The following is a 70,729-nucleotide window of genomic DNA, read 5'->3' as shown; positions in this document are numbered from 1 at the left end:
AAGCATTATAGCCCTGCGGAGCCACGATCCAGTCACTCCAGCCCACGTCGCTGAAGTTGATATTCAAACTGTGACGACGACACTGTTCTCTGTAGATGAAAAAGTCGAAAATTAGGGGACTGCATAGTTAACTTCATTCATAGATAGCATCGTTCGAAATCCTATAATTCCTCTCGACTCCAGCGTTCTCCCGCAGCCGCAACCTACTTCTGGCGGTTGTGATTTTTCCTTCGATGATGTCGCAAAGCACCCCTCTTACTCCGAAGTAGAGGCATGCTCTCCCTCGTACTCGGCTTGCTCGCGTGGTAAGTCAGAAGTATCGGCTGCTGATTGTCCCACGACGTTTCGTTTATTTGACCTCTCGTATTCTTGAGCAGAACGTACGGAAAAGAAACCGATTCGGTGCTGTTCTCTCTCTCCTGGAACACCTGCACGTACAGTCCGTAGTTGGGTTCGGTTTTCCATCGCTGCACAGCCTCGAATACGTCCAGCCCGACCCAGGAGTGACGTTGAGTGCTCCCGGACATTCGCTTCGTGTCTAGCAATCTCAGTATGGCGTCAGGATTTTTCCGAGTAGCCGGTCTGATAATGTCGTAGACTTGGACAGTCTGCGATTCGCCATTGTAATCGACATCACGCAGCTTCGGTTTGTACAGACGAAGATCTGCACCTGCTAATCGCTCCTCCTTCGCGATATTCTCGAAGGATATGTTGAACATGAACCGGATACGATTGGAACCGTAGAGTTCTTCATCGCCGCGCTCTGAAAACCGAGGCTTTCCACGTCAAAACTACTGAATGAGAGACGTGACTTCTCGTCGATCTCCGCATAATTTCATTGAGCTCAGCTCTTCCTCAGTCAGTCTCGAATCCTAACTCACCGCTGTGGAGGTAACTCCGTACGGTGTCGACGGCTTCTCTGGTCAACACCTGATGATGATCGATCGGAATATCGTCATCGTCCTCATTTGAATGCATGAACCGGTGCTGCGCCGAGTACAAGTCCAGCATATACTGCGGGATGCTACGTTTCATGCGGCGGGCCAGCTTGAGGTCAAGGACCTCAGGGTCCGACGTCCCAATTATGTCTTGCAGTTTGCTCCGCAGAATTGACTGTAAAAAAATCTCGATCAAGGAAAAAGCTCTTCATAGAGCATTGGAGACGATGTGGGAAATATCGAGGAGAAAAGCTCGCGCGATTCTCCGCGTTTTTCTTAGCGTCTCACATTTAATGCTGTCCTGTCAATGATCTGTTCATCGAATCCCGTCAGAGCCTTCGCTCGGGACGCTATCGCAACGATGGCGCTTAAATATCTGAAAAGCAAGAGGTCTTATGAGTACTCGTACTACAGCTTCGCAAGGTTTTCGATGAGATTATCGTCGACGAATCAAGCGGAGGCAATAGGTGCCCTTAAAAGAATTTCTTTGAGTAATCTCCCGCACGGAGAGTAGCTCGTCCCTATCAAAGAACATTCCGACGCGGAGGGCCGGATGAGATCCGCGTCATTTGCGCGAAAGGTCAGAGTTGCATAGCCGCCCTTTTCCGCCTCTCAAACTCCGCTGTGTGAATTATATTGCGCTGTTGTTGCTGCTGTTGTTGTCTACCTCGACGTAGCGGTGGTGCGTAATTCGATGCTGATGACCATAAGTGAAAGACATCAACCTCTGCAACTCGACACGTCTAGATAATTCTCTCTCTTCCAGCGATGAAAAGCAGTCCGCAGGAAACACTAGTCGATGGGTGTTCACGGAGAGCGCCGGACAATCCTTTCTAAAGTCGAGGCGAGTTTCAGACCGGCGACAAGATGAAAGCAGAATTCTCAGAGCTGCGTTTTATAATCGGGAAACCCTCGTCACGGGCGGTACCCGGCTCGAGCCTTCGATGAAGCCATAAAGAAGGCTAAGCCCGTCGAGCTAATGATTTCCGATGCCTTATCTGAAGTCGGTATTCCCACCTCAACTTCTCTTATCAGCAGCAATAAAATGAGGCGTCTTCGGTCACCTTCGGGGGCGGCGGCAGTAGCAGCTTGGGGCGCCTTCGAATTTCGCAGAGACGCACTAGAACGTTGTGCACCCAGACGGAATTATCGAGGAGATTGTCGACATTGAAGGTCCAAAGGATGAAACGAGCCACACGGGATAAGGAGAGAATTACGAGAACCTAACATTTAATTCAATCGGAGCTATGCACAAACAAAAGTCGGATGATAATTGTCTTCTAATAGAAGAGGCCGCGATCGAGCGGATCTGCTCGCTCTGAGGGGTGGTCTTCGCCTCTTACTGACGTCGTTATCAACATGGAGGCGATGATTATTATGTGAGGGCCAACTTAAGAAGACCCACCTTGTTTGTTTTGTGGTACCGCCTACTTTGGACCCCACAAGAGTAGATGGCCAACAGCCTCCTCGACTGCCCTGTGTACCCGACTGCCCATTCGTGAGTGGCGAATGACTGGCTGACTGACTGACTCGGTGAGTATTTGACTGCCGGCCGGCGTGAGGAGTTCCGACGCGAAAGGCGAGTTCCTCCTCCAAGACGGATCTTGTCCGAGAAATCAACGGATTGAGAGGCAGACAGACGAACTCAGCAAAATCTCAATATCTAGATCGACAGAACGACTCTGAGAAGTAAAGTTTTCCTCTCGTGTGTTAGAGCTCTCTAATTGTGCCCTACGACTCTGATGATCAGCCTCGTCGGCGGGAGTCCGGTCGGCAGTTCAGCCAGCCAGCCCGTCCGAGGTAGATCGAGAGATTTCAAGAGTGTATCACTGACAAATGTTCCAGGCATTCTTCTATGTCACGGGCGAAGAGAGTGTCAGTTCCGACGGTTGAGCTTCTCGGAGGACCAGAGATCAAGGAGTAGCTTCTGGTTGTACGCGAAAAAAAGCGACTGACTGAGACGATATCTCTCGATTCGATCTAGCATTGGATCGAGTCGGACGAGAGCCGGTCCGTAGGAGATCGTTTGCTCGTTCAAGAAGACGCTTACGACGACGACAACGACTTCGGAGAGAAAAACGAATTCCATCAAAGAATTCCCTTCTTGACGAGGAAGGTGGGTGTGCTAAAGATAAAGACTAGATAATCTAACTTCGGACGGCCTCTCAGCTTCCGTTCTAGGAATCGTCTTCAACAGCGGCACATGGGGAATCAGCGGTAGCATCAGGACGCTTTTCAACAGGAAGCCATTGTCATCATCGTCGCCGTCATCTGCCGCCGCCGCCGCCACCAACACGATCGTTGCCGCTGCTACAGACCGAGTTTGTAGGTCTGGCCGCTCCTGCCTGTGCCAAGATGCGACCATGAGGAAGACCTCAATTATCGGGCTCCCCCATCCAATTCAAACAGTCCTACGACCCGATTTTCGTTGTCCCGGCAGGATCTGAACAGCTCATTGACAGCATCTCGTCGACTTTCAGTGCTCTTCCATTTTGCAAGTCTGCCAGAACAAAAACCGGAGGGGAGACAGCAGACTCACAAAACCTGTACCGAATGATGGAGAAAAATTGCCGGACAATTATGTTTTTTTTTCTGTATCGCACGTGTTAAAAAAAATAGCGCCCCGATGGAATGCTCATCCATAAGAACCTCTCGAATTCCCCGGGAAAGATTGGCGATGCCCTGCATCTCTTGTACAGCTCGAACTCTTCGAGTCGCTCGTTCCGAGTTCATGTTTATACAATATTCTTTCTGTCCGTCCACCCGTTCAGTTTACACAAGCGTTGTCGACAACAGTCTGAGATTCGCTCGATCCTCGATGAATTCGTGATCGGGATCCGTCAGATTTTTTTTCCGTTGATCAACTCCCTCAAGCTTCAACAACAGATTCGATTTGGCATCTCACGGAAGGCCGACAGAGAAAGGTCGAAAGAAATGATGGATTTCGAAGGGTCGTGTCAACCTACAGCAGACCGCCACCGCCTTGTCGGCGATCTGGATTCCCGTGTCATCGGAAGCGCGCTTACCGATTCATTCGCTCACTCGCACGCAGCAATATCTGTCTGTCCATACATGTGAACCTACAAGCACATGTCAATCCCGAGTCGGCGTTCGTCTCTTCCCGAAATCTCGTTCCCCGCTTTGCTCGACTACTTGCTATTCTTCTTGTCATCGCACTCGTCTTCGACATCTGTTTGCTATGCGTCTCTTCGACGATCGGTACCTATTCCCAACCCCTTCCACTAATGAGTCGGCTGGAGTCGTCTTCTAGAAAGTAATCTTCGTGCCAAAAAGCCGGAAAAGTTAAAAGAAAACCGGGCATGCCAAGCTAGAACCAGTTCCGTCCCGAACATCCTAGCTGAAGTCCCGACTGTCACCCGCACGGAATTTCATTCGTCTAACCAGTACTCCTCTCGTGCGGAGGCTCGTCCCAATGAGTGACAGAGGGAAATCACTGGAGACAGCGAAGTCCAGTCCGCCGGTTATCCCATCGGTCGGTCAGTTGGTTGGGAAGCAAAGTCGGGGCAGCTGAACGAGAAAGTCAAGCAATACCCACAGACTGCAGGGCGCGTCTCACCAAGGACGGTATTTGAACCTAGCCAGCCAGCGAGGGTCTTTTCATTCGCCGAGTTAACGCTTCCGAAAGGAGAACTACAAACACGCGCTTACAGTCAAGCAGCTCGAGTCCCGTGTTGTCGGGCGACTCGGCATCGGGGAAGCTTTTGGTTAGCCTAAAACGTCCGTCCGTCACTCTGTTCGACAGGTTTTCCGGGAGTCGCACTCGAGCCGAACGGCGCACGTTGTGTGGTTTGTCGCCATTATCGGAGCCAGTCCATCGCTCTCGCTGCCTGATGAGCTTCTTTGTCGTCGTACCGGCGATACTTTTGGCGACTCCACGTGAGTTCATCTCCATACCGCATTATAGGAACTATTTCGAGTTTCCCGAACGGACTCCTAAGCGGACCTTCGTGGAGCTCGGATCTGGTCGGGTACGAGCGCTAGGCGTGACTGTTTTTCAATTATATCATAGTTAGTAAATGGCACTGAACGAGAGCTTTGGTGCGCACTCGGCTCTCGCCCTGGAGGGCTGACTGGACGACTGGCTAGTGAAGTAAATGTCAGATTGAAAGAAGTCAGGCCTCCCGCAACGACTGATCTACTGCTCGCAGCGGCCAGTCTGCGGCAATAATGAGGAGGTTGTGATTCGCAGCGGAACGGATGGCGCTCATCGTCTTGTTAGGTGGAAAACTCGCCGATTTCCCCTCTCGTGTCGCCGGATAAATCGCGTGACACGGCAACCTTTACATCATCCAAGCTGTAATCTCGATGATTCGGGAAAAATAAACCGTGGTCTACCCTTGTGTTCTGATCGAGTTCTGTTTCCGAGGAGCAATGGCGCAACGTGGAGCCGAGGTCCGATCGCAAGGTTCTGACGCGCAAGATTATCATGCGATGTACCTGTCAGAGGAGCGAGCACCGGACTAGCGTCATATGTGTCGCAAAGACCCTTCAAGAATCTCCCGCGTCAAGCGCGATGACGGCGAGTCTCGGATCACCGGGAGGAAGGACTCCCACTCGCTTCCGTATCATAGCTGTCCGGAGTCCGCTCGGTACTTGAACACGGAGTTTTCAGACAGCCCGAACAATGGTGAAAATCCGTCCTTTCCCAGTGGTGGACGTTCCCGCTCCGCGGCGAGGAAGGTTGCCGTGAAGTTAAGCGCGCATGAGGGTCCCCAAAGTTTTCTGTTCTTCCGAACCCTCTCCCGAATCGAGCGATTCCAAGTTTCTCTCAAGCACTGAACAATTCTGCTGTCATAGGAGCTGCGAAAATTCTGGTGGTTACACTGTGAAGCCTCCATGAGCATAGTGTTTCTTTTCCAACTATGACATATCGCCCTCAGATCCCCAAGCGGCATCCAGAGGTGAATTCAGAACATTTCGCTCCCTCCATTTTCTGGCTCGAGAGCTTCTCCGAGTGATTTCCTCCGATTGGCCCGGATGTGCTCGCGCGGATTATCCGGGATCAAGTTTAGAATACTCACACAATTGTTGAGATCATGCCTGCGGGGATGATAGTAGCCAAAACTGAAGACTTGGGAAGTTCTACACCACTCTCCGAACTTCGAACTTCCTGGGAAATTGATCCGCGTGACACCATACAAAAAAAACAAACAAAAAAACTTTCGTAGGCTCCTTCACATGACAGTGCAAGCACGCAGAGGTTCGTGTTATACTGCCCAGTGCGCACCGATGTGGCCTGCCCACTAGAGGGAGCTATCAGAAAGAACTGAGTGAGATGGAAAGAGGATTCTCCTCCTCACCAAGAAGAGAAAAGACCAACGAGCAGAACCGAGAAACCGCCTTAGAGCACCAGTCAACCTTACAGACATACGAAAACGACTGCAACGGCGGCAGTAGCATCAACGACGACAGCGGCGACAACAACAATAAGAATAACCTGACTGACTGAGTGAATCAATGAATGGCTGACGGATGGGTTCGAACTCCGGCCGGCTGCCGAGGGGGTACAGCATACTATACCAAGACGGACATACGCTGCTCGGAATCGTTCTCGTGTTCAGCGATTCCGGTCGCTTCAATGAGCTGGAAGAACTTTCCAAGGGAGGAGGGAGAGCAAGCATAGCAAAACGACACGGAGCTGTTCTCTACAAGGGACTCGCACTGTTTCACCGAATCCTCTGACCAAAAGGACCGGTCTTTAGCGCTAAACGGTGTTCTCTGGTCTAGAGGAAGTCGAAGGATTATGCGCTAAACACACTCTTTGTTCGCGGGCGGCTACGACGCTCTCATTCAGAAAAAGACACCATACAGAACCTCCACATCGAGTCTCGTTAGGCGAAAGAAACCTCGGGGGAAGCTTCTCTCTACCCTTACGGCCCGAAAGGTCGAAAGAGAGAAAAACGAAAATTAGAGCGCCTTTCGATAATCATTTATCGAGTGCGATGTGGGGCTTTGTGGAGCCAGTCAGTCTACCACTGAGGCTCGAATACGGAGATGCGCGGCGCCTCTGTGCAACAGTGCGGTTCTATCGCTGTCTGGCGATCTTCTCGAAGCGATTCATTCATCTGAATAGATTTCGACGCCTAATTGGACCCAATTCGCCTTGATCCCACCCAAAATAAACTTGTTGAGGGAGGCAGCAGGAGTGGCATATCTCCCGGTACCTAACAAGACTCCTCGGAGCTTAAGTCGAACAAAAAGTGGCGTCTGTCTGTCGACTCGGAACTTCAGGTCCGCACTGTCTAGCCGGGTGTCTCTCACTCAATGAAATGCTTGCGACCCAATAGTCTGTTTGGAGAGTAGTGATGCTGGTACGTTTCCACTGTATCAGATTAGTATCGGGCCGGCGATCGAATTTTTACGGCGAAAATCTTTCCGAGGCATCTCAGCGACTGGCTTCCCAGGCCCCGAAGCTCGGAGGACTTCAGATTTCGACGCACGGGCTAGGATTTGGTTTTCCGCGATCGCGCTGTAGGAAGAGGTCCGTGATGCAGCGGAAAATTCGAGATGCGGTGAAATGTTGTTCCAACAAAAACCGACACCGAGAGGAATTTGCAGTAGGACGAACTTTTTCTCCCCTCTTTTTGGCTGGCTCGCCACAGACATGATGATGGACAACATTGGTTGCAGGGAATTCTCGTCACAACGAACATATTTTTTCGGCCCGCGAGATTGCTTGTAACGAGCTTCCACCGTATCCTAGATCCGACACGGATTCCACCAGAATTCTTGCGATTCCGAGGTCGGTACAATTTTATCCTGGATCTCTCTGCCCCCATCAAGCTTGTCGCTCTGATTTCTAGGGGAAGTCCCCTTGACTTTCCGAGCGGCGAGTCCGAACGCAGAATGTCCTGCGATCAGCTGCTACCGAGGCTCACTCGGTCAGAAGCATCGAACGCGGTACGCTCTCAGAAAATCCTCAGCGAGAGCCTCTTGAGGAACAGAGGCAGAACAGCGAGAGCATTCACAATGCAACACTTCTATGACAATCACATTCCTCGTGGTCGTTCAATAGCAGCAGCGGAACGAAGTTCTGGAGGGCTTCCCATTTGAATGAGGACAGAACGTGAGAAGCTCTGGCGCTCGATCACAGCAAGACTAGGAATCCTTGCGGCCATTGACACTTCGGTTATGTGTCAAAGCGACTCCGCGACCCCACGTCTGACTCTCGATCTATTTACAAGCACGGAGGGAAGCGTGCCGAAAGGAGAGTGAACCTGAATCCCATATACAATCCGAACTCGATTTATCCTTCCTTCTTGTCGTAATTTCTCCGATTCCATCTCGATGTCCTCAAATGCTTTTTCAGCATATAAATTCCACGCTTCCGAGAAGTCAAGCCACGGATCCCGACCTTGAAGTAGGTTTAGCCCGACTGACTGAAGAAGGGGATACGCCGACGAGAACTCAAGCAGGCAGTAAATTGTCTCCCGGATGAGGTCTTGAACGGAGCTTGGATGATCAGTTGAAGAAAGCTTGTTGAGCAAACAAGTAGCTGCCGCCAGATCCGCAGACGAAAACTTCCTATCCGTCGAACTAAGTACCCCTCGATAGTCAGCCAGCCGCGACGGAATTCGAGACGTCGAGACCACCCAGAAATGAAGGGAGCTTTCAACGGCTGGTCAAAACCGTCGTCGTTCAATTCGCCGACCGAGCAAGCAAGCGAGCGACCGACCGCCGGACCGGCCAGCCGTCTTCATGTCGTCGAAGCTGGGGACCTCCTCTGAACGAATCAGCGAGCGAACGACAGACCGACAAACCGCACGGTCAGCCCGCGCACAAACGGACGCCACCGTGGCGCCCACGACGCCCAAGCTTACGCGCGGAGCTTTCTCATCCCCTGTTTTACGGAAGAGCTATCGGTGGGGAATGACGATTAACGTTGGATTCGGCACTACACAGGTCGAGACGATGAACGACAGAGCGACCTTGTATTTCATCTTCTCAACGGGATCGGTCGCTCGGTCAACTTGAGTCATTATCGCTCCTGGGCATCTCTCAATCGGTTTGAAATTCCGCATCCGGAACCGATAGTAAGAGCTGACTGACGATCGGTATCATTAGATCATGAGCCATGATGTCGTAATTTCACCGGTTCTCTCACAATCAGAGAGGTCTCGGCTTCTCCTGGAGCTCCTCATTCCGAGACTCGAAACGGTCCGGGGTAGCAACCGATGTGGGCGAATGGGATGGACGACGGGACCGTAGGTCGTAAGCGTCAATCCAGGCTTCTGAAAACTCGTCGCGTAAAATCATTCAAAGACCCTTGATTCACACGACATGATTTGCGCTCGAAAACATTCCGCCTCCTACGGGGAGTTCCGAGACTTGGACGGAGCTCTATTATCGACAGTCATCTCGAGAATCATCATCGCTGAGGAGAGGGCGGGTGGTAGAGGTGTCTTGTCTCGAGGTTCCGGTACGGAAACGCCGAATATGGTATGCTACTTGAGTATACCTATCAGCTCTGATGGATGAGTCCATGCACATACCCTGCCTGCCAGGTTGAGGATCGGTCGATCGGTCAATCTAAACTTTTTCGGGCTGATCCACACAGCCAAGGTTTAACGTCCCGGGTACTGTTATTCACATTGCTTCCGAGGACGGATCCATAGAGCAAATGTACCCAGGAGGATCAAGGCCGAGTACCTGCATATTTTTCCGGCAGCAGGGATCGAACCCACACCGCCTCCCGATCGGTCAATCTGACGAGGGAGAACGATTTTCAAGAGCCTTTCATCATTATTAGAGTTGCGATAAGAGCGGAAATTGCTCTCTCGACCAAAACACAATGTTCGCGCGAACAATGGGACTTGGAGCGGACATTGAAAGTTGAATTTCCATCCCATGTTCTCTGCCTGTTCCTCAGTGTAATTCTACCCCTCAAGTATTTCCCCGATAAGCAACTTCCGGCTGAACATCAATGTGCGCATACGATCGCACAGAGACGACTCGCAGAGGAGGACACTTCCGATTCAACGCTCAGCTCATGCTGGAGCGGTGGAGACCTCGGTGCCAGGAATGAAAATATAGCCCGGGAATTAAATTTTCAATCGAAATTATTGCTATTCACCCAATGATTTCGAAAACCGGAGTAATTCTGGAATTACCCAAGCGGCGAACATGGAAGGACGTGTCTTCTTGTATCGCAACTCAAATCATCATTCAATCCCTCCCTACGAAACTTCGGAAGCACTACCCCGTCGAACTTGCCGAGAATTTTTATGCGCACTTGCCTCTCGCAAGCTTGATGATCGAGAGAGGATCGTGGCTCCAGTTTCTCAACTGCCCGGTGAGGGATTCGATTCGCGCCTTTGCGCGACTGTGGAAGATAGCTTCTGGCCGGAGAATCCAGAGGGCGCGACCGGCTGTTTTGATTTCTGTGCGGCGGCAGCAGCACCGGCAGACTCTACGGTAGACTCTGATGGGTCATAGCAGCCATCCGTGATTCCAACTGCAGGGAAACCACATTTCTCCGACAAAAAAGTCCCTGCACCTTCAACAGATAAAGCACAGGCCTATCGTCCAAAAGGTTCCCAGCGGTGGCTCCCAGGGTTGCGCTCCAGCCTCGATATCGCGCAGGCAGCTCACATTTCCAGAGAGGGACTGCCAGGGAACATCGAGTGCGAGAGTAGACTAATCGTGGGATCCACATACATCCTCACCCAATCGAAGAAACACACGGAGCGAGCCCTCCCGAGTTTCCACACAGCCCGGAATCCACCGCGGTGTCAAGGGCTTTGCAAGTCCGGGACGGATCGTTGTGTATCGTGAAGTCGCTGAGGAATTGTAAGTGGAAGTCGACACCCTATCCGCTATATGCTTAGGGACGGGACTGATATTTCTCCGCCAGATTTCGAAGTCGTCTCGGCAGTGTCGGTAGCGCACCGCGTTCCCTTGTCAACGCTCATGTCAGAAAATTTTGAATTTTTCTCATCGTGGTCATCAGTCTATAGGTTTTTTCGTCTCTCCAATAATTCACGGAGATGATGCATGCCGTCTCCCTCCTGAATTCTCGAATCCGTACGTTCCCGAAACGCGGCGTCGAGAGAGAAAAATCGAGGACTTGTCAATCGAGCGCAGAGTACCTTCAAGAGACGGATACCCACATCGAAACTTTCATTCAGCCGAGGATTCCTGCACCATCTCTTCATGCCTGGAGTTGATGCCGACGAGATCTCATCTCGATTCACATTCGTCATACGGAACAAATTCGGCTAGTCCCGTGCGTGCCATTGTTACAAGAAGTGTCACTTTAATCAACCCGGAAGAAACCCGTCTTCGAGAATAGACCACAGGAAACTATTCTCCCGCGCACACGTGTAGCAAGCCGCTTATCTCTAAACGGGGTGGGATCATGGAAATCGGGTCAGCCGATTGCCGTGAACGACCTGTAAACCAGGTTCTGCAAACGTCGCAGTTACCCTGGATCCTGACTACTGTCGACTTCCAGAACTAGGTAGGCTACTCTGAACGAAGAATATCTCCTCAGGAGGAAGTTCGACAAGAGGAATTAGTGCTTTCAATTAGTCCCCTCCGATGGGAGACACATGAGCCTCCCAGCCCTTTGGAGTTGAATGACCCCTCTCAGTCAGCTGGAGCTATTTCTTCGTCGATTCGATCACATAAAGTAAGCAACTTCACGCACGATCGATTCTGGTCACAGATACCGTTCATGCATGAGCGGGATCGACCGGGGGCTACAGCCGATACTACTTTAGCCGGATAAGGTCTCAGTTTTCTCCTCAAATTGCTATGTGTTCAAATGATTATCGGCGATCCCGGACGGGAGGAGAGAAAGAAATGACGCGATCTGGGCACAGTTCAATTTCCGTCTGTCGGGCTGACCATCCTTTGAAAGCGAGCGACGATTTCTGACGTCGCGTCGTATATTCCGGTCAAACTCGTTGTCATGAGGAATCACATCCTCAATTGAACAGCGCTTTCTCTGAATGATAATGGAGAGTTTTCAGGACTAGATCTCTCGCCATCGTCAGCAGAACTTAAAAGGTTCTGATTTTCCCAGTGTTGATGCGGATCTCCTTGCCATCTCCAGCGTCTCTAAGAAAATGTGCGTGCTCATCTTCTACCTGAATCCGTCGGAAACTTCTCCCAAAGGTTACAAACTCATCCTAATTAGCATCAGGGATGAACTTTTCGTCAGGCCTACTGCGCCTGCCCACCTGTGGAGCAAGGACCCGAACCTAATCGGAGGTTAGTTCCACCCTGAACTCGATTTGGGGAGCATTGTGAGACTCACGGTGAACAGAGATGAAAAGCTGGTGCTTTGCTTCCACCGACGATCGGCATGGGATTTCCGAGCGAGAGATATTCGGATCCTTACTCGCGCATTTCAGGAATGGATCTAGAGCCCGGTCGAGAGGGTGGAGCCTGGTTGATTTTCAACAAAAACGGTCGTTTTGCTTCACTCCTGAATATTCTGCAAAGAGACGAAGAACTTCTCGCTGGGAAGCGAGGTCGAGGCTTCCTTGTTGTGGACTTCGCGAAAAGTAGCAGTACGATCACGCCAGACGAGTACGCACAGGTACGGCTCTAGGGAAAGATTCTCATTTACCATTTATCAACATCATCGAGAATCGACACCCGTCTTACTCGGAAGCAACTCGCTCCTTCTACAGAGTTTATACAAAGATCGCGAAAACTTCAATGGATTCACGTTGGTCTGCGTAGATTTGAAACAGGCATACGGTTCTTACTTCTGCAGCATGGGCGACATGGAAGTCCAGAACCTCGGAGCAGGTGAGGAGCTCGGCTTGTTCTATCGACGTTGAGAGGACGAAGCACGCGGAAATTGTGATGGAAGTTGACGACAATGCGTGGACTGTGGTGTGACGTCGAAGTTCTGGCGTTTGCAGGCTATCATGCTTTCGGAAACAGCATTCTGCCTCGACAGTGGCCCAAGGTAGTTGCCGGAAAGGAGAAATTCGAAGAAGTCGTGGAGAAGAATAAGCACGACGAGAAGCTATTGGAGGAAGCGCTCTTCGATTTGATGAACGATGAGACTAATCATGGGGTCGATGAGTTTATGCGCAAGCAGACAGGTATGGAGAACAATGATAGGATTGCGGATCGCATAGTCGCTTTCCACTCTTTATCATACCCGAAAAATCATTCAAGTCCTTCCGTACCTGATACACCATTGGTTCTGAATCAAGCGGCAATGCCCTCTTCATCCCACAGACGAACCCCAAGATCTACTGACCCTGCGAGGTGCTCTCAAATTTTATATCAAAGAATTCAACTATGGATCCCGGACCCATACCGTGGTCCTGATACGAGGAGATGGTAGTGCCTCATACTCGGAGAAAACCGTCGAAGACGGAAAATGGGTCGAGAGGAGAACCGACTTTCAATTGAATTTGTAGGATACGGCGATGAGCTCTAGCTAATTGCCGAATGGATGGGTCTCATCCGACGAATGATTTTGCTCATGTGATGCCTGATAGAACTCGCGAGAGTTATCAGCGCTGACTTTGTGATTGTCTGTGGATGGCAAGAATATTTTCATCCATAATATTATAGGCTCTAGATTCTTGGACTGCTAACTTGAAAATGATCATAAACATCAACTTTCAGCAATCGAGGTCCCTTTCTGTAATCAGTGATTACTAATCACCGTAGGATTCGAAGTCAGCATTCCTCTCCTTTTCGTAGACAGATCAGGATTAAGCGCTGTGGCACCTATCCATTGCGCTCGGCAGCCTTATCCCGGCTAGGAATTCGCCAAAACGGGATGGGAAGTCCTAAGATATACTTATCGAGGCGACAAGGATTCAAGCAAAGTCGATCAAGATACTATTCGAGCTACTTCTTTCAAAGATACTTTCTATCACCGAATCACTCTATGCTCTCTAATGCCTACACAACAGGAACGCTCGGGTATTTCCGCTCCGCCTGGCTTTTCCATCGGTCCCAGGATACCTTCGCGGAATTCGGCAATCAGATAGATGTTCAAATCGGGGCTCTTTGTTGGACTGTGTTCGATGTTCCATATCATTTCCGGCGATGTGTGACGGGAAAAGCACTGTGGTTATGTCTCAAATGTGGCTTCCGACTCATTCCTGTGGAGTCTTCTCGTTCAGAACTGCTGGATTCTTTCGAGAGCTCACCCGTCTGCTGGATGCGTCACTGGAATCAAGTAGATTTATATCTGGGGAGAGTTCCTAGATTTCTTCGCTGGATCTCTCCCCTGCCTTGAGAGGTTCGGCAGACGCGGGCCATGATTCCGAATGATCCTCTGGCGATGTATTATTACTAGAGTTGCGGTTTCAGAGACACCCTTCTTTGTCCGCTTTTTTGTCCCGGTGTCTCCCAGAGAATGTCCGCTTCTCGGAATTCCCGAGGAAGAAGCTCTGATTCCGGTAAGAAATAGAATTACCGCGCGTCCTGACTGCACGAGGATGAGCCAAGGGCTGGATCGGGGGTTCTCTCCACAGCGAATCGCCTCCGAACGATCATATAGGGACGTTGGAGTCCAACCCGGTCTTGCTTTTCGAAAAAATACTGACACAAATGAATCATGTTTATAGAACGGGTCGAAAACATGGTTCCAAGCGCCTACCTTCGATGCCCGCTCTTCGTCCCAATGTCTGCGCGGACAACGCTTTTTTTCAGGAGGAAAATGTTCTATCATATCGTGACTCTACTAATCGGCCTTCTCCACGCCGGCGTCGTACCAATCAAGCACCGCTGCGAGCACCTCTGCACTGGCAAAACGACCCCAGTGATGGTTCTCAAGTAAAAATCTGAATCAGTCCTTCCTCATCGAGATCGATTGAAGGTCCGCAGAATAGTACCGTTAGGAAATCGGACAGAGCCGCGCAGTGAGGCAGTCGACAGAGAATCATATCCTACTCTCCCTCGGAAGTCAGAATTACAAATTCGCTCTCCCGGGGGATCTCCGCCTTTGTTGCACTTTCCCCGGTAAGATTCTGACATCAAGCAGAAAGGATAAGAGATGAAGAAGGACATAGAGGCGGGAAAGGAATGTAGTCATTCACTTAACCATGTGGCACCCGCTGACCGCTTCCGCGACACGTCGGGGTAGTCGGGAAGTTCCGAGCATGAGGAAGCAACGCGGGCAAAGCTCTCCTCGAGAATGCCGAATCGGGAGACCGAAACTTGCCCGGCGCGGATATCTGAGAGGGGCGCAAGACAACCTAGGAAAAATTAGAACAGGCAGCTACGCGAGCTGGCTTGATGCAACCGGACCCAATGATCGCGATATCTCCCTCTACGGCCCATCACTATGTCATCCTCCATTTCCCTACCCACAGGTTATTTCCTTGAAGATCGCTGGCGCTCGGCTGGGGAGCTGCGCAACCCCAAAGATCGACAACAAGCGACGCTTAGCTCCGAGCCGCCAATCGTGGTCTTCTGGATAGGCTCCGGGTTCCCTCGTCTTCTGCCGAAGAGTTATATCTTCACGGGGTATGCATGTACGCGGACAATCTCGAAGGCGACGCTAGATTTTTCGTCGCTCTCCTCCACGAGGTACTCGGAAATTTTTGAGCGACGGCTCGTTGTACACTTAACTCCTCATTCCAAGAGGAACCGTTGCGTCGCCGTTCGACCAATTCGCGCTCAGACACTGGAATCACCGACGACGTTAGATCGCGAGTTCGGCCCGCGAGAACCTTTCCTCTCCAGGTTTCTGGGCCTGAAGCTATCTCCAAGAGAGGCAAACATTCAGGAAGACACCGACCTGAGCACTGATCTGGGTGATCGCTTCCTGATCCCAGAAATGAGGATTCTCTGCTCTGACGACGAGAGTCGAGCCCGATCGGAAGGGCTTGTCGGGAGGCAGTCCGATCCCAGACAATCAGGGAACGGAGTCGCCGCTTGATTAAGGGAAGCGAAGTTCTGGCTGGGATTGTATTTTTCCTTTCTCCCAAAATATATCGCGGAGAGACCACGTCATTCGGCTCACGGTCCTATGCGGCTGAACTTCTAACATCGCGCATAGTTCCATCCGCGATACGGGGAGGAACGGAAGCCGGTATCGGTATCAGAGAGCTGCACACAGGCTGAAGCAGCAGCTGTCTACGACAGAGAGATTCGAGAGTCAACGACACTATCAGCCGGAGACGAGGATATGCTTCGGCGAAAGGCAGCAGAAGAAGTCTCGCCCTCCAGACTGTAGGGCTATCCCACGAGGTCCCTTTGACCGAGCTCGATCGGGCTTCTGTGGCTCTTCCACCAGGTAGATATCCGGATTGTGATGATTCTCAGGTACACAACATCAAAGGAATGGAAGGCTCGGACGAAATATCGCCGCGAAATGAGAGCTCCGAGCCGATTTCGCACCTCGAGGCCGGGAGTTTGCTCTCGTCACCTGATTCGAGCCCAGAACTCCTTCTTCAGTCAGTGTGCTGTCTCGAATATCGTAAGATTAGTCCAATCATTTGCAGGAAATCCTCTGCGATTCGAAGCCGGCTGCGAAACATGGCACATTACTAAACGGAGAGCCTCATTCCTAAGAAGAATATGTCCTGCAGCTTTAATGATCAATCCCTCCCTCCTGTGACCGGTCTGGACATTTCATAAGGTGAGCGGATATCTACGATCCCTGCTAGTCTGTGCTCAATGAGTCGGTGATCCGTCAGCTTTGTGCTGAAGATTATACGCATGTGTCCAGACGTTCTTTGGTTCCATTTTAACTGTATTACAATGAGAATATGGCCTCTTTCCACCACTCGTCCTCGTTGACCCAAGCGTCGCGAGAGCGTCGGGGGACAGACGAACAAAATTGCATCTTCACGCCTTCGCTATGGATCGGTTTCAATTGATACCGATGAGGTAACAATGATCTATTATTCGGAATTCACCGAAGTTGAGCCAGCCACACCCAGAGCGCGGGTGGCTGTGTTGGGGTTCGTGACTTCTTACGAGCTCACGAAGATCGAGTAGGAAGCCGACTTGGCGCGTTCCTCCGGTCGTAGTCTTTCCGTCCATTTTGCTTACCTGGCACGCTGGTTGATTTGCCCTCGATGGAGGGGATCCATCGGAAGGAGATTCATTTTGCTGATGCTTGAAGTGCAAGGTCGCTGAGGAGCGCTTTGTAAGAGTGCCCCTCAGAAACGCTCAACCGGATACGGAACAAGGTGCGATTCGGAACAGCGAGCGACCCCGGCGGTAGGGGAAAGTCTCGATTGAAAGATTGCTAGAGGTCGGCCTGGCGGAGCGGCACAGTCACAGATGGATGTTCGGAATGCCGTCGTAAATGTCCAATGTTGGTCACTTAGGCAATGAGACTTCGGTCGGGTGGAGTGGTGAGTCATGTCGGTTTCTTCGCCTCAGTGTTTCTGTGAAGATATCTGTCCACCCAGGAAAAGGAAAAAAGACGGCGCATTCGCGGGGGGATCGTCGAATGAATCTGTCGCAAAGGGAGATGCGATTCGGCACGAACGATTTTTTTGAGACTCGTCAACGATCGCCGGATGGGCTCTGTTCCCTCGGGCGGACGATTTCGAGGAAGAAGTCCATTCCACTATTTACTCCCAAAAAGCCGGAAGCTCGTACATGTATACAATACATGTCGATTGAGAAATCGACATGTCGTTGCTTTCAACTGCCAATGATGGATTCCACAATGCAGGACTCCCACGTTCGCGTGATCAAGCTCGCTGTCGGCTTCGCTCGAGTCGATGGCCGCGGCTGATCAGTCATTTTCGATTCTGGAGGCATCTAACCAGTTTTGAGGGAGATCAGGAGGTCCACCTCTATGATCCCGCTATAGACTGACACTTGTTTTTCCGAAGCGTTCCCGCAAGCCCTCTCTGCAACCGGTGCGCGTTGGAAATTCTGAAAGACATAAGAAGTCGCCTTGTATACCGTATTCGCAATCGAGAGTCTCCCTCATCCGTCTTTTTCAAAGTAGAGTCATCCATCTCTCGAAGAAGCGAGCGATTGATCGAGCGCTGAGTCAGTCAGTCAGCCATTCGGTTATTGACGTAACTGTGGGCGTTCAGAGAAGCATTTTCGACTCCTTTCCAGATTTTGATTGGGACTTCTCGATGAACGAAAAACTCTTTTAGGAGCGCTCCCGGAGCGTCGGCTCGCTTACTGTGCTCGCTGGCGTCTACGTCCACAAAACTCATCGAGAGTGTCAAACCGATGAGTGAAAAGTGATTCGCGTGGGATGCGTGGAGCACCGACAGTGAAGCACCGTCGGGTCCGTTCCAATAGCTTGTTCCTTACCGCCTGGCATGGCGTTTAGTGAAACCCTAATTTCCACTGTCAGCCACACGCTTTGAGCAACTCCTCAGATGAAACTGAAGAACAACACACAGCCTACTCACGACGCTCCATGGACGTCAGCTGGTCGCTTGGAACGACCCCTACTCCGAGTTCAGCGTCACCGCAGCGAATTTCTAACGGTGATTCAAGTTTCCGGCTCCAACCTCGATCCGATGCGAGGCTGCTGAGCATCGGGTCCCGGTTTCGCTGCGGAGCTTGCGATTTCAGCGAGCACCGGTATTGAGCTGGGCTGTGTGTGCGAAGCCTCCGAAATTTCAACCTGCGTTCTGCGACAGTATCATGTCTCATGTACCGCCTCAAGCGCATGCCTCTCTACTCGGCCAGTAATGGATGGTGTCCAACTGTGACATCTGAAGCCGAGCCGCGGACCGTGAGGGTTCTCTTTGTCACGTTGATTTGAACATCGAGAATTTCCTCTCCTCTCCTCTTTGATGAATGTTTTTTTAAAATATGAAGGCCTCCACAGCGGGAAATATCCACGTGAGTGCATTGCGTTCTGTTGTTCTTGTCTTCCCCGGCACTATCGGTCGCAGCTCCGAGGATTCAATAGAGGTCTGTTGACCTTCTGTCCAGTAGCCGGTGAACTTGAGATAGGAGATTTTAATCCAAATCTGGCATCGACTCTGGGTCAACAGAAGCTCGGAGCGACAAAGGAGAGATCTTCAGATTGACCATGATCGTTGTCACCAATCTTCCCCGATTTCTCTCGTTTATCGACGGTGCCGTCGTCTGACCGACGCCGCATCCTATCGAATTATCAGTCTGGATCCCGAGACTTCTTCCTGTCGGAGGTGATTGGTAAATACCTCGTGCCATCGATAGCCCTCGGTATTCCACGCACATTTGTTTTCCCCAGATCGATCACTGATATGGTTCGGGTTGTACCGGATCCGAGCCCATATCGCCTATGGACCGTCAGGGAACACCTACAGCGAGGGCTCACGAGGACCAAGAGTCCCGTCGATCGCCTCTGCTAACATGATGAACAGAATATTGACGACCGCAGACAGCAGCTTTTTAGTCAGGTGGGAGCTAAACCTGTATCCGATGATTGATCTGCCTACGTCCTCGAACAAGGGAAACCCAGGAACCCTTCCTTGGTCCGCTGGAGATCCATCATAGCGCTTGAAGCGATAGCTCTACGTTCTCGTTTGTTTCGACAACAATACGCGGGGTCGACCGACAAGCACCGCACCGAAAATGGCGAATCGTGCGGAAGGCGAGTTCCAAACCTGGAATGCCGCTGTGGGCCTCGGTTGGGCGACCTGCGTCGAAAGGGCTGGAATTTGGAATATGTCGCAGCAGCATGTCCAGATCACCAGAATTGTTTTCACGGTAAAGACCCGCTGTCGGATCCCTACCATGAATAATAATCGGAATCATTCGAAGATGAACCTTCAATTCGCAATCTACATATAGTCGACTGAACTCCCATCGGAAGTTTTATTTTCACCTCAGCCGCTGCCTGATCGACTTGAGAGAGACATGGGGTCAGCGAACCCACACCGACAGAACTCCGATTGTTGCGCAACTTCGATTGTGCGTTTCGAACGCTGCCTTGTGGTCGAATTCCCGGAAGGGACTACGACGTCATATATTCTCCACTTTTAATTGATCTCACAGAGACCCGCGGGAGGAGTCTGGCAGAAAACGGGCGGGGGACGACCTACAGCTAGAAAAATCAGCCCAGCAGATCATAGGATCCGCTGCTTGACGTGCATAGCCTGCTTCTTCGCACAGGGAGTGGGAAGCACTCCTCCTTAGTGCCGATCTTTGATCTCGTCACATCACTGACCCGCGGCATTGCGATCAGACGTTTTCCTCATCTCTGCGATAGCAGGTCTGCCCGTCAGAAGTCCTTGTCATTTTCAGACCACGCAGGATCGAGCACGAGATTAGATTGGAGATATGGGATAAGGTTCGCATCTATAAGTGACGCGTGAGAGCACTGTTGCCGTCGAGGCTGTCACTGTCGCGTGGACGGACTTCCTACAGAGTGTTCCGGACACAGCCGAGCTTTTTCTCTCAAGCCCCACTCGACGTCCGCTCTTCTGCTCGCTCTCTGACTCGTGCAGTGCAACGGGTGTTCCAAGCGAGTGCGACAGACGGACCAGCTTGTGGTGTAGTAACAATGTGACGCTGTCCTTGCTCCGGAAGGCACTCCTCCCGAGTCTGGATGAGGACTCGTTGGTTCAACTGACCCCAAGCGCGACCAACTCGATCTCATCCTGTCAGCTTCTCAACCACTGACATGCTTTTTTGGCAGTGACCGTCGAGCTAGCTTACTCGCTCCATTGGGTGGGGAAGGCTAGCTAATGCACGTTTTTATAAGAATCAGGCGCCATCGGTGTTGACCTGATTGATGAGTACGCCCACATCATTGGACATTCCCCTGTCGACAGTTTCCTCCACATATTCGTCCTCTCTATCATCTACCTCGGACATTCCCTCGGCCACGAACCCACGAGACTTTTGACCACAGAAATTCATTCGATCAGCACAACAAGGGGATTCGGGTCCCGAGAACGGACTCACGCGAGTTTTCTGCTTGATGGGGAAAAATCGAAGGTTGTAATGATTCTCAGATATCCATTCCAGCACTGTTCGGATATTATCCGCGTTCCCCGGCGGCTTAGCGAAGAGGTGTAACGGAGCGTTATCTTGAACCCAGTAGAATATCTTTAGTTTCTCGAATTTCTCTGGACTCTGGGAACGGAAACTGAACGCATGACGGAACGAAATTCCGTCAAAGTGTCCCGAAAGTGTCGCTTAAACAGTCATTTGGCTCATGTGAGAATTTCGCAGGAAGCGGATTTCACTTGTAAAGTGCTATAATCGGCTGGTGGGAAGAACTGACTGAGCAGCTTATGTCAGAAGTGACCACAGTGTCCCGGGCTTTAGTGGCAGCGGAACTTCATAAATTTCTGGTTTGGGGCCCTCCGACGACAAGAATCGACGGAATCGTAATTTATCGAATTTATGCTGTCGACGAGCCGCCTTTCGCTGCTCGCACTCGGTATCATGCTCGCTAGAGATAAGTGTGAGCTATCTGTGAGCAGTATTATAAAAACTCTCCTCAAGGTTCACCCGACACCGACCGAACGTCGGACCGAACGGCCGTTTATCGAATCGGCATTGTGGCACGACGCGCGTTGTTCTCGGCAACCTGCATCGGTTCCCGATCGACTCACACTGTCTCTCGATTTCCCTCCTTAAGATTCTGAGCGAATCAGAAAACTCCCGATTGACAAGCCGACGAATTCTAGAATAGTTCTCGGCAATCGCGTCGAAGGATGACCGAGAGCGACCTTTTCGCTCGGTGGTCTTTTGTTCCTTCCCGTGTCGTGAGGAAAATTCTTCGGGCTTCATGAAGAGCTACGACTCAAGAGGCTTTTGAGGAGAAGGAAAGAATCTTGTTTAGAGTCGTTGTATCAAGCGAAGCTCCGAGAGGCGGATTTGAGATGCTGGTGTTGGTAGTCGCGGGCTGCGTGGTGGTTCTGGTTGTGTTGTTGTTAAGTACCAAAGTGCCAAACGCTGACTGACTGCTGGTAGGCTACACGTAAGATCAGCCGAGGTGCGCCGGTCTTCTACAGAGAGTTTCGGCAAAGTTCAAGAATCGATGCTCGCGTGCGATGGTAGACCACACATCGGCAGGGCGGACTTTGACGCTGCATGACGTCGCCCAGCTGACGGAGGAGCAAATTACCAAATCAATACGAAAGGCGACTTCTCTCGTTCGCTCTCTCTGTTTGTCACCCACCTAAGATGTACCTCTACCTTTTTCTAAACCGTCCACGACGGCTCCATCTGCATAAATCGAAATTCGCGATCCATCCGGCGATATTCGGGATTGTTGGTCTTTTCCCTGGGCATACCTCCCAGAGACTCAGAAGACGTGTCGGAGACGATTGATGCCTTTCTGGTCCCGGGGCTCCTTACTGCGCTGAAATTCGCTGAAATTAAGGGAAACTCTCGAGACTCCAATCCCATCGAAGGATTTCAACGTGTCAGAGACTCCGTTCCTCGATTCCGGTCAAGCGCGGTACCAAGGTGGTTTCTCATTCGAGTCGAGCTTTATTGCTTGTGAGGGTTCCTTGATCTAGCTTAGGGGCATCGCGACGCCACCACAGCTCAGGCCGGCGGCGTAGTGGTGACTGGTGACGGAGTGACGATTCAGTACCACAAGGAAATCAGTGAGTCGTTTGGTGGCGCTCGCAAGCATTCGTACTCGGAAACGACCGAATTGGAATAAGCTCGAAGCACCGTCGTACAATTGCCTTCGGGACGGGCTTGTTCGTAACGAATCGTGTTGTTGACACCGCTGCCTGTTGCGGAGATGGCCATCGCCACGGGAGCCCACTCCAAAAACGACGACACCGTCTCGACGCGGTCATCCACAGTACAAAACGTCGAAAAAAACCCAATAGAATGAAGTTTCGAGAAGAAAGAGGGGCCGTTATAAAAACTCAACACGGACACGCGCGCGCGCCAACGCTCGAACCTCACCGTTTGGAGCAGCGAGCACGAGATGTTCCACCAAGAGCGTTCGGTCGGAATAGAAAATCTTCGCAGAATTATTTTCGAATTAAATTTTGTCGACTTTCCCCCGCATCCGACGCGGACACTGAATCCTGTGAGACTTGAGAACGTGCTGATGGGAGCTACGCACGGAACATTCAGAAGGAATGCTGACCCGAGAGAATAGTGATATCACACAGACTACGCGGGGACAAACATCGGAATGAGGAAGGCACATTGAGCTCCCGAGGATTGTATTTTCTAGGGAACGTCGGTTCAAGTTTCCCACATTATTATTTTACATGGAATAAAGGAAACCTTTTTCGAACAAGAGCCAGCAGGCCGCACGATCGTAGATCTTCTTCGTGACGTCGCATTCTGATAAAGCTAACGACCTCAGAATAGTGATAGAACTGCGGAGAATCCCTTTCTTGAGAAGTCGTCTCACTGAAGATCTACCGAAACATTGTCTTCGTCGACAAACTCTTCAGCTGGGAAGGACGCCCGTTCCGCGGAGTGTGCTTCAAAGAACACCCGAGTATTATGGCATGTCAGAGGATTTGCAAATTTAGTCGACGACTCCCTGCTTAATGAAATCAGCAAACGCCAGGACGCTTCGACAAGGAAAGGGCAGCGTGAATGCGGAACGGAAAAAAGAGTGGCCGGCCATAAATAAAACTGAAGAAGACAACGGGAGAGAAGAGCTTCCCATTCTCAGATAAGATAAGACGCGTCAGGAGGAGGCGATTACGCGGAGATTATTACGACTCACCGAGCAGAGCTGTGCTTAAGCTCTGCGAGTGGCTGTCGAGAACCCGAATCATAACTCGCTCGCTCTGCCACCTGGCGAACTAATTCGTGTTTGAGGTGTGAACGTCGCTGCCGAGCAGAAAATTCGGGGACAAGATTCTCCTTCCAGCCGGAACTACCCTCCTTAGCTAGCGGTCTGAGGTACACCGCGTCACTCCCGAGCTTATTGGCCTCGTGACGACTAAGAGCGTCGAGTGATATTCCGGGATGGGGGATTGAGTCGAGTGAATGCGCTTCCAGAGCATAAGTGCCGGATAGTTCGACCGTCCGGTCGACTGAACTCTGAATATCGGCGCGAGAATATCCAACTCGACAAAAGCGGAGAAGGAAATCGCAGACCCTATTCGGAAAATTGCAGTGCTCGCATAGGAATGGAAGGCGTTCGCTGGTCAGTGATTTTGGACACGGAGTGAATTATTTGATTGAATGGAGAGAAAGATCCGCGAGGGCGGGATGGCGTGGCGCCACTCAGACCGTCGGAGCTGTTGACACTTGTTCGTGGAGGTGTGACGTTGAGAATGTTTACTATCGACGGAAAAAATCGATACGTGCCACAGAGACCGATTCTCCACCGTGTTACGCCCTACATTGTGTGCACAGCTTGTTTGCGAATGATCTTTAGCTGATGCTTGAGGCGATGCGGATTCTACCGGCTATTCAGGCTCGCTCCTGTGTCTCTGGGACTATTCCCTCCCGAGATCAGATCAACGTCTTGATTCGTGCCCGCTTCTGTCATCCGCCTGGAATTATTTCCATCGTCCCCGAACAGCCGCCGAATATTCGTTATTAGTCCCCGGCGTTGAAATTGTTCAAGCCTTAGCGCCGCAATCTTCTGTGGCCGGCACTTTGCATCTTTAGGGATTCCTTTTCGGACAGTCATCCCTCCATCAGATCCGACCTGGCTCTGAAGGAGGAGGCATTTTGCTCCGTGGCATCATCGATACCAGCGAGCTCATGAAGTTTCAGATTCCAGAGGCGAAAATATTACGTTTGGTGGAGCGAGGACGCTCGATTTCACTCGGAGAGCTTTCGACGCAGCACGCGACCGCTGACATCGGCTATCCGAGAGGAAATCTAACGGAGAGTTGATCGATGCTAGGCGGTGATGATCACGACGGAAAGCAGCAGAAACGAAGGCCAAATACGGACCCCTGAGCGGGGGCGAGATTCTCATCAGCGCCCTTGAAAACACCGAGTCACCGCAATCAACACCACGGCGGCGACTAAAGAAGCCGGAGGCGTACACCTTACCGACGACGCATCCACGACGTAACATATCGTAGTTATGGTTCTCTGCGTCGTCGACTGGCTTTCAGTGAGACTTGATAGTACTCAGAAAACGAGATTGTTCCGCTGAAGAGAGCAAGGACCGCAAGGGATGATGCATTTCAGCGCTGAGTCAGTAATGGATTTGTAAGAGTGCGTTCGTTTCCTCCTGTCGGTGGAGTCCACGCTGGCCTTGGTGGATGACCGCCATGCAATCCACGTGCCCGGGTCAATACCCTTGACGACCGAATTTCGACTCTGATCGTACTTCCGTGAGAATCCCTCGTTCAAACATCAAGTTATATCTGATCATTAAATGATGCTCCAAATGGAAACTCTCATATCATGTACCATAAGCCTCGTCTGAAAAGCACGAAATCTTCACGGTTTTGACGACTACGTTTACCGCAGTGCGACATATCACTCTCCGACGTATGCGTCGGCGTCTGTCACAGAGAAGAGGCTTATATAAAACTGCCCTTCAAAGCTTCTCGTGTGGAGTCGTGGATTCGACAATCGTCAGCCCTGAGAGACTTGAGGGTACGGGCCAATGGGAGTACGATTTACAAAATTTATCACCGGCGCCAATGTTTTCCAAGCATATCCCTGAAGGAGTTAAGTGGATTCTCGAGAAATTCGTGGGTTCCCCGATTCTATCCCGAACGACGGAGGGAGTGCACAATGAAGGTGGAGTGAATGGTCGGAAACAGTCGCGCTCCTCTGAGTATTCGGGCAGGCGCAGACTGCACTTGAAAAACCGAGTCTCTGTCTGAAACTCTGTAAACACTGGAACGTGTAAGAATTCAATGTTCGTCGTGCTTTCATATGCCATTCCGGGACGGCGGATATTTTCCTATGAGCGCTGTGACGCTCCGCGAGAACAACATGAGAGCTGGGAAGTTTTCGGAAGAGCTTTATCGAATCTTCCCGATCTCGAGCCCACTGAGAGGCCCCGAAAGTTTCAGCCCTCGGATCATCGGCCCCGTCAGGAACGCCTCATGAGAGAGTACCACGCGTCGCCAAGGTCCATTTTCTAACAAGCTCCGCTACCGCTCTAGATCGCTATACCACTCGGTGCAGTGAAGCGCTCGCGATATTGCGAGCGTGTCCACCGTCGAGTCGTGTGACCCGCATTAGGATCAGCGTCGAATTCTGAAACCCGGACACGTGCGACGAAACTCGTTGAAGACTCCCGATTCATTTTCCGAAGGCGTGTTCGAGTGTAATTCCAAAAGCACCGTCACCGGCTCTCAGAGTTGAATCGCAGCCGCAATCCCCCTGCAATCCCATTTGAGAATCGTGAACTGTCGTTGTTCACAGAGTTCAACCTAGAGTTCATACGCATTCATGGAGACCCCTGCGATCGATGGGGACGAATCGTCGAATGCGACGATCGATAAACGGTCGAATGTCTGAATGAGCTTGAGCACACCTCGCCGGGCGTCGCGACACGCCCAAATGTTTTGGTCGATCCATCCGCATCAAGTTGATGTCACACGTTCGCACCCAGCTCATTGACAAAATTACCAGTTGTACACACACGACCCGTGATTGCGGCATGCTTCGACGTCACGCCACGAGGTCCGTGTCCAGCGTCCTTTGTCGTGGGAGATCGCATGGCGGTGTAGTGAGTGAGGCATATGGACACCGTCAAGGACGCAGAGATCACAAAAAAACGCCACCTCGGAGAATAATTATTTGCGATTCTTCCTCACTCTCCGTCCAAGATGCCAAATCTGAGAGTCGTATCTTTCCATCGAACGACGACTTGGGACCTAGCTTCCTGCGAAGTTTTGATTCTCAGAACGTCTGAGCCTTCCGTGGACTCAGTGAGCGAAGAATGAATTGACGATTCGTTTCCATGCAGGATTCGCTGCTGCGTTCGCTGGGGCGAAACCTAGCTTTCAAATTGGCTTTTGGTCAATCACGACGCCGACGTTTCGCTATCAGAATCACGCGGGTGAAAGGAAGACATCAACATCGACCCTCGCCGGACGAACTTCTCTGTGAAGCTATACGCTATATATCGATGATACTGGTGATTCTGAGCCAGGGCAATATTTTATCGAGATGGGTCTGACATGAATACCTCCTATGTCCGCGAGGAGTTCTCGAGAAGCCTTTGATTCAAAACGCTCGTCGGTATAGCTGTGCCAGGGATCGGGGCGGAACGAGTCGAGAGCAAAGGCTCTCTGACTGGGAACGTCTGAATGACTCGCGTTGGAGACGAACCTCCAATGAGTGAATGTTCGAGGTTGGAATGGGGAAGTTCGCGCAAGCTCGAGTGGAGCGCAATCAGCTCTTTAGAGATACTTGACCAGTGCTCCGAACTTTTATCCCGTAGAGTGCGAAAATTTCCATTGAATCACTGGATTTCCCTACTCTCGTGCTTTGAGCGCGCGGATCTCGACCCCAATCCGAGCATATCGACGTTCTGACTGATGCATTCGATTATGCCAACATATCGGTAACCTGCCCTGCCCTTCTCGTACTCACTTTGTCCATAATTCCGACTCGTTTCCGCGCGAATCCTGAATCCGTGGGAGGGGGCGGAGGCACATCTCAGTGGTCGGCTGTCGCTGTCCGCTCGGTCTCGAGCTCGCACTTCCGTCCAGGCCGCGGAACTCCCCTGAGATTTCCGGACTCGAGAGCGCATATGATCATAATCGAACGCCCTGAACATCAGCGAAGATTTATAACATCTGACGACGAAGTTCACGAGACTTTCTTTGCCTGGAGCGCAGCCGACCCTATTGCGAATAGGTTTGAGCACCTCGCTGGAAACCTCGCCGAAGCTCTCCGAGAGGTGCCCAGATTCACTCGCCTGAAAACCCCATCTGAAAGAGCGTTCCGCGCCTCGGAACCCCTGCTCTGAGCCCTCATGTCAGCCGATCTCACCGTGTGCGGCGCGGTCACCTAAAAATAAAAGATGCCTCCGCTAAAAAAACGACAAGGGATCACAAAGGACTCGACCGAAAGAAGTGTCTCTGAGCAAGCAAAACACGCATAGAAGCGGAGACCTTTTCGCAGGCAGTTCCTCTTGTCGATGTCAAAGTTCGACAAGAGACAGTCACTCAGACAAAAGCCGCACCGACCGACACCTAAAACAAGAGAATTTTCCCTACAGGCTAATATTAACTCTCTTGATGTTTGCTCGCGTTTGCCTCGAATTCAGCTCTCTAGCGAGCTGCCCTTCGGTGTCGACTCAGATCCGAAAAAACGTCTGACCTCATACGTCGTTTTGCTCGAATGCAATCTGCTTCAGCGTATCCATCGATTGACCAGCCAGTAAGGAGTGGTCGGCCGGGAGCTAATGCAGAGGCTTTCACCATACCATGGTAAACGGTGCAATGCGCACGATAGATCATCATAGAAATCAGAAGCCAGTATTCTCAAGAGCCTCGGCTAGGGTGTTTGAGCGTCTCCCACTTTTTCCGTAGCTCTACCGTTTGTCGATCTGCCATACGCCAGTGAGTTGCCGCATGACGCTCAATTGTCGAGATAATCGCACATCAAGTGTGCCGGCCTCGGGTCTCGAAACAAAACCTTCGGTGATAATGATCATAAGTCTTCGAATCGGAGACATGACCGCCGAGCTGCAAAAGCTGAAGCGAGCTTGGATCGATTGTAGGAAACTCTGCTTAGGGGCAACTCGAAGGGAGCTGATGAGCGTTTGCCCTCCACCTCACTCAGTGCCCATCACTACGTTTGCAATTTCTTCGCAGAGCTCCGGAGTCCGTCGTGTCTTGCCCGATGAATGCTCACCGGGGAGTTTTGAGGTGGATGGGCAAGCTTCGGAACGCATCTATCTCGGGCTTCCACATGCGAATATCATATGATCCCTTCCATTCCAGGGGTGAATTGTTTTGCGTTCACGAGATTTTCCTTCTCCTAAAGTGGTAAGGTGTCTCACGTTTTTCCGCGGCATCTTGACTGGTCCTGTGGCCGAAGGTACACAGACTCTCGACAGGGCGCCTTCTGTATCTCTGCCCGTTCTGAGCAGACGAACTGGTCGAGAACTCGCTCGATCGGATCGGTGCTGAGTTCACGTCGATTTGCAATGAAGTCGTCGTTACGCGCGTGGGGTAGGCGGGAATATCCTGTTGTAGGACTTCTCTGTCATTATCTCTCATCCGTAGCATCCTCGGTGCCCTCCTCTAATTATTATTCTTGTTGAATTCCCAGAAAGCGAGCTCAAACATTCATCAGGTTGTTCAACCGCCTCCACGGGCTCTATTCTGCTTCCTCAGCTCATCCGGGCTCATGGGAATAGGCTCAATGAGCTCGTTGTGGGTGCTTCGCGGCGGATATATAAAGTTCGCAATGGGGACATAGTATGTACAAAGTTTGTGATGGAAGACGACGGGAAGTATTCCATTTCCTTCAGTTCAAAAACTTCGCAAGCATCAGTACCCGATTACGATCGCAGTGGTGGGCACATCTCAGCTAGATTTGCGCTCAACACATTGACGTTGTATCTTGCGGGAGATTGGTGCTCCGATTCCTGGGGGAAGACCACTGTGGTCTGAACGGGGAGCAGCATCGCTCCTCAGAACCTCGATGTTTTTGTTGCTGATATCAATATTCGCGAGGTTCACGGTGCGTGGTCATGTCGATTCGCTCGCACCATTCCAGCAGTCGCATTGGAGGCATCTCCCGGATCGGCTCGGCAGGGAGCCGCGACGGCGCCCCCCGAATCCATGAATAATTCGTCTGCCGTTTAGGGATACTTTCCCGATCCTGCTCTTTCCCTTCTCCATGCTGGAATCTACTACCATTCGCGGTTATTCAGAAGGCATCTTTCCCCATTCAGACGTGTTCGATGCTCTCATAAACAAGCGGCTATTCAAACAGCCCGATAAAACACAGCAGACACTCGAGCCAAGGATTCCATTCAACCTCTGAGAGGTCTCGATAAAAAATGCTGGCATGTGGGCCATTCGAGAAGTGAGACCAGCTGATAGTTCGCAATGACACATATTGAATCATACTCTTCCGAGCGGCTCCGCATAGAGCTGGAAGACAGATCGATTGCCCAGCGGAGACTGCGACAATTTTAACTATTCAACAATCGGCTGCGTAGACAAGCCCATTTTGACATTCGAGCTGCTCTGACCATCATTGGATGACAACTGAAGCGAATTGTCTCCATTGAGGAGGGGTGTCTCAAGGATGCTCCCTGGTTCTCTCCTCCGTAAGACGACACGTAGGAATGATTCTGGGATCGGATCGTGGGAGACCCCATACAGGTCATTGTGAACTTAATTTCCCCGGAGACGCTGACCATGCGGAAAAACTCCAACCAATACTCCATCGAGAGAACGAAGAACTGAGGAAGGAAGACTCCGAAAGGATATCCCGTGTTGCTCCGAAAAGCGAGCTGTAGCATCGCCTCCTGTCAACGCCGCCACTATTCTATGTGATCGAGTATTCCTCGTCCCATTAAATTGACGGAGTGTCTGCTTAGAAGCTGCTACGTGAGTGCATAGAGGAAGACCGAAAGAATGCGAACGAGATCTAGCTGTAAAGAAAAATGTAGTTTCCGCCCTTCCTGAGAGCAACGCCGCTCGATCCGAAAGCGCTCGCAAAGTTCCGGTGAGATTTGATTCCGCTTATCATGAAAATGAGCTAACCGGAATCACCCAAAAGAATGGTGTCTGAGGCGAGACAAGGCTCAAGCCGAGGTTTCTCCTCCATGCGAAGCCTTCTCGTTTCAGCGGTTCACCTAGAGAGTGAGCACGGGGATCGACAACTCCTGAAAATCAAACTAAATGAAGACCTTCTGATGACGACGTAGCGCGTTAATGCATTTTTGATGTCGCCGCCTTGCACGGGAATCAGAGTTGTTTTTTTCTCCCATCTTTCTGGGCATTTGTACGGTTCTCTTTGATCATGATTCGCATCGGGACCATCTTAGCAGAATGAAGCGCACCGAGAAGAGTGTAACTGAGTGAGTGGGTCGATCGTTTCATTTTTGACTGAGAGACCGTCTCTTCCGGCAAGTCGGCCAGGCGAACTCTTGAATGACAGTTGTCTTCTTGGTCGTCATCTTCAACGAATACCACCAACTATTGGAGTCAACCTGACGATCGCTCAGACTCGACGAATTCTCGGCTGCGGAAGGCTTGATAGAAAGAATCGGGCGCCGCGCCGCATATCTATTGAGAACGAATGAAAATTCCGCTCAAGTTTCGGTTGATTTGTTATCAATCAAATTTCGTTTATTTCGATGTGGCACATTCAACAAGGTCGGAATATTTTCGTAAAGAGCATGAACTAATCACTCTATATGCGTACGCTACTCCATCGGTTGATCTACACTGTGGATTCGCTCATCTCTTCGCTCTGTTCTTACACGCTTCCGTCGGGAAATATTATTATCGTATCATATGTACTCTCCTGTCTCGTCAGCTTCAATCTCCGGGAAAGAAAAAAACATAACAGAACACTCCCGCGAGAGGACCCGTCAGTGTTCTTCATACTCTTTTTTAAAATCAGAGTCCACTCAATTCTCACGAGGATCCCGAGTTTTCTCGCTTCTAATCAGGTTGGATTCGTAGTGAATCGTTAAGAACATCAAACAGAGTGGGGGGATTGATATCGTCGACTCCAACTTTAAACAAAAGCGATCCTTCTGTCGTCGGAACAACTGATTGATGGGTCAGCAATTTTTCGCGCGCGGAAGTCGTAGTTCTTACCCGATCGGTCTGACAGTGATTTCGCAATAAGAGCGCTGCGTTATCAGCAAGGGATGAAATCAATTTTCCGCCGATTGACTCGCCGTCCGTTCTCGATTCCACGGGATAAAAGTCAAGATTGGAGGTTTTTCCTCACTGCGTGTCCGCTCGAGAACCGTTCTCCTGAAAGACTCCAAATGCAGTCACGCATGACGCACGTCGGAATTGCCGTCTGAAAGCTCTGCTTCATCATCGAGAGTCACGAATGGGCTGAGTGGCAGATTGATTGGCCGACGACTTTCGCGCGCTCCGATTCTGTACAGGATAATTAGGGCGAGTAGTACTACGTGCGGAAATTGTAGAAAGTCGATCTGACCCAGCGAGAAGCCGACAAATGGTCAACGCTCCGCGCCTTTCGTCGAGTAGCTAGCAACAATAGATTGTAACATTTTACATTAAATAGCTTTTCATATACCGGCGAATTCCAAAGGAAGTATCTACAGAGCGTTCAGAAACGAACGCTGTCGTACGCTTCTCCGCGGTCACGTTAGTTGTTGTCAGCGATACAAAAAGGTTTGACTGCGGGCCCAGATTTCTGGGTTCACAGCTTCCAGGGAAGACCAGACTAGTTCCCAAGGGGTCTTTCATGATGTGTTGGAGTTCCTTACAGCAATTATAGCTGGACCAAGGTTCGGTAGCCGAATACGCGAACCCGAACCTCACCAAGAGCTCTTAACGTGATCGACTAGTGTTCGACTTCGACTTGGCTTCGGATCCAGGGTTCCTAATTTGTTTTCTTCTTCTCCTTCGTTTGCTCCTGCCCCTTCTAGTGTCTCCCGACAACGCAGACTCCAAGTAACGCGATTACTACCGGAATTATTCCGCTGCGGATGCTCTCGGAACTAGAAACGCCCATCGAGTTGGGCTTGAGGTCGCGTTGTTCTCTGCACTGCTTCGGGGTCCACTGATGGCAGAATCGATCGAAATTCGGATCGGGCTGAACGACGACGGAAGAGCGATCCATGCTGCACGCCGAAGAGACTTCGTCGCGGTAGCAGTTCGAATAATTGTGATGTTCGCTGTAAAGTGAAATAGGCAAGTCTCAGCTAGTTTGCTTCCCTCCACTGGGCGTATCGATTTTTTTTCCGAGATTGAAGTTTTTTTTCCGTCGGCAAGCTTCGTCCGGTCGTAGTAGAAATTAGCCATTCGTGTCCAACCACGCAAGGGTGTCTAATTCGAGACTGGAAGGAAAACTCACTGACGATTCTATAGGCCTACCCTCTCGAGCTTCGCCCGGCTGGAACCATGAGAAAAATGATTCAAGGAGGCCTCGCTTGGAGGCGCGGGAAAGCTTCCTTGCCCAACGCTCCAGACCAAGCGCCAGTCGAATGTCGTCACTTTGTCTCCGAGATCGCGAGGTGACCGCGGTATCGCTTCCACAACGTGTTGGAGTGAGGCTTCAACACCTGTTGTTATTGTTCGAAGTATCTCGGACGACCCGTCGATCGGAGAGAACCGTGTGATTCGGACTGCTCTCGTTGCTCTGTCTCGGGGTGTCTTTTCCGAAAATCTCCCTTCCGCTTCCGTCTACTGCTCAGCGGCACAGACATTAAGGGGAGGCGTGACTCCGAAGGCGTGATTAGAATCACTCACCAGCAAGCGACGCGGACTGCCTCTTTCCCTTCGGTTTCGTAGGCTAGGCTCTTCATTTTCGCCAGATGATTCGAACACTTGCTGACAGCTTTCAAATGAGCGCTTTTGTAGCAGTTCTCGGTGGAAATGCCGTTGTCCGTCACTGTGAAGAAAGGGACGAATGTATCAACATGTCTCTCTGTCTCCGGGACCCGAGACCAGTACCGGATCTCGACCCAAACCTGTTTCCGATATACAGCATCAGATTAGCGTCATACTCACGGATTTTTTTGCAGACGACGTTGTAGAAACGGTCGACGAGAACGACGAATTTCGCCATCCGCTTACAGGAGTACAGTGTCGAGCAGTCATGTGAACTTTTCAGTGATCTACAAAGAAGGAAATCGGATGTTCATCTCTTCTTCCTCTTATTGACGCTTTTTCTCTTCTCATGTCGAGCTTCTGGAAGCAACGGTGACTCACCTGCAAACTCGAATTTTCTCTTCTCGTTGGAACTCATTGAATTTCACATCACTACCCGGAACTGCCTCCGTGAGGTTGCAAAGCATCATGGCATCACAATCTGAGGAGCGGAGAACTGACTTAAGCCGCTGAAAGTTTACCATCCCAATCATCTTCATGCACGGGGGAATCATGGTTTTGTGAGATTCGATCGTGCGCTGGAGGAACTTCATGCGAGAGTTGTGCCAGGCTCCAGGAGGCTCGAGGTCGAACCTGTGGAGCCCGCTCGAGTTCCGATTTCTCAGAAACTCTCCGGGAACCCCGGTGTCCTCGATTTCCCAATTCTGCGTACTCTGTCCAATGAGATATACCGCTTCTCCTCTCTCCCATCATGACAGACTAGATCCTTGGCCGGATTCTGACCCGGTATACCGCACTTTCGGAATCTCCGATCTTCTCGGCCTCGGGTCCGAGTCTTTGTCGAAATGGAAGACACTCGGGTTACTCAAGTCACGGGTGGCGAAGGGGGATCTCATTACGCGAGAATAGGTTCTAAGGTGATCACACAATGGAAACACTCGACTCGCACACGAAACGTTCTATTGACTTTACCTCGCTTTTCGAAATCAACGATGGTATCTGGTGGGGAAAAAAATATTAATCGAAAGATCGGAAAGCTCATGTGGTCAGACTGAGCCTCTATGGTCTGAGGACACAGAGACCAGTATGGCAGGATTCGCGCAAAGAATCATTCCATCTCAAGACACATTCCAGACCAATGTCTCGCCGCGTATGGGTGTTTTTAAGACAGAGAGCCTTCTCGGGACGGATCGGATACTCTGACGATTCGTCAAAAGATTGGCGGATCGAACTCGGAGGGAGAGCGGAGCTCTGAAGTGAACTTGGGAGACAACAATCATCGTGGAAGCCATACCCAGGCGGTGCTTGCGAAGCGTCGTGTTGTGCGTCGCTCTCGGGACATCTACGTAGAAACTCAATTAACTCGATGCGTAAACGCTCCTCTCTATACAAACAATCTAAAGCGTATCACACAAGTGATCATGGCAGGCTATCGGAGGAATAGATGTAGGATCGTTGATGTGTCGAAGATTAGCGGATAGACCGGAGTGAGTTTCAACCGCGGAGGTAAAATCGTGCGCGCCTGCCGGAGAACAATCAGAAAAACAAACCACGGAACCATCATCCTGCCAACATGTGACGAACCTTCAGGTCGTTGAGTTGTGGATGGCACCCGCATCAAATGCGCCTCAGGCTGGGGGATCCGTTCATATGGCGGTCCTATCCAAGCTGGAGAACTTGTTTTCCTTAGAACTTCTGAACCTATAGGAAGGATTGCGCTCCGTTCCTCTACCTATTGCTAACTGAGGTTTCGCATTTCTAATCTGTGTTCTTCGTACGACAGACTTCAATTCTGGACGACTGGGAGCCCTCTCCGAGGGAATGCAGAAAAAGAAGTCGCATTGCATTTATCTGTCCGAATTGGAATCGAGTACATCGCTCGGACATATGCGTTCCACCAGGGAGCCGTGCTCATCAGTCCTCAATCGGCTGCCTTCGCCCTCAATTATTCAGTCAGCTCGATCAATGAGCGGGAGTGCATCCGAGTTTCTGTACTGGGGGGGGGCGAGTGAGCTATGGGGAGTAGACGTAGGGGCAAGAGCGGAGGACCATGACGGGCCGTACACCGTACGATAATAATTGGGACTGAGGAAAATGAGAGGGCAATGTCTTCTCCGGATACTCTGCTAACATGGAAAGGCTCTGTGAGCCTTGTGAGGTGAGTTCTAGAACTCCCGAGTCGACTCCGCCGTTCGAAACGGGATCCTCTTGTCAAATCTGATGTTTCAGATTTTCCCCCTAGCGGAGTTCCATGATCGACGCTTGCTGGCGAGTTTCTGATTCGCGAGAGAAGGGCGGAGTGATCGAGGTCTCAGAGATCCCTTTTAGCCTCAGCAACGGGATTCAGTCTCAACTTGAAACTCACCTGGAAAAAGTAAAATAAACCTATCAGTGATTACATCCTGTCGGGAAATGACTTCGCAGAGCGATCGATTCGTGTCCCGTTGTTTCGCCGCTGGGGCCCTGGTTTTTATTGCTCAACCGGCGGTCGGGAGACGGATACTAGGAACGAGTCTGAACTGTTTTTGTTATCACAATTGGGGAGCGTCGTGTTTTTCAATTGGCTGCGTACTTAGTACTCCTCTGCGTCTCTCGAAAGTCAGGGAGCGCAATAAGCGAAATCGCCATTGTACATAGAGGTTTCTTGCAGAGGGTCCTCGGTGTTTTTGTTCGAAACGACAGCTACCCCGTCCCGTACCACTTCAACCACTCCGACTCTAAACCGAAAATGAAGTTCAGATAAAAACGTCCTCCCGAGGTGCCTCGGAAATGCGACGTTCACACTATGCACGCTCGTTTGTTCCGAGCGTCTTCGCTCGCCCGCGCAACAGTGAGGGTTTTTCGCGTAGGTTTTATATCAGACGTTGCTTATGTAAGCGAGCGAGCACCTTGAAACGGCTGAGTATCGGACCGAGAGTCGGTCGATGAACTGTCGCTATTCAAGAGAGACATCCCTGCCCTGCTCGGTTCTTGTGCGCGCTCGAGTGGATGCCGGTCTAATAAAGCCGTAGGAAGACCGCGAAGGAACGAAATGTCAACTGCTCGGCTTGATTAGGAATGACAATAAGCTCGGGTGGTCCAACAATCTGCTTGTCGACAAATTTTGCTTTAGGTACCAAAAATACTGTTTTTTTTCTCGAGCGCCAATTGAACTCGACAAAAAAGAAGATCCTTTTTACACTGCGGTAGGGCTGGGCTCGACTCGGTAGAATCAAGCAGCCACGCCGGCGAGAGCGGCCTGCACTCAATGAACGTTAATGAATTCCCTAACTGATCATTCATAGCGCCTCTTCGAGGATACACACGAAATATCGACGAAGGCGCGAATGAAACCTTGCGGTGAGCGGGGCGAGGAATCAGCGTTTCCATGGAGGGCGGATTCAAAACGCGTCGCATCGAATGGGGAAGACGAGAAATATTCTGGCCTCAGATCGGGAGGTACATATCGACAGCCGGAGCGGAGCAGAGTCGAATCAGAGCGACTCGGGAAAGGCCGGAGCTCGATTGAATCGATCGAGAGCTCCCGTCAAGTACCATGAGGTCAGGAGTTCTGCTTCCCGAAGATATAGAGATAGCGGTCGCCTGGAGATTCTTGTCTACTGAATAAAGAGTCTTGTGCCGCCTACTTCCTCCGTATCGGACAGCGACCGACGAAACGAAAAACGTGACCATCGCGGTAGGGAATCGGCGATTGCATTAGGAGCGATCGACGATGGGAAAGAACGCGCCGTAGAGATTGAAATCGGCAGAAAGGAAAAATAAGTGGGATGTGACGGTTACGAGATTTGAAATGACATAAAGATGAAAGCGTCTCGAGATGCCGTCTAGATCCAATGCTGGGAATCCCATTCGACCATGATGATGACGTTGAAAGATTGACTTAATTCGGCGGGCGGGTTGGTGACCCAACATTTCGGTGAGGAAGTGGGGGAATAAGACCGATAGAACGGCGAGTCGGTCTGCCGACCGCAGGAGAAGCGGAGAAAAAATGGCTACCTTAAATCAAAGAGCATCAAAACTCTCAGACCCCTGTCGCTGAGATTGAGCTGTTCAGTGAGGTTCGAGGCTCACCGGAGCTCCTGGCGGCTTAAGTGACGCGTGCGTCGTCGTCGCTAAGTCAAACTGACACGACTCGTTCTCAAGACACAGCAGACAACTGAGAGTTGAGCATCTGACAGATGTCTCTCCCGCTTCCTCCGCTTCCTTTGCCGCAACGCAGAACCAAACAAGAAACACAAAAAACCTCATCATGCACCAGACGTGAGTGGCGGCGAGCGTCCGTCTGCCCGCAGACCCCAGGCCGCTATGATCCCGAATCCCGACACGGAGCTCTGCCCGTGACTTTGGACTTCCCCGGCTCAATGAGAGAGATCATACATAGTTTGGTGGAATTTCCGCCAAAAAATTCGTTCAATTTTCCGAATCTTCGGCTGTCTTCCCCCACGGAAGAACTTTAAAGGAAACTCCTCAAACGGGTATTTTTTTTGTTATGAGTTATGGGAATCCCGGGAGCTCTCAACTCCCGAATAAACCGCGAGTGGAGTCCCAATAGGAACTGATAGACTCGGACGGCGCGGGCCGCTAGAGGAGCCGGATCGATTTTTCTGCTATAATTTCCGTAGCACCAGCCCTCATCAAATCATCAGATTCTCATCGCAGATCCTTCTGACGTTTTTTTTTCCTTTATAGCCAAAGCGAAGCCTCACGGCCGAACAGAATTGGCTGACTGTGAGCGACTATCACCTCGATGCATCACGATAAGATACCCTCTGTGTCAGGGGACGTCTTACATGAGCTAGCACGATATATCGATAGCACGGAAGCTGGCTGACCGATTGGTCGTGCGAACGACTGTCGGACTCGATAACTCTATCGATGAATGTAGCTGACGGCGCAAAAGGAGCATCTCTAACCAGATCTCATGTATCCCGCCATCGGCCGCCGATTGAACAGCAATGACACCATCTGCTTTGGGTCGAGTAATAAGTCATTCGGTTCGACTCGTATCTCGGTCGTCGCCGCACCGAAATGCCTTGCTGCTCGGAACTCCCGATGAACTGTTCTTCTCTTCGGGGTAAGGTTGTGATTAGTTTTATTGCTGCTTTATTTATCAATCGCTTTCGCAGAAAGCCGGAGCTGAGAGAGCTGCCCCGGGTCTTCGATACAAAAGAACCCGATTCACAAACGTAATTGGATGAAGTTACAACTATTGATTCCTCGGCCAGATTCTGCCCGACGAGATGGACGCCGGTGCGAATCTCTCGCTTCAGCTGTCGATCCGTCCGTTTGCTTCCTCAATATTGATCCTATACTTTGTGATTTTCTCAATTTTCTGACAGCCTCGCTCAAGTTATAAGGACCGATGTAAGGAAGCTGTCGATGGAGCCGCGGGGCTTCGTCAAGAGTTTTTCTGCCGATCGTCCGCTGCGAAACGATGATTATGCTCTGGAGCCAGGTGTCGGCTATAGGCATCATCACTCAACGGGACGACGTCATTTTTTTCTAGAGTTGAACCTGACCATTGTCGGAACCTTGGCTCGTTCGCCTCTTATGGATATCCATAAGCCAGAGCTATATTTCGCCTCAAGGGAACAACGCGATGAGAAACACTGACGAGGGAGAGTAAAGTCCGGGAAGGGTTCGAGAAACCACTGAAGAAAGATTTGTGGAGGAGAATTCGTCATGAAAGGGCTTCTACGAACCGAGGGCTGCATTCCCGAAAGGCGGTTGGGCTCATCGGCATAATCTCCGTGTCATAATAATTCAATCCGGAAGGAGTTTATTCTGTGAGCGAGCGAGGTAAGACGACGGTAGACTCCCAGCTCGAGCATGCGAACCGACGGAAGCTAAATCTGCTAAGCCAAATGGGCGAATCACCGTAGTTCTCGACCAGCCTGCGATTTCTCGAAATCGGAATGATATATTCCGCGGGAGGAACTCGTATCCATCCGTCATCCTAAGGTGCCATCTCAGGGCTAGTGCACCGCTGAGTATGATAAGTCGCGCGCTCTCTCTGGACCTCGCCCGTCATCAGGTAATTCAGTGTGGGATTCGAGGGAACTTCTCGGAACGCGCATGAGGAACTCTCGAATCAATTTGAATCAAATGTCTCTTCGGTGCAACTGCGGCATGGCGGTGCACGTCGACATCTGGACGTGATCGCGTAAGGACTACGCTCCATGACTCGTGAAGGTCGGATCGAGTAAGAGACGAACAGAGTCGGACCGAGCGTGTCGACGCGCGGTGAATTTCATGCTTTCCGAAGACTGACTGAGTAATACTGAGGCTCGAGAAGGAGCGTCGGAACTCTGCTCTGAGCATCTGAATCCTCAAACAGATTCGAAAGTCGGGTTCGTTAGAGGAATCTCGCATAATAATTGAGGTACACGTGTACGTGCTCGGAATAGCGCATGAATCATCCGAAGCGTTCCATTGAAGGGCGTCGCTGCTCCACGAGAGGTATGCCCTCTCGGTATCCGAGCCGGCGGTGTTGGTCGGAGCGGTAAATGACCAACACAAGGAATCGGACGGGATGAACGACCATTACGAAAATAATCATTCCTCGTGAATATGCGGGCGAGAACGAGCTTTGCTCTTACAACTGAAAACCAGTCGGATGTTCAAAGTCGTCAACAGAAGCGCGAACACTGTCGTCATGGGTACGCACGATGGTAATCAACGCGGGCCAACAGCTACTTCATCATGCGAGAACCGCCGTCGGTCGGGAACAGACGTCCTCTGGTGGCGCTGTGACAGAAGTTACAAAACTGCGAAGGAGATCTCTTGATCACTCATTCATCTCCGTTGTTGGCACTCGATCATTCCTCGTATCTCAAGCTCTCACAGAAAAAAAAGAATGGGAACTCAGGTGAGCATGAAAAAGAGTTCCGCGAGCGCAACTTCCGAGGATGTCTCTCCCTGGTTACGATTCGCAAGTTAAAAGTTCCGCTCGTGTGGCCCATGGCTGTGGAAAAGTGTGTTTGTGTGCGGGAGCGGCGTGCCATCGCAGTCGATAGAGTCGTTAAGTGCAGATTCGGGCGCCTGCCAAAGAAGAGGAAAACTATCGGCAACCATTGACCAGCCTCCTTCTATTCTTCCCCTCGATCTCACCGTTGTTATTTGCTTTCGGGGTAGCACTGGTTGAATTCCTTCGTCCATGGGTCGGCTTGAGTCGCGCGCAGGACCCTCAACCGGCCGACAGAGCGGCCAAAAGACACACCGATTGAGCGAGCACGCAGATAGCAAGGCGCAGTCACTCCCGCACACAATTGACCGTTTTTGCTGAAAAGAGGCCAACACGAAAGTGTGGCGTCTAGATCGATGTTCCGATGACGCTTAATCCTAATGGAGTTCAGATGCCCGCATCGGCGATTATCGTCTCTCGACATTCGAAAGCCTCGCGAGTTCGTTTTACTTAAGCTCTTCTGACCGTTTCGGTGGTGGCGATTATGGTTACATTGATCTTGCTTGAGGGTGGGATCAACAAACCAACGACGACGTCGGACAATCACCGGATGCGCCAGATTCCGAGCTCAATGTCAAGCGCAGAGGTGAGTTATTGGCCGTCGACGGCACGTCGATCGCCTTCGGAGACACTCTCAATGGAGAAAAGCTCTCCATTCGGAGATTATGTGGAGGACACGGAATTCGGCGGTCGCATTAAGCGCGAGGAATCTGGACCCTCCGTCGACGGAGTTCTGAAGGGAGGCCGAAATGCTCGACTTAGTATCTCAAACACGGTCCACCTAATTTGCTGGGTGCTTTGTGGTTTCCCTAGTGCCTGTTGCTCAAACTGTCCTGAGTCTTTTAAACAAGCAGAAATGTATCATACCCAGGTTAGGGGCACGGATGTTCCGCGGATCATTTAACCGCCTCTTACTTAAATATCTTGGACTGACTCAGAGAAAAGATGAACGCATGGAATGAGATGGAGGGAAGCAAATTTCACGCCTCAAGACTTCACCGACGAAAACCCCCTCGCTGTACGGAAGTCTCAGAATCGTAGCTGCTGCCGCGCTGGTCTTACAGTCCGTCCGTCGGTCGGTCTGTCAGCCCTGCCTCCCGCCCGCCTGTTCGTTTTTCATTCGTTTTTTTCTTTCTCGTTCACTTGCTCCTTACTGCCACAGAGAGGCCCCATTCACCTCCACCACCGCCATCGTCTTACAGGATCCGTTGGGATCGTCATTTCCTCTGAGCCCCCCGCGGTCGTATCGCAGTTTTGACGCCACTGGGAATCGCGGAAAATTAACCCCAAGCCAAGATCTTCGCTCCTCCGACCTGCTTCCGGAACGAATCCTCACTCGCGACCGTTCAACTCTAGTCGGATACGGTGCCGCACTCCGGCGGCTCTGAGGGATCACGGCCGCTGGTGCCGAATCCGGGGCGGATCTGACGACAACAAGTTCAGGCAGGCTACGAAAAAGTTTGCAAGAAACTTCAGTGCCTCCGAGCATCGGAGCCAATACAAGGAAGTCCACGAGAGAGCGGGCGGGTAAAAAAGCAGGATAAACACGCTCAAAACGCGTGTCGGCTCCTTCTCCGAGCACAGTGGAGTGGGTACATGTTGTGAGAGTTTCGACTGGCGTGATGCCAAAAGGGTTACTGCGTCGCACCAGCGGCGGCCATACAAGGTCTCCTGACATAAGTTGTGAACCTCTCCCTTCTTCGGATGGACCCCGCGTGGATGCTTGCTCCAGCGCAACAAATTCGATGAGATTCCCGAAAGCATTGAACAGTGGGGCTCCACATGGAAAAGAGAAGACGGGAGAGAGAGAGCGAAAAAATCAACACGACGAAGAAAGAATGTTTCCAATAGGTGAAAGTCACTATCTGTGTACAGCCGTCCCAGACGCTTCGGATTTCTTCGCCAAGACGTTTCCCCAAGCTCACTCCTCTTGCCTTTTTGGAGGTATGAGCTGAGCTGTCCAAAATCAAGTACACTCGACTTGTATTCTGGAGGGCCGTCGCGCCGCTGGTGCTGGGCTCCTCGCTTGACCAAACTGAAAAGCTCGGACCGAGCGACCAACCAACCGACCAACTGATTGACGGACCGAGAAGACTACTGCTCGAAACTGAGTTACGTACAAATGGAAGCACAAGTACACTGTGGTGATGACGGGGTCATAAAGAGGTCAGATCCGCCGCCCACAACATCAAAGCAAACTCGTAGATCTACCTGATCTGCGTGCGTGGACGCTGCAGTTTCGTTCCGTAAACGTCGCTCTGTCATGCTTCCCGCAGAGGTACTTGAAGTATGATGGATCCATGCTACGTGTTGTCAGTACCAAGAGAACACTGTCCCCGCACTCCCTGTGAGTGAACGCATTGTAGATGAGCTCCATCCGAAGTCGTCCCTCTCATTCATTTGGCTTCGTCTCGAGCGTTCTTCCTCCCGTAGAAATGATTAACTCGAATCTCTTGAGAAGCAGCTAGTTCGATGAATGATGTAAGCGACTGGCGAAATGACAAACCGCTCACGTCGCATCGGGGAAAGACCCGTGAATATCGTACCGACCAGAGCTTAGGAGCGAATATCGGTATGATGAGCGCCGGAACAGAATATCGAAAACGTCATACACGCTCAGAAAATACTCCACCTAAGTGACTTTTGACACGGGGAATCGTTTTGCCTTGAATGTCTGCTGTCTCATTCTGATCATCCAAGGACGACGGTATTGCTTAAGTTTTCTATACGCCATTGATTCTGCTTGGCAGTCGACACGCTTTCTTAGAGTCCCTCCAATGCATGAATGGGCTTTCATCTGACGAGTTCCCGAATCGAGGACGTGTCAGTGGAATCCGAGGATCGGGCCCCAGGGATCGAGTACAGGACAGGCCGACACTTGAGAATCGATAATAGTAAGTGATGCTGCGGGACGACCTCAAATGTTGAAGCCATGAGAACTTCTGATTGGATATCGATCTCGGAACCCGTCTTATGTCTCACGTCGAGGACCTCAGTAGAGCGAGAAATCCATCGCAGCGTGCGGGTGGTCGTTCAAAAGGTCTTAATGTCCATTTGTCACAAGCTCAGCGCTGGTCATGAAGATAAAGAAGCGATAATCATTTCTGTCATCGGTTCGCTGATCAATGGTAAGAAGTGGAGGAGCCCGGGACTCCACTTTCGCCGAAGGATACGGGTGCAATAAGTCTACGCCGCGTATATTCGGTTTGTGTACGCAGACTGACAATTGCTAGCACCTAACCTCTCGTGAAGCTTCCTCCGCATCGAGGCTCAGACTCCACCAATCGCACGCCTTTCACATAAGGCCGTCAGCCGCTGACGAAAGAAATAAGAAGAAGAAACCTCTGTATGTGCATTGAACGAGGGAAACGTAATCTAATGCGAACATAAACAAAATGTCCCAGACCCAACCGGCCGCGTGACCTGCTAAGGGCAGCCTTCCAAGGAATCGAACCACGTCTGCTTCATGTCAAACTCCTAGCAGTTTCCCGGACTCTTGAGAACCGTCTAAGCGAACGATGTTACCCGAGTAGTCGAGAGTCGGGTCTCCCATTAGGCGGCACCGCCATCGTTGCCGTCGGTGGCGAGGCTACCGCTGCCGGGGCTCACGCAATCTCACTGGGAGAGCACACCGATCTCATGGAAGTTTCGTAGGACGTGTTAGCATGAGTCACGAAGCCATTGTGACCCGAGGCTCAGCAAGTGCGGTAACCTGCGTAATAGAGTGACACGCATGCCTGGTCGGACGAGCTCCCTCGCGGACGAGCCCGCGAATCGAGCGCGTATGCAGCTCTGAACTGAGTTTTGTACCGCAGCATAAGACAATGATCGGCTAAATTGAGACTGTCTGCTGTTCGTTGTGAAGCGTAAACGACATTTAGGACATTTGATTAGGACCGGGATTTTCGGTCTCCGAGCGGGTTCGCAGCTCACGATCGGCCGGATGAGTGCGTTGAGACTGACAGATCTCTAACAAGCCAGCCATCCAGCGACACAGGGGACTACAGCGTTTCTAATAATAAAAACACGTCTTGGATGAAGATTGTCAGGGAAAAGTTTCTGAGTTTGCTCAGTTTGCCTGCTGCTGGCTTGGTTCGTTGGTTGGCTTGTTGCCTCGCTCGCTCACTCACTCAGGGCTGCGGTTTGCTTGCTCAAACTGCCACTACTACAGAGCAGCGACTCGGCGGACCGCTTGCTCATACGGTGTGCCCAGGAAGGAAAAGATTCCCGAGCCGTGCTCGTCGAAACAAGACCACTCTGTTCGAGGATGATCTGTTTCCGAGATTTTCACACAACAACTCTCTCCGGTAACCTGAATACTACCGAATTACTTTCTTATGGATACTTCGATTCAGGAAGGGAATCGTTCGAACGGCCGGAGTCAGACTTCGCGCCTCGACCGTGGACGGAAAACTTCCTTCGCAACTTCCCTCGGGAAACTCTGATCGGAACCGGCAGTCTTGGCTCCCGGGGTGGGCTTGTGACTTGTTAGAGCTCGCCCAGTATATTAGTTTGGCGATTGCTCCGACGACGCATACCAGCGGGCATCTCAGTCGGGTTACTGCGGAAATGGCAGACGGCGCCTGGATGTCTCAGAGGTGGTTCTGTCGTGTGACGCGGAACAGCCTGCTGCAGACCGGGTGTCGATAATGCACTTAGCCGCGACATCATTAATAACTGTTCACTGGATTACCATGCGAGGTTCACCTTCATCTCAAGAGACTCAATTTCGTTCGTGGCAATAATCACGCATGCCGACTTATGTACATCCGTATATCACGCGGGAATCCGTATAATGCGAGAATTCTTTCAAGGAATGCGGCTCGGCTACTTGTTTTTTTTCAAGTCTACCGCTGCCGATTTTCAGGCGTTAGAACCTACTTTCTTCGCTCTCCTTAGCGTTTGGGGAGTGTGCGCGACGTGAGCAAAAAACGTCGGTTGCTGCGAAGCTGCTTACAATGAGGAAACATGCTACGACGGAATGGAGACATTCTGCTTGATCAGAGAAGAAACTTGAGGACGAAAATTCACCGCGATACGCTCGGACCTATTCGAACAAATATATGCACCTATGGTAATACCGCGCGCCGATTTATCATTCGCAGGCTGCACCTGTGACTGGTACCTTGAGCGTTCTTATTGAGAGCCCAACCAAGAGAAGCCAAGCAAGAAAATTTGACATTACATCACATCATTCCGTCGGAAAGCGCGGCTCTCGTGAAACGGAGATCCCACCATAGCATCCATACGGCCGCGAGCATCATATGTAAAAAAAGTCGCATGGGAATGTTGTCTTTGCTCGCACGGAGGTTTGTCTCTTCTCTTTGGCAGTCTCTGTCGTGGAAGTCTCTTCAGATCTCCGCATAGTCGTTCAGTCAATCTAGACAAAAGACCAACGGTGTTATCTGTTGTTCGGAAGCGGTGCACTCACTTTCTCTGTCTTGCTCAATAATAAGAAGACTCATTGTTTCCAAAGATCCGATGTCTATTCATCGACTCTCGCATGCCCGGGCTCGTGCGATCGCAGACAGGCGTGTCCCGCAGGAATGACATCAGCGTCTCATACCGATCCAGTCAATTGCAGAATCCGAGCTCCGACGAATTTAATTATTATTCCGCGAAACTATCCGCAAAAGGAAACCCACCCAGTAGGGTGATGCTGAATACATGCTCCCGCCTAGAGAACACCCTGACCGAGAACACCCTCGTCGGGAATGTATGACCGAAAATCCAGCGAGGAGCGCTCCTTTCCGCGGATCAGTTTCCCGCTGTGAGATAAAAGCTCCAATGAGACTTCTACGCTCAATTTGAAGTTCGGCGTTATCTCTTCTAATTAACGGATTGGGACACCGAAAAAAAGAACACCTATAGCCTCGAGGGAGGCCGCGGAAAGAGGCCATCTTGCACGACGGCAACCGCACGTGGGCTGAAGTTTTTTATTCTGGTGTTTTTTTTCCTCCAAACACAGGCCCATCGGCCCATCATGACTCTCACAATGGGAGATGAACGTCCAGACAAACGCTTTCGCCTCCATCCATTCATTCATTCATGAATAAAAGCCGTCGACGAAGAATAGAGGCTACGCTAATATCTCACCCAAGAGAAATTGACCTGTCGTCGGAACTTCACCTGAACACCCAGAGTCTCTCCGCCGAACGATCTTGGACCGAATAACGATAGCCGGCAGTCTTAGTGGCTTTACCAGCGGCAGCGACGGCAAATTAACAAATTTATTATATCAGATAAGCGAGGGAAATCCTTTGCGACGAGCGCTGATGACGACCAGACGGCCAGATAGCGGAGTCTCCGGAGCGCTGATTCATGTGTGTTTCGGTATCGATATCGGAGGGGACGTGTTCCGTCGGGCGAACCGCGATATACATTCTGTGGGAAAATTTTTCTGACTTCTGAATTGCCTCCGCCGGAATTTGAGCGGGAAGGATCGAGGGCGGCCGCATGAAGAACCGTGGGCATGACCCTTTTTTCCGAGACTGAAATTTGTCGTCCGAAAATGATTGGGCTCGGCGCTCATCTAGCTTCCCCCCCCCTTCCCCATGACAAAACTCAGGGGAAAAATGTCAGAATTTGGGAATCACGATCTTTCCCCGGCGTAAATGAAGCTCAGTCCCGGGGCTGGAGAGAGAATTACATGCTCACGGTCTTCACAGTGTGTCATTGACAGCTTTCTGCAAAACTGGCTCTAATGTTTTCATTTTCCGTATCGCATGATTCTCGGACAAAAAGCCGTGACAGAGACCGGATCTCCGAGCCGCTTCAAGACTCGACAATGAAGATCCCAAGTCCGTAAGTCGAATACCGGGGAGATATTCTTCTTTGACTTGTTTCTTCGTGTTTTGGGCAGGTGTTCCGCCAATTCTCGCATCGACGAAGTTAACGCCCAGAGTGTCGGCTTTTCCGAGAGAAATTATAATGTGTGGGGACTCCAAGCGCTTCAGCGCTGGCAGGGCTCGCTGTCGCAGCGCGTGTGATTGAATGAATCGAGAACAGAAGGAGGACACTCTGAAAGGCTCAGATATTCATGCTCTGAGACTTCGTATCCGAAAGATGACTGATCTGTATCGGGGACGATTCCGAAACATGCCAAGACCATGAATGACCATCTTAGTCATGAAGAGCGAGGTCACCTCCGACTCTTCTTCCACAAATGCCCCGAAAGATATGAACTCCGTCGACGAGCAATATTCCAAGTTTAATACGGACAGAATGCGAGCAATAGGTCGGTCGTCTTCCCCAGCCGCGAATGCCCATATTTTCACGTATCCTCCCGTCTGTGACTCTCCGACTCACTGACTGAGTGGACGATCATCCGGCCGGCTCGCTGACTGACTGACTGACTGCTTTGATGACGCGGGCCAAACAGGAACTCATCACGGATTTCAGATTTGAGTTTTCGGACCACCCTCTGTGCTTGAGACAGTTGCCGGCTCAAAACTGAACTTGTGCGCTCGTTCATCCGACAGTCTAGACTTCGTTCAACCGAGAAATGATCAAAGATTGACGTCACGAGGTTTGCACATCACGGTGTCAAAGCACCGGACGGCCGCCAACGGCATCATTCGCGCCCACCGAATCAGCAATTATTGGTTTAATCGGTCCGAGAGAAAAGTGTTGATCATTAAGTAGAAGAAGCGGCAGCGGATCGTACGAAGTTCACAGCAGTGTGAGTTCACATTACGAAAGCCAAAACGCTCCCACCGAAGCGTAAACGATGGGTTCAACATCACATGATGACTCTTAAGAAGCGCCAACCGCGCGGCACACTCTCCGTATCGCAATCGGAGGGAGAGCAATTTGATTTTTCGATGGAGACATCTCGCTTCGGTAATCCGTTGCTCGTTCGAAAGCAGAGCTACCCGAAGGGTACAAACACCTCCAGGCTCCAACTCGATCATCGGCTAGCTGGATAGATAGATTGATACATGGTCGGATACAAAGCGTCGCCAGGAGTTAATCCTGCCGACAACAAAGCGGCAGCGCGCGGCAGATGGCTGAGGACCCGCTCAACAATGCGAAGTCGAGAGGATTATCCGCCCGGGTGACGGTCCCGTCTGTCTTTATTCGCGTCTTTCTTGTCTTCCTCCTTGTTTACAATTTTATTTATGATTACTCGGACGTCCCCTTTCCTTGTAAAACAAGTTAGACCCTGTTACGCTCTTAACGTGCCGAAGCTCGAACTGGCCGCTTTATCTGCTCGTCAGGCAGGCAGGCCGACCGGGTGATTAGAGGGGCCTTCAGGTAATTGCAGCCAAGGGAGACACGCCGACCGCCGTTTTCCGCGACCCAGCAAGCGATCCGCCGCCCGGCTGACTGGTCGCCAACGTCATCGGACTCCAGTTCATCCTGACTAACTAATTGATTAAAAGCTTCCTTCGAACTTGTCTTCGGGAAGAGCAACAAAGCACTCACGATCTTTGCTCGCTCACCGCGTATGCGGGTCGCTGTGCGATCTGAAACTTTCTGCATGTCAGCTTCTGAGCCGCCGTCGTCTCAAATTTCGGTGCGCTACCGGATTTCAAGTCTGTTCGGAGCTGTCTCATGGCAATCTCCGATAAGCGGAAGAATGAGGTGATGGACTCACAGATTCGAGGATGAGATGTGAATGAGCTCCAATCGTGGCGATAGCGCATCAGCATACGTTTCGAGGTCGGTATACGAGTTGATGAATGGGAGGCCCTGATAGAGGTTATTCTGGGCCTTTGCATTGAACAATGCGAAGGAGACCGCCATCCACAGCTACGGGTAAGACGGCGGCTGTCGGTTCGACCCTCAGAAAGTTCAAGTGAGGACCAGCCTCAGTCTGGATATGAGTCCCACGTCGGCGTCGGCTTCAGCGATTGAGCGTCTCGATAAATTGAGTTTCCGAAGACTCAAGACTCCGATGGAATATCTCGGCTGGCAAAGCCTCATAAACCGAGCTGAACGGGGAGAAACATTATCTACGCGTGTTTTTTCTCCACTGCGGAGCAGAAACAGGGTTGCCGATCACTCTCGGCCGACAAAGCTTTCGAGGCTGATCGCATCGTATTCCGCCTGGTTTCTAAAATTGCGCTCTGAACAGTACTTTGTGGCGAACGCCAAACAAATACGCGGGCGCTTCAGAAGTGCACAGTTTACTTAACCGTAACAAATGGCAGGCTTGCTCTAACACATCTGTTTTCATGTGTCACCTGACAGGAACTCATAATTCGAGAATGTCCCTCTGCGAATGTTAAGGCGCTCGACTCGCTACTCCTCCTCCTCCGCTCACATTCGCTCGATGGGATATATGTTAGAAGACATGAGCCACGATCGCACAAAACTATTAGGTGATCCTGTTTAGAACGTTCAACTCACGTATCTGAAGCTTCAGGATAGAATGTTCAACGGAAAGTGAAGGCCGCACAACGGTAGTAATGAGTAATGGAATTCTGATGATGGTAGCGGCAACAATGGATCAGCGGGAGTCACTCACTGAGTGGGAGTTGAACAAGGCCGTTGGGAACAGAAAAATTCCCTAACTCATTCATCTTCATTGAAAAAGATCGTCGCCGTCATCGCCTTCTACCCGGATTCCTCTCAGAATCCGAGCGGAATCGAGCTCGCGAACAATATCTCCGCTGGGTCACAGCCCATCAGTAGAAACACAACCACTCATTTATTATTAGCGGCGTGCGCACGACTACATACGTTGAAATTGGTCGTTTTCTGTTGGACTCAAGTGACAATTACAGCACGACCCATTCGGTGTTGGGTCCCGCTGTCGGCTGGCTCACCCGAGTTGTCGGAAACAAGGGTCGGACTGCTTTTGACGGACGTGAGCGTACTGAACCATCATTGAGATACGATGTTCCTTCCCAATTTTTGACAAATGACGTCACGATTCGCTGCAAATTTCAGCTCATCGGGACACACGAACCCGAACATCCGCAGACCCGCATCGCACGCATGCGACATACCACTGCGACGAAATATGCGTCAGCATAGAGCACGGGTGCCCTTCTATCTTCCCGAGTCGACTGCTGGGGAGAAGAGAAATCGACGACACGGTGATGATAAGTTATCGCGGATTTATCGAAAGCGTTTGACAAACACCGCCCGAAGTGCCGTCTTCTGCTCGAAGCAAAAGGCTTACGCAGTCGACGCCCACAAATCGGTGATGTTTTACAATTTCAGTTGGGCCGTCAAGGACGAGCGTAACTGACCACACGACATGAACCGCTTGTTTACCGACGCCCTCGATTCGGCAAACGAATGCCCTTAAAAAGGCGCATCCCCAGGGTACGAGGGACGTAGATCTCGCGTAATGCGTGTTGTTCGCTACCCATGAGAGGTTGATATCGACGTTTCCAACCATCCTTCTGATATGGTTAGATGGTTTTCGAACAAACATATGCGAGAAATGATCCTTCGTCGTACTCGTCGGTACGACGCGGTGTCGTCCCGCCATTTCAGTAGACTGATCATATCCCGGATATTAGCTCGGCCGTCCACGATCCACATCGGGATAGATGAAAACAAAAATCATGAGCCTGACCCTCTTTGAGTCCAAGTTTTCCCTCATGTCACCCTTTCTCCATCTTCCGCAAATCGACGCCCGGAATAAATAATAATCATCCGGAAGGAATAATATTGAAAAGTTGAATCGAAAAGTTCATGAAATTCCAAGTTCTGGATAAGAAAATTGATAAAAAATTTAAGTTTGAGTGTTTTTCAAAACTATCGAAGACCTCGCGCATCACTCGCTAGCGCGCAGAATCACTTCTCCGAGGGAAAGTCTGCGGGAGTTTCTCATGTGATGTTGTTTTCAGCAACTGATGTAAATATAGTGTCTATGCTCCCAGTCAGTCGACCGGTCGTCGTCTCGTTTCTACCGGGTCCCCTCGCGCATGAACCGCGCGGTAACGCACGCTCTGACACACACGAATCGGCTCTGGAGACAAGAGCGAGCGAACTCTACGAACAAGCGTGCGCATGAAAGTGTTAAAGTATGTAGACGGGCTGCTTGAATGATGTCTTCGATAATTTTAGCTTCCTCCGAGCTGCTTCCACTCGTCGACCAGCATTGCCAGCTCTACAACCATTACGTAGTTGTCGTTGCCGCGACATCTCAATGAGCGTACCGTCGTTTCATGATAATGTCTTCCGTTTGGGAGGAAGTTTGACAACACAACATTAGAGACGAGCTCAAGGAGTAAGTGAAGGAGAAATTCCCTAGAAAGAGCTGTCAAAACGAGTTTTCCACTCGGGTCTCGTATAGTATCTCTTGAACAATAGGGACTCCCGTTCTGCACCCCGAACGGTCGAGCATCGGAACGAGTTCAATAGATCGATCTGCTCTATCTGGAAAATCTATGCGGGCTCTTGGTAAGCCATCAAGTTCGCCGCTGGAAGTGTTTCGGTAGCCGAGACAAGTGCCGTAGCAGGGGAAGCAGACCATGTATGCTAATAAATATCTGTCGGAAATGGGCAGAACTCAACCCAGGGACAGAGAGAAGGGAGCAGAGAGACCGTGAAATCTGCATAAAATCCTCGTGTGTCTCCCCGCCGGTGATCGATTCTTCAGTTTCGAAGTCCACCCATTTTTTAGTTTGGTCAAGTATCCTCCCAGTCAACTCCTCAAAGCATCGGTCTCGACCTCATACAATGCATCTCGCGGACTATCCATCTACGTGTTTGGTGACGCTCGGAGCGAAATCGATCGATTGCGCCCGAATAAATTCGGCTGAAACGCTCAGAAAGCGTTGTAATTGGATCGGAGAGTGATTAGGGTCTCGCTCACTCAAATACCGAAACAACACAGGGACCGAATAATTTCACACCGCCATCGCCGGCTCAGAGATCTAATGCTGCGATAGAAGGCAATAAATGGATGATCTTACGACGCTCCATGAAATTCGCATCTAGAGGCAATCGCGGTTGCAGCGTCGGAAGATTTTCGAGTGGAGTGTGTCTCGTTTCGAGTGTTTTGCCGTAAGCGCAGGACGAGGCGAAAGAGATCGCGACGGAAAAAGCTCATGATTGACTGCTTTCGGAATAGCGAATAGCGGAGCTCGAAATGTCGGACTAGCTGGTGTCACGTACGAGCAATACACCGCGAATGGGAACTGTACAGCTTGCCCTCCAGATCACCCTGAGCTAGGCACTGCGGCGCTTCTCATTCCTGCTTTTGACTGCATCTCTTAGAACACGCAATCCTTTCCCATTGCCGAGACGTTCTCATAACGTTCTTTCATTTCCAGGGTCACTGGATCTTGTGGAGATACCGGGAACGGGTACTCAGTGCGAGAACCTCCCCAGATCTCGAGAGACCGACACTTTCCTCAGCAGACCGACACTCATTCAAGTGGACGACTCTTATTCCCGTCGGAGAGTTACGCGTCACATTGCGTCTTCCCGTCCTTCTTTCGCCTCCTCGACCTTGATTCATCCGGGGCAACGAGATGTTTTCTTGCATCTACTAAACCTCTTCCTTTTCCTGGAATCGGCAGCGATACCGCCACCGGATATGTCGGGACGAGAGTGTTGTTGAAAAAGACGTGCCAGTGCGCGGCGAGCGTCAAACAGTCGCATTGCCCGATTCGACATTCCGCTGTGAAACCTTTTTGATAGATGGTAACAAGATAATCCTCCGACATCGGATAACGCTCGAGCTTGTAATGAAGCTATCGCAATTGAATCTCGCATTATCGCCGGCCAAACTCTCACCTGAAAACAATATCCTCAGATTAGAAACGGATCGCCTTAAGATCAAAGCTCGAGATAGTGTCGGGGGCAACCTCATCCCAATCCTGAGCTGGACCAGGTCCGTGAGTGAGGTTTCCCTCCGCCTTAGAAATGTATATATATGTAGTTCGAAGAGAAGACGATTGTCATTTCTCGATTCCGGCAAAACTAATCATTTTCGCTGCGCCTGCGCGGCATGCTGCGACCCGACGATTCGTAGCATCGATAATTTCGAGCTGTGACGACTCTTCTAAGAAACATCTCGATATCCGCTTGCGGTCGAGGTTGTCCCGCTGCATCAAAATATTATTGAGTGGAGCGTCCACCGCACCGTCGCTCATTCTACCACCAAGAAATATTCTCGGAGTCTGATCCATTCAACGACAACATGTTGCCCTGGAGTCGGGAGCCCGAGCGTCGTCAGAGCATTATGGGATCGGCTTACTTCTAGCGCGATCAATCGTTCAGTTCCGTTTTGTCCCCGCTCGTCAGGATGTCCAACGTTTGACCGCTCCCCCTATGTTGCTTGGTCAGGCGTATCGGGGGAGCTTCATCGCATGAGAGAAACTTCGTCGTGCACACCTACGCGCATGTGAACATGGTAACGTGAATCGTGAATTTCTATCAACCTGTGGCTCTTGTTTTCACGATCAGCCAATAGAATTTTTTCCCTTCAGCGATTATTTGGGGAAGGTGAGGTCCGAGGACACGCATTTCCTAAGAGGAGGGGGCTCACTATTCACCGGGTGGTCGAGCTCATAACGCGTCTCTCGCATTTCCTGCGAGACATGCGTCGCACAGCGTGAATCGCCGCTGCTCGAGCTGGAGGCAGCTTCACTTCAACCCCTTAGACCGGGGCCAAGATCCACCTGGATACTCCCTCATACCGCATCTGTGCACTAAGGCTCAGTGTCTAAGAAGATGGCCCGAGCCCTGGGGGAGTATTCGTCCGGAGGCGTCCCAGTCGGGCGCCGAGGGATCTATCCGCGGCGGGTTTCACTGGACTCCCAAATTCAGCCGCGTCGTCGCGGCGTGACGTCTGATGCCAAGGGGGCCGGCTAGCCTGTTGAGTCTGCCCGAACTTCGCTCTGAAGGTCTGTGATGAGCTATACTAGTCGATAACAATGGAGATGAACAAAGAGATCGACGGAGCCGATGTTGTATGTTACCACACCAATTCCACCAATACGATCTGCGGTTCGAAAACGAAAGCGTGGGCTGGCTGGCAGGGTGCCTATACACCTAGCCACCTACTCGGCTCTCGAGACGGCATTGGTCACATCTGTGAAGCCTGTGGATCACGTAAGGCAAAATTCGCCTGTTCTCTGAGGACTCACGATGCCACCAAGGCAGAGGAGAACCAAAGAATTCACCCGCTTCTTTCCCCGTGCGCATTTACGATGTTTGAGCGGGAGAGGAGCTTCGTCCATCTGGCTCTCGAGCGCGGAACGAACTTCAGAGGAAGCTGCGGATCGCGAGCGGATATTAGAAATTCCGTGGAATTTCCAGACTCCCTGAGCCCGACCTCGTTGCAGCGCCCTTGCTCCTCCGGAATAATTGTAGATGCGAACGGGACTTACGGTGACAGCTACGCATTACATGACGCCGGTACGGACAGCTGTCTCCGGCTTGGATCAGTGTCAAAGTTCGATGCACCTGATATTAGTATCAGACCTTTCCAAGGGGTAATTCTGATGACCGAAGACAGCCTGATCCTAGGTACGAAGATAGGACCTTCCGAATCGACGAGAGAGAACGCTGGAAGCGGTCTTGAGCACGCATGATCCGCAGATGGAGCCAAAGTTCAACTTTACGCTTGCCTCGCGTCTCGAGAATCGAGAGAGTTTGCGTTTAATACTGAGTTCGCGGGCTCATTCGAAGGATTTTTTTCTATGTGTCGACGTCTTCTGAGGCCGGCTAAGGAACGATGCAGAAAACCCGTGGTCAGCGAAACCTCCCCTTGCCCCTGGGTCCGTGTGGGCAGTGTGAATCGTACTGTCACACACGTCTGCGTCTCCGTAGGAGCCTGCGAGTTCGCGACTATCGTCTCCGGATCGGAAACTCGCTAGATAGCACGCGACAGCTCATCGGGAGTTCTCCGGATCTATTCATTGAAGATTATTCATGAAACTTGAAGTTGATTACGCGATGATTTTGATAGGAAGCTCTGCAGTAGGGTCATCGGCGGGACATTCTTTTCGAGGATAAGAAAAGCCATTTTCTGACGAGGGGTAGAGGCAGAGGCCTAAAAAACACGACGGGCTGACCACTGACTGATTTTCTGACTGATTCGGCTCGAAAAAGTGATCCTTCACCGATGTCTGTCAGTTCGACGCGCGTCTGCGTCAGCCGACCAGATAAACTTCACGACCGACAATTCGAATTTAGCCCCGAGCCCGTAGAGTCCAACGCAGCAGTACCTAGATAACCATATTGATTGATCCAGCGTCCGGCAAGCGTCCAGATGGAGCCTGGGTCTGCATAGCTCTCCCTCAACAAGGCTTGCTACCGTCTCGCATTCTCGGCTCACGGTCGCGCTCGTAGTCAGCGATCATGGTACGATGTGAACTACGCTGTTTATTCCCGAAGGAGTAGTTTTGTCGCAGAGCAACAGCTTCGTCGATGCACGTTTTTGTCGTTCCGTGTGGAAGGTCTAATGGACACATTTGCAGGTTCTGCATCCTTTGACTCACGGCTCGGGCTCTACTTGCAGTCCATTGCGTTGACAACAACGGAGTGTTCCGCAGCAGAAATTATTCGTCTTCGATGGCTTTCCAGAATTCTACATCCTCACGTGCGTGCCATGAAAATGGGGAGCGCCTCCCCAAAACGGAGCCGAAAGGGGAGTCGGACGTCGAACTCGCTTTCTGAGACAACGCGGTTCCTCCAGAAGAGATCGTTACAAGCCTTTGGTCGAGGGTTGTAACGATCAAAGGGTCGCAATATCGATTCCTCGGTATATCTGAGCAAAAGAATTCTCCGAGCGAAAAATAAAAAATCCCACCCGAAGAATGAGGCAAATAACTGAATGTCTCTGGCTTACTCCATCGGCGGGCGACCGAGCGAATGGAGCGTCAGATTGGACGGCGGGACGTAGAGGAGCGGGCACGACAAGCGCAGGAGGCAACCCCTTTTTTCTTTTTTGCTCTTTCTATTCTACTTAAGTGATTCTCAAGGCTCCGTTTCGACTCGAAGATTGTTCTGACGATCGGGAATTCGATTTCAGAATAGATATATTGCTCTAAGGCGGGTACTCAGTTTACTCAAGCAAGGAATTCGGGATGAAACATAAGCGTCGCCCGAGCAGAAAATCTAAACATAGTCGAACGCGTCTTTGACACCGCTCTCCCACGAAGAGTTTTAAATTCTCTCTAAACGAGGAATGAAGCGCGAACGCAGAGAAGAAAATTCTGACATGAAGCGCGGGGACAGGAAACGTGGTAGTAGCCGGGCGGCGCGTGCCGCCCAAATCACCTCGGCGACTTTGTTCGCGACGGCAGCAGCATGGGCTTCCCGTGAGTTCGAGAACCGAAATCGACGATGCCAGCGAAAGTTCAGTGCCCGCTCCTTGTTAATCTTGAGTCGAGTTTCTCTTCCCTTGCAGAAACGATGCTTGAAGTCAAGAACCGAGGTTGACAAGAGTTCAAAGAAGGAATGGAAATGCCATCCAAGGCGAGTGGTGCGAATATGCTGAAAGGACCCACCCAGGAATGGAAAATATAGTTTACCCACTTCTCCAAAGCCAGCCACTCAAAAGCAGGAAGCTCCGACGAGAAGATATCGTCTTTTGAGAGGCTCTCCCATCGTTCCACCGCCGAGAACATTGACCGTAACCAATATGTTGTTCAACGTTTCGGTTTATATCCAAGCTCGAGCCGATTACAATCAATAACAACATCCGTCTAATTGCAACCCAGGTCGTAAATTCGAGCATTCGCTTTCGTGTATCGATGTCCCTCCAATTTGATGTCGGTGCATCAGAGCGGCAGGAGGAACAGCCACGCATTCCATATACATATGTATGTAGAGGGTCTCCTCGTTCCGATAGCCGGCAGAACCTAGTTTGGGAACGATTCGGCGTCGAACGAATCGTCCGTCATTCGACCAAGGCTGAAATCATCACGAGACCGAGAAGGGGAAAACAGACGATACCGAGTACGTAACGGAATTGCTGGAGACAATAACGGCGTTCACGTACTGTTCCCAATATTGTCGGGTTCAATCATGAATCGTTAAGACGAACATTAGGAGCACGGAGGGCTGCGATAGAGGGGCAGACGTTTTCGATTGCCCTATGGCGACCCGAGTTTTGCGCCATTACGCGTGGATCCGTGGTATATTCCAATCGAATGTAGGAACGGTAAGCACGGAGTGTCTTCCTGGATAGAGTAACCTCGTGGAGAATATTCTTCAGAGAGCTGATTCGCTCAAAAGAGGCATGTTCTGACTCGAAATGAGAACCCACTGGTGATTGTTGATTACTAAGTAATCAGTCATCACGATCCGAAGATTCTCTCTTCAAAGATCCGCGATCGGTTCGTTAAAGTACCTGCGAATGAAGATCACTCCTGGGAACTTCTCTGCTTTCGTGATCGCCGCTCGTATCTGTCGATCGTTTTGGCAAGCCAGACGCGGCGGGCTCTGCCGAAGCCGAACGCGAAACTTCGGAGTGTTGTATCAACTCCAGAATGACGCCATCAGATGTGCATTATTTTAAAACGGATAGCGCGACGCACCGAGCTGCCTTCCGAGAACACGTGTCCCGTCAGTTCGAGCTGAATGAGCGCATATGGTCCCGGGGAGCCATTTCTTTTGTTTAAGGAACATTCTAAAGTACTTTCCTAAATCGCTCAAGTCAAAAAAATCGAAACGAGCTCCCTCTCCGAGCCCTGGATGCACCTTACTCAGAAACGAGACGTCACCTCATATCGCCGAGTGATGAACCTCCTTGTAAGAAACCGTGATTCTCTTTTCCTCGGTGACAGCGGTTCCAGAGGAAGTGGAGTTCCGCATTGTGATCAGGGATCTGAGCGAACTCAGAATGAATGAATAAACGGATGAGCAGGACCGAAGTGGAGCCATCGGTCCGATTATATCCAGGGCACATGGACCGCGAGCCTAGAGAAGCGCGTGAAGCAAAAACTCTCAATCGATTCCGACGTTGTGCGAACAAATGGTTTTAACACTGATTGATCGTTTGCTCGAAAAAGCCCCGTTCGAGTGAGCACGGGGGATTGCACGGCCGAGTAGAGCTACGGACTCGGTATTCGATCCAGTCCGCTTTGGCCAAGCAGGCAAAAGGCCTCGCGGATGATGCTATATTTGATTTTTGGTTAATCCGACTCGCCTGATGATGCAGCGGCCGCCGGCCGTGCGTCAGTTAGGAACTAATCCGGGAGAAGTCAGGTGAGACCGAGTGACTGAAGGGTTTCCTCTTCCGAAGAAATTAGGAGGAAGAACGGACAGACTAGTTGCGAGAAATCCTTTGTTCCAATCTGGTGCGACTTCACGCCGCGCCGTCCCCAAGCGCGCCGAATGAACTCATTAGTCCGATGGAGTTTATGTCGTCGAGTCGTCATTGCTGCCCGGGGTCCGTTACGGAGGCGAGAGTGGCGATCCTCGTGCGTACAGTTTCTTTTAGAGTAGTAGATGTCGTTTTCATGCGAGGCTTTGCGCCGAACAACAAAGCTCGCTAACTGACTCGACAGATACAGCCAGGTGGTCTTGCTTGTGAACAAATTGACTTTGTGGATTTCAGGCGGACAGAGTGCTTCAAAGAGCAGGTGAGCAAACTCGGGTTTACCTGGATTTCTTCTCCTTGGCTCATAGACTGCAGATGTACCTCGGCGCCAGCCAATCTCGCCGAGGGCGGCCTCTATCTCGCGAGAGGCCGCCGACCCAGAGTATTTGCGGACCATGAGCTTGATGTTCGTGATGATCATGGCGGTGATCTCTCCGTACATATGTATGTACGCCTTCAAGATTGACACACAGTGTCCGCAACTCTTGGATACGTTTCTCTTCCCCTCCTCAGGCGGCAATTCTCGACGCTTTTTTGTCCATCGGGTTCTCGGAGGCGCGGAGAGGTTTCACTTGATGCGCCGCTAATACTTTTCTTCGGGCCCTAATATTAAAAGTCCGATGGGTTAAGGTCATTTGCGGTGAAAGTGGTCGGTCACGACACGCGGCTTTCTGAATGGACGCGGTGATGCCCTCCCACTACTACGCCGTGATATCCGCCGAGGAAATGGAAAAATTAAACACTCCGTAAGACATGAGATGTAGGAAAGATCGAACGCTGAATCCGCCGACTCGATTACATGAGGAGCTCAACTGATTTTGCCCCCCTCCATCCGCCGAAGCCGGCTCGAGTATTCTCTGACTCGATTCGGAGCCTGGCGCGAGACCTCGAGGAGAATCTATGTACTACATTCATTCTTGGAACACTTCTCTCGAGCTCACCGCCTATGGCGCTCCCGAGAAAATTGTCTAAAAATCCAATGTTTGCATTTGGGATTCCAGGGTCACTTTCTTTGAAGCTCTGTATTTCCCCCTCCAATCTCTGTCCGCTTCAATCCACAGGCTAGATTCAGGAAAAACGGTTCCGTTCTTCCGAATAAGCGGCTCTCTGGTCTGAAGAGGAACCCCCGTACACTCAAATCGATATTTCGGTGGAGCTCGGGGAGTTTATGACAAGCGCGATCGACATCCGGATGAGAACAGAGCGTAAGTGCAGCAGTGCATTCTCCAGAATTAGGCCACCCCACAATCCAGGATGACGAGGATACAGTCCTTAATGGAGTGAAAAAGCCATCAAGGGGGGCCGACAACCCAAGCAAGTGATTTAGTGCAGAGCTTTTTCAAAACAACGTTCAGGAGGTCGTTCGTCCTTGGATGAAGGCAGCCGACGGTAGGTAGGACGGCGAAAAATCGCGGGAGAATCGCAGGTCTCTTCCGAGACTCCTCGAAGGAGCGACTATGCCGTGGAAGGAGACGGTGCAGTGCGGCTTCGCTAAATATTTCTCTTGAGCCTCCATCGGTTGATGTCTTTGTCTGGCGGCCGACTCAGACGGAATCGTAGAATGCAATAGATATTCTTCCTTTCGTGAAATTCGACCAAAATAGAACACTGCGACCCCTGTCATAAAATTATCCCGTTGTAGCGTTGGTTGATTCTCGTTGGAAGTAGGCGGTTTGTGAACCCTCGTCAAAGTGGTCGTCATCGTCTTTTCCTTCTTCTCCCGGAGAGCGTTCGGACAACGAGACAATGGGGAAGCCGACCGCGGGCTTGTCCCATCGCGCGATCTAAATTCGCGCCGTAATCGATACCTTGATTCTCCCGGAAGCCCGGAGTCTTCGGTTTATTCGAAAGATAGACGAGCAGCAGCATGTATGGTCGGGGCGTTCCGCTTGGAAGATGCGACTCCCAAGAAAACAGCGACGATCTCGTTCGGAGCTCTTGGACGCGGGATCCAGCGCACGGCTGATTCTGAGAAACATTCCAACGAATATTCGAATATTGGGTCCACTTGTTTTTCAGAATCCCACGTCAATCGTCTCCAGAGGCCTCCTCGCCTTTTTATGCTTCCTTCCTCAAATAACACCCACGCAGACGGACAGTGTTGTACGGAGATCTAGGCGTGCGACGCTCTTCGGCTGTAAATCTTCGGTAAGAGCTCATTCTCATTTCACACACTACGCTCGCGTCGATTCCCGAAGAAGGCTTCCCGAATTTTTGTGAATCACCACTGTCAACGTATTTTCATCCTCTTCGAAATGTCTCGAGAATATTTTTCCCGAACAGCGTCATCGTGGTGAGTCTGGCATCGACGGGAGACAGCGAGAGAAATACCATTTCAAAGTGTCCAGAATGCGTAACCTGGATGACGGGTCCTCCTTCTCTCGAGCGAAATTCTTACACCTAGGCCCAAGTGGAAGAATTCGATAATCAATCAAGGATGGCGAACGTTTGACAAACCGATGGGGAAGTGCTCTCGGGAAGGGTACACGATCGTTAACTCAACGACGGACCGCTCAGAGCAGATTGTCGCAGATCGTTGTAGCCCTCCCCTGGGCCCCACAGGTTGTGGTGAGGAAGCATTATTAATTGTTGTATTATTCAGCATAGCTCTCATCGACCACGCTCCGCTGAGGAACAGTCTTCTGAATCCAGTTTTTTTTAGCCCGAGCTTGTTATAAGCGAACCCCCTACTCGTTTCGAGTTTTTTTCACCTTTCAGTGACTGCGGCTCAGGACTGGCTCGTTCGAACAGCTTTTTTCGTCACGAGCAGCATCTCTTCTCCAGATTGCCGTATCCTGCTCAGTGTAAGGTGGACGCTCGCTCTTTCGACTGAGATTGGGTCACGAGTACCAAGCAAGGAGGGCGGTATCGAAAATCCACTCGGGAAAAATCGGTGCACACTTGAACAAGATCGGTGCACGCTCGAACAAAATCGGTGCGCGATTCGGTTCCTCATCGAGTTGCTCTACGAATGATTTTTAGGGTATCGATGGAGGGTGACGTTTGCTGTGCTTCATGAGCTAGGGAACACGCAAAGCACACTGAAAACGCGCCCGTATCAAGCGCTTCCGACGAGCATCGAGTGAACTCGACTCCTCTGCGAGGACTCTTCGCACGGACGATTACGCTCAGAGGAATCAATGCGGAATTCATTAGAGGCAACGCATACATTAGGCAAATTGTGTTTTGTCATCGAGTCGCTTTGACCGGACGCGTATCCTCCGCTCCCCGTCGGCGGAGTTGACCGCGCGGCCTTTCAGAATGGATTTTCTGTTTTCTGCCCCCGAATAGCTGCGGACAACAACCATGGGAGCGACTTCGGTGATGATCTGATCTCCTCAATCCTGCACGACAAGCACCCCTCGTTATCTGAGCACTTATCGCAAGTCTATGAAATAGTGGAATAAATAAAAAAGAACTGCCGAAAAAAAAACATCTGTTCTGAAGACTCGGGCGATAACCAGCTTACATGGGGATTTAATAGGCTCTGGCGGCACGCGCCCCTTCGGCAGGAGACGCGCACATCGGAAGCCTCGTCTTTATTCGCCATCTTTTCTTTCGAGTGAGACAGGATCGCGCTTCAGGCTCCATCAGCTCAAGGGGGCTTTCGCGCATTCTACCGGAGTTCGGGAGGAGAGCGGAAATCTACGACGAATTCCATTGAAGAGCATCGAGAAAGCCTGATTTAGCGATACGGGCATGGAAGGTACCGTTTCGATGACCTTTATCGCAATTTACGACTCATCGATGCCGCTCATATATCCCGCGTCGTAGCGAGAGAACAAACAATTCTGATGTCTTATGCAAACACCAGCCGCTTGTCTCGCCAAATATAGAAAGGAAGCGTCGATAGCTTCCGCCAGATGACAGAAAGTCCAAGATATTCGTCAATTTTCTTTTCGCTGACGACATCGCTCCCGAGAGTTATTGGACGATGTTTGCTTGCTTGCTGCCGGACTCGGAGGGCTCCGACGTGGAGGCGTTTCCGCTTTCCCCCATGAATCCAGCGAGGCCTGATGGGAGATCCAAGCTGAACTTCTCCAGCAAATGGGCCATAAGTCGAAAGGCGAGAAAACGAGGCGACGCCTGTACCCGAGGGCGTAGGTACCAGGATAGCTCTTTGTTGCCAACTCTGCCAATTACCTCGTTATTAATCGCCAACGTTCATCAACAGTCAAATACTCTTCATACGCTGTCTAACAGCTGGGTATGCCACGTAATTTTCGTGTCGATTCCCGATTCCTTAAGATTCTCCTCTCATAATTGAGCGGGGCATTCATATGGTGTTTTCTATTCCGATTCTGATTTCGCAATCTCGCCAGTAATGACGTTCAGCGCGGCCATCAACTTTCACCTCGGGCGTAACGACGAGCCGAATACGCAGATAAGTCCAGGGAAAATACGTACCACGTGTCCACCAACGACATCATAGAGGTCTAGCGGGGGTATTTCGCCGATGTTCTGAGTGCATAAGTATCTGATGAATTGTGTTTCCTTTCCATCCCTTTTTCCCTGGCTGAGAATGTTTATGCTCTTCCCGACCACTGGGGAGGCTGTCAACTGAAGCGAGGTTCCCTCGAGGCTCGCCCTTGAGATTTTGGCAACACTCCAACAACCAACACCGTCAATCCGCATGAAGGCATTAGAGGAAGCTCTTCAAGCAACGCTCAGCGGCTATCCCGATTTTCATTCGGAGGTGGCTGCAGGGTAAACGGATAGGGCGTATAGAATGTCTTCGGGTGTGGCCGGGTGAGATCTTGATACGCGGGTAGCGAGCATGCATGCATGCTCGCCTGACTCTTAGTCGTGCTCGGAACGTGCTTGGGGCCTTCGGACTTATCGGAGGTTTTCGGAACCTATTCGGTCGAACAGCGGCGATGAGCGCAAAGAACGAGGGAGGATAGTAGTGGAGGATACGCTGCCCCGAATCAGTGAGCGAGTTCTGTACCAAGCAGCGCTCGATTCGAAAATATTTCCCCTCGAAAATTCGGATCGGATTCAGCTGCCGTCGGATCAACTTCCGTCCCTATTCGCTGTCAACACGATTCGAGCGACGACCGCTGACTTCGGTGACAGAGCGGTGATGCGCTCGAGCTGCTCGTTCGAGTCCAAAAAGAATTTTTTCCGTCTCGAGAGTGACCCCTCCGAGATTTTTTTCTGCGGCGAGGCTATCCACAGTGAATCGCCGCTCGTTTCGTCGAGGAAGTTTCACTGGTTTTTGTCACCCATGGGTGCGGTGAGTGAAGCTCGCACCGGGTTCCGATGGTTTCTTTTGAGAAAACACGCCAAAAACTGATGACAGGTTTGTTTGGAGAACTTCTCGGCTGTCAAGGACCACTTCAGCAGAGGAAACCGACGACGGTCTGAATGAATTGTGCTCTGCCTAGGAAGAACCGAATAGGAGCATTGGTAACAAGCGTAGCGTGAGTAGTAGGAGAAAAAGATCGTTGGAGAGGGGAGGTCAATAGGGTTCGGTCGGTTTCGGGAAGCGTTATATCTTTTGTTCATCGTCGGGCTTCTGAGAATCCAGGTGCTCTTTTGTGGCGCGACGAATTTCCGACTTTCACGAAGCAACGGAAAACAAGAACAAAACACTCGGTGACAAATCTCCCTCAATCGCGACACGGCTCCGTGTCTCTGTAGACGGGGGTAAACCATCTATTCGCGCGTAGCTCACGCCATTTGATTGAGAGCCTAATAATTCGAATTTTTCTCCGACTTTTTTCACTGTTTCACGCTCGAATCTCGAATTGTTGTCGGGTCGCGAGAGCACGCACGTGCGCGTCCTACCGTACATCGAGGCCGGTGCGGGTCGGAGGAGAAAAATAATCGTAATTGAATCCTCAGCTTCAGATGGAGCGGTTAGAATACACACGGGGGCTCTGGGGCCAAAGCAAACGAACAAACGACGACTATCAGTCAGGTAGGCAGTGAAACCACTGCTGATTGAAAGAGGCCGCGTACACTCCCCAATGTCGGGGTTTGTAGATGTTGCCGCCGCCGCGCCTGATGATCGCGCCATCCGATTACCTATTCTGGCCAGGCTATTCAAATGACTTCACAAGGAAACCCGACGAATCTGACAAAGATCGACGGATGGTTTTTCTCCTGCCGTGGTCCCAGTCCGACAGTCGTCGTAGAAATCGGTAATTCCACTCAAGTAGCTGCGAGGAAGCCGCTGGGCTCTGAGCAATCGCTCGTTCCGCGGACGCCTGTAGTCCGAAAACGCAGACGAAGATCTATAAAAACCAGGTCGTCAATCAACTCTTCTTCTATCAGGCAGTAGGTCCGACGGGCCAGGGATGAGCCAAAATTAGTCGATTTTTTCCCTATGGTCACCCAGTGGACTGTTGCTACCGGGACTTCGGTCAAACCGGGGAGTCGTTCGGCACACTTTCCCGAGGTGGCGAGTCGCTGAAGTGGCGAGTCGCCTTCAACTGCGTAGTCGACCTATCGTGGATTTGTTCACGGCAGCTAAGGCGTTGTTGCGATGACCTTCAGATAAGAGCCACCAGCGACAGCTACTGGGTCGGCACCTCAAAGAAAAGTTTTGCTCTCACGAAAAAGATTCGTCGTGTGGAAAAACGAGCCGACGAAAACGTTTCATTCATTGAGAGAAGAGCCGCTGGAATCTACGTGGATCCTATGCCGCCTTCTTTCTCTGCCCGGCTGGTCGAGAAGAGCGGACACCGGCATTGCTCGAGTGGATGACATCGGACTATGTCGACGACGGCTTGTGTACCGTAGCGGAAAGTCGCAGGAAACGTACCGCGCTGAACACACGGAGCTTCACCAAAGCTTCTCACGGCAGCCAGGACTGGGAATCAAAGCGACGCGGAGGGAAGGACTGGGAAGAACCCCCTGAATAAAAAATGCCGCGAAGCCCCAAATGTCGGGGGACATCAGTGTCGCCTCTCGCTTGAAAGTCATCACAACCGACGGAGGGTTGGCGTTCCAATTCCTGAACGGTCCGATTTGAAGTCGCGATATCTTTGATCGCATTGAGCAGTCATTCGAGCAGCATGGGTTCTGATATCCATATAGCTTCCGAACTTTGAGTTGGTAGTATGGTGATCGTAAAGATTGAAGAAGTCCAATCGATGGCATGGAGGCAAATCCGTGAGCTCAATGGTACCTGTACACCGAGGGACTGATCATTGGCCGGCACCTTAATCGTAGAAAACAGGAGAGAGAGCGCCCGGGAAGTGAGACGTGTTTGTTTTCTTTCAGGTTCCTGCTTTAACCTTGACCTTAATACAACCATCGGATTAAGAAACGTATGGCGAACCAATCTATCCACTCGGAAACCGGAAAGAGGGACTAAGGTAAGGGAAGATCATGGGGAGGATCGACGAGAGGAACGAAGGTCAGCAGCGTCAGCCCCAGAGAGCTCAAACATGATCGAAGTGCAGAATAGGATCGGAGCTCAAGTCTCGGGAAAGCGTGTCGGTTCTGGCGGTTCCTGCGACGAAGAAGATAACGAGCAGAAAGCGATGTCGCCAAATTCGGATGGAGCATCCCGACAAGACGAAACCCATCGCTGATAAGCAAATCAGACGCATGTAAGGGCTGTCTTTAAGATAACTATATTCGGCTGCCTCCCGCTCCAACCAATCTATCAATAACTGTTTTTTTAAGAAATTTCACAGGCTCAAGCGAGGAGCTTCTCTTGCGACCACGCCCACCAAATTTACTGAAGGCTTGTTTATAGCGCTAATGTCCAACTCCAAGTTTCATGCCAGAGATTGCATCTCTGTCCGTCGAGCCGTTGACCTCCCCAGTCAAAATCAAGAGTGCCAGGATATCGGTAGTGCATTTCGCATAGACAAGTTGTCAGACAAACGACCAGAGCAATTATATGGATAATTATCAGCATCAGGCGATTGAGTTGTGTTCCAACGGAATCCCGACGAAAAGTCCTGTCCGCTCCGAATGTATCCGTTGCCGGTGTGATTGCCGCCCCATAAACTCGTTTGGGATGACTTACACACTCGACAGACCCGTTTTCTCCCCCTCATCCCCAGTCGGAAAACATGTCGGAGAGCGATAGAACTCGGGAGACGAACGACCATGCGAGCGAGCGAGACAGACAGAGAAAGTCATTCAGAAAAGGTGAAGCCAATAAAACGTAAATGATGACGATTCGATTCGAAAGATGTCGCAGTAAACTCGAAAGAAAGTTGCGTGAAAAAAAATCTAGAGAAAGCAGAGGGGCCTCGCGAGCGTGCGTCCTCTAGAAACGTCACGAGAACTGGGTTACGACGCAATCAACACTCATTTCCTTCTATTCAATCTCGGGGTTTCGTCAAAGGGATTTTATTTTCATTTTCTTCGCTCCTTCCTTGGTCTACTTGACCGAAAATCCATTCGCGATTCCGCGTCGTCGCATACACGTAGCGGACGTTTGATTGACATCGGATCGAAACTCTTCGGAATGATGATGTTCGGTTTCGCTGCGGGTGCGTCACTTTCAACGGTAGCGTACAATATTGGATGAGTTTGACGGCGAAAGAGATTCTATGCAAATCCAAACAATGAGGTGCGCTGCTTCAGACGATGGTCACACGATCGCCCGATCAGCGTCGACGACAGCTCACCCGACCCGAATGCTCTGCCGGAAGTCGAATTTGCTCCGAGATACCGGCGCGGCGTTCGCTGGCTATCCGAACAAAGAGTCGAGCTTCGCGTCGTTTTCTTTCTGCTCGCTTTCTACCTGACGCGGAACCTGTCGTAAACCGTCAATTGTCACTTGGCTATTCGGATACGAACTCAGATATTCGAGAACTTCAGCTCTCTCGATGGTCATCTGGAGCGGAGATGCGCTCGCAGGTCGAGCGGAGCTGCATTCGCTCCCGAGGATTCCACGAGGACCTCCTGCGGCATCCGAAATTTACTCACTTGGAGGGAATATCATCGCTCACTCATTTCGGTAAATGCGGAGTGAAAATTGCCCTAACTATAAATTACGTCAGCACGACAAGTGAGAAGATATCTCAGAGACACGTTTAGGCACAGGGACCTACCCGAAAAGTTCACAATTATTAGGCCTCATTTTCAATTCCGTTTCCGCTTGCCTGACTTCTGGTTCGAGACAGACGTCGTCACCGGCGTTCTCCAACGTATCTAAGAGAAGACCGACGGCAGGCCGACCGTTTGCCGCAAGAAAAAATTGACCGAACCACACAGGAAAGTCGGAGGGATCACAGAAGAAAAAGGTGCATTCAGAAAAGAACTTTCGGCTGAGAACAATAAAATGAGTTACACCGGTAAGAACGCGATCACTGCAAGGCTCGCGGGAGTCAGAAAGTCATCGAAGCCCGGGAAGTACGAACGAGAGAAGACGGAGCCGCAGTGTCATCCCCATAAGGTCTTTTCTGACTGACCGTTCGGCTTGTTCTCCCTTCGGTTCGAGATTCGCTCGTGTTCTAGCCGAGAGGAGAAGCCGGAGCACCAAATCCACGGTTGCCCACGATCAGCCGAATACAGAAAGTCGGATGCTGAAGATTGCTGATGAGTGATGACGGCACAGCACAGGCTCACTTGCCAAAAAATATTATGGGGGGAATCTGAACAAAAGATGATTCAGCGACGCCACAGCGACCGGAACGGTTGTCGACTTGCGCGCATCAATGTCTTCGGGCGGCTGCCGGTACGGTCAGACGGGAAATGAGACGGACATGTGGACAGATACTAGGATGGAATCTCAGGCTTAGATCATACACGCAGTGAAGCTGAAATCGGCGTCCCGGAATTTCCGTGTCGGACCCGAGCCGGCTCGGTGCTTGTCAACGAGTCCCCTCGGAATACGCTTGAACCGCGCGGCCGTTGGGGGACGTCGGCAGATTCTCCTATCTAAATGGCCTAATTGGCTAATTGCTGGGGTGCACGCACCTTCTTCGACGGAGTATGCTGAAGCAACGCACAGGAAAACCACTACTAATCCAAGGGTATAATGCATTGTGAAACTCTTGAGGTGTTCGCTTAAGGAAGGGTTCGAAGGGATAATCCACGAGTGTGCACGATTCGGCGCACGGAATTCGCTTCTCGTTGAATGGATCGCAATTCGATCGTTTGCTGACTACTCTCTCGACATATCCTAACAGCGCCGCATAGAAACTCGGCAATCCTTCACAAGCACCCACAAACAACAAGGTTCTCCACCATTGGGTTTGCGCGCTCGGTCGCTGTCGGCTCGTCGTTGGGGAGAGGTCCCCATCGAGAGAGGGAACCTTCATCGTCGTGGAAAGAGCACCCGCAGCCGGCCGGCCAGCCAGCTAGCCAGCCAGCCATCAAGCCAACATTTGTGGCCGAGGCGCGTACATCGGCTGATGTCATGAACTACTGTCATCTGCATGCACTTTCCGACCGCACGCAACATCCTATCATTGTCGAGGGCATCGAATGAGAATCTGAGGAGATGTGGTCTAGTGTGGGATTGAACGAAACTGATGAGCCTGATCGCATCATTTGGGTAATTAAAAAAAAGTCCCACACCGGAACGCTCCCGTCGAGCAGATAGACCTCTGAATTCGTCGAGCCGTGATGAACAATTTTGCAGGGAGTGATGACCGAGTCGAGAACTTGAACTCCGATATTTGCCGTAGCCATATTCGAATCGTACCTGTCCGGTCACACCTGAAATCCCGGGAGAATGAGTTTCTTCGAGTCGCGGGCTGGGAGCGGGTACGCGGACGCGGAAAACGGTTTTCACGCTCGATTAGAATTATTCGAATGGTCCGGTGGCAACAAGGGAAGGCTCATTCCGGAGAATACTCGTCATCGGCGAAAATTCGATGCTTTCTCCGAATCGGATGCTTGATGAGCCGTCATGAACTTTCGTGGTTCTCTTCCGACACCATCATCGGACACCCGATACTAGGCATTGAGCTTTTGGGCATCGAGAGAGTATTACCTCGTCCTAATAGTCGTATCAGGTATGCTCGAGTCCACCTTGTCTTTCTTGATCTGATCGCGCAGACAGCACGCCCGGCCATGGAGCCGTAGGGCAACGAACCAAAGTTGAGAGGCTGTCGCGAAAATTGTTCATCCTGTCTACACGTTTCCGTCACATCCGCCAGCGTCCACTGAGCTGTCAGTCCAACCGCATTGAAGGGGTTGACATGAGGGCGCGGTTTCTCGTAACGCTAAGTGAAGAGCTCTCATTTCGTATCTTCTCGAGTATGCCTTATTCTTTTCATCGTTCTCTTTACCCAAATATGTTAAAACATAAAAAGTTCCTCCCACTAAAGCAATGTTTGTGTCCCATTCGGCAAAAAAAATTAGGGGACCCGACGAGCGACGGGGAGAGGCGAAGACCGACCACCAAGCCAGCATCAGAAAGACGGACCGGCGACGTGATATATCGTCGCTTGCTCAGTTTTTCTCCCAGTCGAACGTGTGCAGGCGTTTCCCTGTGAAGTAATAGGCGCGTAAATCAGCTTTTTGTCACAAGGGACGCTCGCGACCAACTCACACCCAGGAAAATCGTTCCTCAAGTTCGCCGAAATCTCCATTCCCTCGCTCACAGCAGCGCCACCTCACAGTCGTTTCGGATAAGGGTACCAGCTGATCGCAGTCATCGACGTCAACACTCCCAGAGGTGGTTCCCAGGCTCCCAGGTACTGTCAGAGCCGTAATCAATCACTGATCACCCATCACGCTTGATACGACGCTTCATGTCCGGAGACCCGCTGCTCATGCTCATATACTCCACTGTCTTGGTATCCAGGGAACCTTTACCGTCTTTCAACGGAAGGAATATTTCATCGAGATGCATTCCCTGGAAAAACTCCGATGGGACACCAAGGTGTTCGGCTTCATTCTGAAGATTCGCAACCTGAGACGTCAGTCTCCACGGCATTTTGAAACAACTGAAATCCGTCAACGTGGTCACTGAAGCGTCCTGTTATTGAGCTCTGCAGAAATATTCGAAGCATCATAATGACCGTGAATGTCCACAGGACAGAATTCAGCGGTCCGTGAAGTCTAGAGGGTCGTCGCCCGTTCGAATGGGTCGGCCTTATGGAGGGATGAATCACTGATTCGTCTATATTCCACGTTACCCCTTCCATATCTAGCCGTTCCGAAAGGCTTCCCACGGTCTCGGAGTTCTCCCGCTGAGAGGATTTTTCTCCTCAGTCATCGGACTAGCGTCCCGCTTCGCTCGATTCCGATGGCGGGAAAACTCCTTGCTAGGAATATTCTCTTCCCGTGGCCTTGACAGAGAGAAATTGATTAAGGCTCTCATCATGAGTTTCTTATGCTCGCTCCTCCGCGA

General features: G+C 51.0%; 3 protein-coding genes across 3 annotated transcripts in view; 1 reads left to right on the top strand and 2 right to left on the bottom strand.

The window, feature by feature from the left end:
• dpp (decapentaplegic morphogen) overlaps positions 1-6,189 on the bottom strand; it is a 6,422-nt gene extending 233 nt beyond the window's left edge. The window contains exons 1-5 of the mRNA XM_029113310.1: positions 5,981-6,189; positions 1,227-1,314; positions 882-1,113; positions 208-763; positions 1-89 (exon numbers count right to left, since the gene is read on the bottom strand). The exon at positions 1-89 is cut by the window's left edge and continues 233 nt beyond it. Coding sequence (XP_028969143.1) covers positions 1-89; positions 208-763; positions 882-1,113; positions 1,227-1,314; positions 5,981-6,096 — 1,081 coding nt within the window. The 5' untranslated portion in view covers positions 6,097-6,189. The remainder of the gene's footprint in view (positions 90-207; positions 764-881; positions 1,114-1,226; positions 1,315-5,980) is intronic.
• A 4,477-nt stretch (positions 6,190-10,666) lies between these two features.
• On the top strand, positions 10,667-13,550 carry Tango2 (transport and golgi organization 2). The gene is made up of 6 exons (XM_003739459.2): positions 10,667-10,748; positions 11,986-12,173; positions 12,317-12,504; positions 12,599-12,719; positions 12,836-13,021; positions 13,161-13,550. The coding sequence occupies exons 2-6, from the start codon at positions 12,029-12,031 to the stop codon at positions 13,343-13,345; spliced, it is 825 nt and encodes a 274-aa protein (XP_003739507.1). The 5' UTR covers positions 10,667-10,748; positions 11,986-12,028; the 3' UTR covers positions 13,346-13,550.
• An 18,344-nt stretch (positions 13,551-31,894) lies between these two features.
• LOC100900478 (uncharacterized) lies at positions 31,895-68,617 on the bottom strand. Its single transcript, XM_003739510.2, has 6 exons — positions 68,344-68,617; positions 34,217-34,243; positions 33,626-33,725; positions 33,425-33,531; positions 33,164-33,305; positions 31,895-32,589 (listed from the first exon to the last, which is right to left on the bottom strand). Exons 1-6 carry the CDS (start codon positions 68,408-68,410, stop codon positions 32,337-32,339), a joined length of 696 nt encoding a protein of 231 aa, XP_003739558.1. The 5' UTR covers positions 68,411-68,617; the 3' UTR covers positions 31,895-32,336.
• Between the last annotated feature and the right edge of the window lie 2,112 nt (positions 68,618-70,729).

The sequence above is a fragment of the Galendromus occidentalis genome, unplaced genomic scaffold (genome assembly GCF_000255335.2).
Source record: "Galendromus occidentalis unplaced genomic scaffold, Mocc_1.1 scf7180000076543, whole genome shotgun sequence".
NCBI lineage: Eukaryota > Metazoa > Arthropoda > Arachnida > Mesostigmata > Phytoseiidae > Galendromus > Galendromus occidentalis.
The sequence above is the reverse complement of the archived record's forward strand: the minus strand, read 5'-3'. Positions and strand labels throughout refer to the sequence as shown.

What these genes read in the sequence shown, in the direction of transcription:
- Tango2 (XM_003739459.2), top strand. Translation starts at nt 12,029, where the DNA reads ATGTGCGTGCTCATCTTCTACCTGAATCCGTCGGAAACTTCTCCCAAA. An exon ending in GGACCCGAACCTAATCGGAG is followed by an intron (nt 12,174 to 12,316) that starts GTTAGTTCCACC and finishes CGCGCATTTCAG; the next exon opens with GAATGGATCTAGAGCCCGGT. An exon ending in GTTTATGCGCAAGCAGACAG is followed by an intron (nt 13,022 to 13,160) that starts GTATGGAGAACA and finishes TTCATCCCACAG; the next exon opens with ACGAACCCCAAGATCTACTG.
- LOC100900478 (XM_003739510.2), bottom strand. Translation starts at nt 68,410, where the DNA reads ATGCATTATACCCTTGGATTAGTAGTGGTTTTCCTGTGCGTTGCTTCA. An exon ending in CGTTGATTTCGAAAAGCGAG is followed by an intron (nt 33,726 to 34,216) that starts GTAAAGTCAATA and finishes TCCGCTCCTCAG; the next exon opens with ATTGTGATGCCATGATGCTT. An exon ending in GCAGTCCGCGTCGCTTGCTG is followed by an intron (nt 32,590 to 33,163) that starts GTGAGTGATTCT and finishes TTCACTTTACAG; the next exon opens with CGAACATCACAATTATTCGA.